The sequence below is a fragment of the Strongylocentrotus purpuratus genome, unplaced genomic scaffold (genome assembly GCF_000002235.5).
Source record: "Strongylocentrotus purpuratus isolate Spur 01 unplaced genomic scaffold, Spur_5.0 spur5_scaffold_9, whole genome shotgun sequence".
NCBI classification, from domain to species: Eukaryota; Metazoa; Echinodermata; class Echinoidea; order Camarodonta; family Strongylocentrotidae; genus Strongylocentrotus; species Strongylocentrotus purpuratus.
In genome coordinates, this window is record NW_022145615.1 from 35185652 (window position 1) to 35236593 (window position 50942).

The window sequence follows — 50942 nt, forward strand, 5'->3', positions numbered from 1 at the left end:
TTAGATATCTTATTTGTGACACTGGCAGGACGCAAATCGGTGTTAGGTCTAAGGGGCGGAGCCCCCAGAAGCTCAGGGGTTTTAGGCATTTATTAACGGTCAGATTGGCATCAAGCCGTCCTCCTTAGGGCCCTAGGTAAGGTCCAGGAGGAAGAGACACCGAAAGTCAAGGGGTTTTAGGCATTTAATTACGGTCAGATGAGCATATTTTGATACCTCATTCAAGTTGTGGCACTGGTAAGTCACTAATTGGTGTGGGGTCCAGGAGGCGGAGCCCCCAGAAGCTCAGGGGTTTTAAGGCATTTAATCACGGTCAGATGAGCAATTTTTTTTTTGCCCCGGAAATTAGAAAATTACGTCGTCAGATATTCGTTCAGTGGCTCAGGAGGGGGTGGGGGGGGGGGGGGGGGTAGAAAAACTTTTTTCTTTTTTGTTGCTTTCTTATGCACAATAGAAAAAATCTTTCCCCCCTTTTTTTTGCCAGGGGCGGGGGGGGGGGGGCCGAGGGCGGGCCCCTGACTGCTTATCTGACCGTTATAAAATGCCCATACCCCTGAGCTTCCTGGGCTCTGCCCCTAGACCCCACGCCAATTTACACTAGGCTCTACCTGATCGTAAATACTTTAGCCTACCCTACCTATTTTGAAAAACGTTAAGCGGGGCCTGCATGTAATATAGGGGTGATGCTGATTTTTGTCTGCCCCCCAAACGTTTTTGCTCATTACGCCACTGCTGTATTGTCACCATTACGTACCAATATTTGGCTCGCATAATTTTAAATTTGGGCCTCCCCCCTAAGAAATCCTTGATCCGCGCCTGATCCACTGTATATCATGCATTGTTATTATACGGAAATAAATACTACTACTACTATTCTCTGTGATCCCCCATCTTTCCAAGTGCCCCCCGTTTCTCCATGTACTTCCTTTTTTTCCAAGTACCCCCCCCCCACGTCTCACCCCCCAATTGTCTTCAAACATATTTCTGCCTTTCCCTCCATCTTTCCTCTCTGGCAGGTCCATTCACATTTCCATCATGTACATCAACCTCTCTTGAACAGTCATATGGAGAGACAGACAGAAAAAAAAAATGCAACACACGTACATGTATTTCATACAATGAGTATCGACAGGTATTTTATAACAAAAAGGATACTACATAATTATTCAAAGGCAATTGGATACTGAAAGAGTTAGGAAAAATACAAATATGAAATGACCTCCCCCCCCCCCCCCCACCCTCACATAAGATCATTCCCACCTTAATAGTTCATCTTACTGATATCATTAGTATCATACTAGTAATCTACTTGATACATTACATGAAAGATGTTAACAAATTCTATATGATAATGTTAGGATGGTAAACCAATAACTTTATAGTCTTATTATTAAAAGAAACAACAAATAAATGCTATCGTCACAATTATGGATGTAAGCCTGGGTGTCACCATCTAATAGTGAGCCAAGTTAAAAGAACGAATTAGACTTTAATAGACGAATCAAAATAATGGTGAGAAGAGTGAGGTAATCATGAAAAAGTAGGCTTGGGAGATTGGAATAGAAGAGGGGAGGGAGGAAGGGAGAGAGAGAGAGAAAGAGAAAGAAGTTTCTAGTAATACATTAGTTGACATATTTGTGATTTTCTTTGAATTTCACCTTTAACAAATTCTTATTAGAATACATTATTATTACTATTATTTGAATTAAAGACAATAGACCTAAAAGAATGGTGAATGTCCTCAAATCCAATATTTCAAGCACATTTCCCAAGCCAATCTCACTCTTCATATCCTTGATGTATTTCTCTTATTCTTTTATCTTCCTCCTTTGTTTCTTTATCATTGACTTTTTCTTTAATATCATCATCAACGTCATTATCGTACCACCATCAGCATTATCATCGTCATAATCATAATCATCATCACAATCATCATAGCCATCACGATGCAATTATTTTGTACTTTTTGTTGATTTATGTCTTCGTTTCTTTTGTTTCTTGTTTTCACTAGACACCACACTGTCTTGTCATCCCTACCACCACGTTTCTGTTAAGCCTATATACCATATCCTTATTACCCTTATTATCTTTATCAATTAAATTGTCATTTTTGTTATCATCCTCATATCTATTGCTATCACCATGACAGCCTTGCTATGTTTTTATGGTCATCCTCATTTTAATAACGTCCTCCATATCGCAAGTGACGTTGTTGTTTTTATTGTTGTGTTCCTATCGTTGATCTCTTCTCTTATTAATTGAATCCGTCTAAGTGATGACGGTCTTGGTAATTCATGAGAAAGGAACGCATCAGTTAATTGCATTGACAGGTTATAATGAGGATCCTACAAATTGAAATTGCAAATGTGTCATTTTTTTCAATGGGAGAGCAGCAAAACTTGATTGAATCAATTTCCTTTGTTTTTCACCGTAATCACACCAAAATCCATATTCGTTATTTGATAATCTTCAATATCTATACAACTTTGATGATATCAGTCAATCGACTACAAGAGACAAAATGGCATCTCAATAACACGGCCATACAAAAGGTCTCTCCGCTATGGTTAATATCAATCTCATCTATCTTTGAAGCGATCTGAAAACACCGGGGAGATATTCATCTCATGGGCGAGCCTTCTACATGATATACAAAATTGTAACTGTCTAACGAACTCTGATCATTCATTTCTGATCATGACTTAAATCATAAACCACTGGTAAACAAAAAAACAGCTGGACATTTGGAATTTACAAGTACTGGTAAGAATTAGAAATGTTAATATCATGTTAATAAAATCAAAAGATCTTTAATTAATTGTCAAGAGTAGGCCCCAAACATGAATTTGTAACAAATGCATTCACAAGACTTAAATGGGAAATGGGATTTTGAGGTTGAAATGTGCAGGATGTAGGCTCAAAGGTAAACTTGAGAAATTATCAGAACATGATCTGCTATGTATGTGCAGGCTGTGGGCACAAAGGGAAACTTGAGAAATTATCAGAACATCTGCTTTGTATGTGCAGGCTGTGGGCACAACGGTAAACTTGAGAAATTATCAGAACATCTGCTATGTATGTGTAGGCTGTGGGCACAAAGGTAAACTTGAGAAATTATCAGAACATCTGCTATATATGTGCATGCTGTGGGCACAAAGGTAAACTTGAGAAATTATCAGAACATCTTCTATGTATGTGCAGGCTGTGGGCACAAAGGTAAACTTGAGAAATTATCAGAACATCTGCTATGTATGTGCAGGCTGTGGGCACAAAGGGAAACTTGAGAAATTATCAGAACATCTGCTAAAAAGTGAAATGCAGTTTGTAATACTAGTTTGGTATAATCAATTCACATTTGAGTACGGGACCATGGTCCACTGTGATCCACATTGTTCGTTCATAATAAAGATGAAGATATACAGTGCATCCCAGAAAAAACGAAACTAATAATTATCAATGTTTTATCATAACTTAATCACAATTATAATTAACAAATGACAAATATTTGTAAAGCTTATATGATGCATATTTCACGCATGAGTGATTAAAAACAATTAGAAGGGAGGAAACCAAAAAGTCATTTGGCGAGTGGTATCTGAATTTCAAAGAGAAAATCACATTTCTAGAAAGTTTGTTTTCTGCACTTTCATATGATATCTCAATCAGGAATAACAAAGTTCTGTTTGTTTAAAGTAATGCATGCATTTCCATAACTTGATTAAACGAGTTCGTTTTCACTGGCATCATCAAGTCTTTCGAATTCTTTGTGCATAGCTGAAACAGAGTTAAGTCTTTTGTCAACTCTGTTTGTTGATACAATAGGCAGCCAGTAAAAACAAACTTGTTAAAATTTAGGGTATTTTAATTCTCATGCAATGCTCCTCTCATATGATTCCAGATTACATACTCAAACCATGTTCTATGTCAAATTTGCTCAGCTACAAAAGTAAGCTAGAAAACAGTGGGTATGTGCAACTATGGACATTGTACCTGAACAAATCCTGTTCACTGTTCCATGAAACAAAGGTTGTTAAAATTGCACACCCATACATGTAACAATTTCATGAGTGTCACATGATAGCTTTTCAGCCAATAGGATACCCTTTCACAAATATGACTAGATATTGATGGAAATAAGATGTCTTCACTCTTAGCAGATGTTGTAATAACTTTACTCTTCTGTTCCAAATCATTTCTGCTTTGCTAACCTACTTGTTCTAGGTCGACCCTTTCCTCTACTCTTGCTTTCATTCTGCTCTGTTTTGTGTTTGCAGGACTCAGTCCTGTCATCCTCTAAAACTCTTGTGTTTCTTTTCCCTTTCTTACTACTATTTACACTAGCAGCATTCTTAAACTCTTCTCTAGATTGTGCACCTTTTGAAACTTCCATTCTCTTCTTCCTATTTCCATTTTTACTTCCCTTCTTGTTAACTTTATCTCCTCTTGCCTTGGTACTTGTATCTCCTCTTGCCTTCGTACTTGTATCTTCTCTCTTTCGTGATGATGTAGGAACATTTGATGCAGCTTTGGTTTCAGAGCTCATTTTCGCTGTGCGTTTTGATGTTCTCTTTCTGTTCTTCTTGGAGATATCATGGTCTGAATCTTCTGTTTTCTTGGACTGAATAAGTAAGATTAAAGAAAAATCTGTATTAGAAACATCTATGATGATACAAGCGGTAAAATATTACAGAGCGATATGAAATAGAAAACAAAGATAAATGCGACTGCGTCTCCTATATCATATGCCTCTGCTGTTAATTCAGTATAGGAAACAGATGGAATTCTTCATGACATATTTATCACAATGAAAACTAAAAGCCTATAATCAAATGTTGACTGACGACTATGATCCTCACGTACTAGCCCCAAATGAAATTGGATCATCTTCCTATAGTAATACTGTCATCATGTTTTTATATATTGCTATATTGTTATAGCAAGGCTAAAGACCTTTAATTTTTGAAATTGACCTCTGTGACCTTTGACCTATTTAACCAAAATCTGAGCTAGTTGTTCTTGAGATATTATGATAACAAGGCTAATATCTAGAATTTCAGAAATTGACCTCTGGGACCTTTCGAAGTTGAAAGAGTAAAAAAAAGAAAGACTAAAATAAGAAAGATAGAAAGAGAATATGATAGGAGGGTAGTATACAATAACAACAAGAAAGATAGATGATAGAAGGAAAAAGCAAAGAATAACATAAGGATAGACAGAAAGGCAAAACAATAAAAATTGAACAAAACATTACATAAAGAAGGCTAGAAAGAGAAAATAGTAGAATAATAAAATTAAGAATTTCAAATTGAAAGAGAGAGAAAATGACAGAAGGATAAACAAATGTCAAAAAGAGAAGATAGAAAGATAAAATGATGGAAGTACAGTCAAACTTGCTTCAGTGACCACCTGTCTACAAAGACCACATTTTTTATTTCCCTTGAAAATAGTTTCTCGTTGAAACATGTACTAAAGGAACCTGTCTACAAAGACCACCTGTCTACAAAGACCACTTTTTGTATTTCCTTTGGGCGGTCGCTATGGACAGGTTTGATAGAAGGAAAACAAAGAATAACATGAGGAAAGATAGAAAGAGAAAGTTGTAGAATGATAAACCAAGATCAACATAAAGAAATAGAAAGAGAATATTATAGAAGGATAAGGATAAAGATAAAGAAAAAAAGGAAAGAAGAGAAGGTGATAGGAGAAAAACAAAGAATAACTATTAAAATAGAAAAATAGAAAGAAAAGACAATAAGAGAATAAAATTAAAGAATAGCCTAAGGATAGATAGAAAATTAAAGAGTAACATAATAAAAGGAGAGGAAAGTGAAAGGAGAAAAGCAATAGATAACACAATGAAATATGTTTAATAAGTAGCATTGAAAGGAAAACAAGGAACAACATAAGTAAGTTTGTTTGTTTCTTTTATTTTTGAAGAAAAGGAGGAGGAAAAAGAAAAGACAAGAATAAAGAAGAGATGGAAACAAAACATTAAAGATAAAGACCAGTTCTGGTCATGTGAAAGAAACGTTGTGGAATCGATCAGAAAAGGTTGATCATCTAGCATATAAATAGCCTATTGGTGTGTACTACAAGGTTTTGGAATCATCAAAATGATAAGAAATTTGGCCCAGTCTTGGTAAAGTTACAAGCACTGTACACAGAAAGATGTATATGGGACCAGTGACACGTGCGCAATATCTATCAGGTCCAAAATTTGTATCATCACGTATTAGTCAAAACATATTCTTTCACATGATTAGGAATGAGAGCTTCCATTTGATTTTTTGAGAGGGGGGCGTTTCCAAAACTGGTCTATACCTTTAAACAAGGAAAAAAGATAGTACATAAGTAATATTGTAAGGGAAACAAAACAAAACCATGACTCGCAAGCTTGCAGCGCAAAGAGTTGGATTCTGTTAAAAAATGACCTGTGCTGTCATAGCACCAGAAACAGTTTCTGTTGCTATGGCATCACGTGTCTCATCAGGGTAAAAACTGCGATGAGTGTGAAACCAAATGAACCGTACCTCTGGAGTGGTCCAGGGGATGGTCTATAGGGTAGATCGGTCCAGCAAAGTGACTGGGAAAGAGGTCTTAATCAATCTTTTATAATTACTTCCAGACAGTTTCTTTCAAAATAAAATCATATGACCAGAACTCTTGTGTTTTAGTTTTATCTCCATATATTTGTACCTTCTTAGGAGTTTTTACATCATCAGTGCCAGTAGCCTCTTTTCGCTTCTTTGGACTTCTTATGCTACGAGATTTTCCATCTACAATAAAGAAAACATAAACACATACATACATACATAATAAGTTAAAATAAGAAGATTCCTATCATGGCAGAAGGGCGTAAGCTCGAATTTCAGGTAAAAAATGAAGTGCTAAGCAGAAGGGCCTTAGCACTACATTGCCTCAAACTTTTATAAAACAAACTTATTTCTGAAAAAAAATTGTGCCCGTGTTCTACTATTTTCGGGACGGAAAGCAGTTTAAATATCAAACAATTTGAAAAGTAGTTTTCGAGTCACTCGCTAGGCAACAAGCTTCTTTTGGACGATGCATTGACCAACAGAGAGAGCATTCATGAACTCCTCTGTGAAGCTAAGAAACCTGTCAGAGTAGCATATGTCATTGAATTTTGCACTTTGGCATCTTTTAAAAGGCAGAGAAAAAGTGTTTTTGGGGTATAATTTGATCATTTAATGAAATTGGTTAATCCATCTGTTTCTTAGATTTCATACAAGCTGTCGATTGAATGGACACTTCAGTACATGTGACATCAATCATATTATTTAACCATCCCAAACTGACCATGATGAAATGAAAAACTCCCATATGAATGCATGTCCAATTCTGTGAAGTCGTAGACAGTGATTCACTGTGAAATCTACATATCTTTTAAGATAACAGAACTTGTTGCAAATAAGTTCTTTCCAAATTGTTATTGGTACATTCAATGTGAAGGTGATTTTTGTGACAAACCAGGATCATACCACAGAGAAAAGTTCCCTTAAGGTACCATTGCACCTGGTGGACTTGAGATCGTATAGTCCTATCATGGTGGTCTACTATGTTAGTCATACCATCTAGGTGTAAAAGATTAAAGAGAAAAGTTCCCTTTAGGTACCATTGCATCTGGTGGACTTGAGATTGTATAGTCCTATCATGGTGGTCTACTATGTGAGTCATACCATCTAGGTGTAAAAGATTAAAGAGAAAAGTTCCCTTTAGGTACTATTGCATCTGGTGGACTTGAGATCGTATAGTCCTATCATGGTGGTCTACTATGTGAGTCATACCATCTAGGTGTAAAAGATTAAAGAGAAAAGTTCCCTTTAGGTACTATTGCATCTGGTGGACTTGAGATCGTATAGTCCTATCATGGTGGTCTACTATGTTGGTCATACCATCTAGGTGTAAAAGATTAAAGAGAAAAGTTCCCTTTAGGTACCATTGCACCTGGGGGACTTGAGATCGTATAGTCCTATCATGGTGGTCTACTATGTTGGTCATACCATCTAGGTGTAAAAGATTAAAGAGAAAAGTTCCCTTTAGGTACCATTGCACATGGGGGACTTGAGATCATATAGTCCTATCGTGGTGGTCTACTATGTGAGTCATACCATCTAGGTGTAAAAGATTAAAGAGAAAAGTTCACTTAGGTACCATTGCATCTGGGGAGTGTTTATAAAGACTAAGATCAACTTTAAGTTGGACTTAACTATGGCAGGATGTTCATGCCACTGTTTGCTCTCACCATTATGATCTTTAGATAATATTTTTTCCTTTAATAATGAATTATCAAAAATGTAAATTCTGTAGATTTGTGACCATGATTTGTTCTCCCTTGAGAGGCCAATGCCAGTAAATGGTGAGAGCAAACAGTCAACAGCCTGCCATAGTTAAGTCCAACTTAAAGTCGATCTTAGTCTTTGTGAAACACTAGGAGCTGTGAAACAATAGGAGCTCCACTCTGCTGCTCGTGAGGCTCACCTACTCTGGGTTGAAGCTGGCAAAACAGACAGGGACGGTTATTTGAACTAAAGAAGAGGGCCAATGCACGATTCAAGTATGCTCTCCGTTTTATAAACAATAATGAGAATGTTATGCGGGCGGACTCTGTTGCTCGTAAATTGCAGGGTAAAAGTTATTATGAGTTTTGGAAAGAAATTAAATGTGTTAATAATAGTAAAGCGCCTCTTCCAACTAATATTGAAGGTATCTCTGGTGATGAAAAAATAAGTGAATTGTGGTGTAATCATTATAAGAATTTGTGTAATTGTGTACAGAGTACGGTGCAGGATGTTACTAATGTTGACTTTGATGTAAATATGGTTATCTCTCCAGAGGAGGTTAAAGAAGCTATCAGAAAATTAGACGACAATAAGTCATGTGGTCTTGATACTATTACAGCTGAACATCTAAAGTTTGCAAGCCCGAAACTCATGCCGTTGCTTGCAATGTGCATTTCTGGCTTTTTGATTCATGGTATCTTACCAGATAGTATGATTTCCATTGTTTTGGTGCCAGTCAATAAAAAATAAAGCTGGTCGCATTACTAGTAAGGACAACTATAGACCTATAGCATTGGCAAGTGTCCTGTCCAAAGTGCTGGAAAAGATATTGCTTGGTAGGTTAGAGATGTATATTCTTACTAAAGATAACCAGTTCGGTTTTAAAGCCAAACATGGCAGTGACATGTGTATATTTGCTCTGAAGGAAATCATTGCAAGTTATCGTAGCAAAAATTCTTCCTTGTTTCTTTGTTTTCTTGATGCTTCAAAAGCTTTTGATCGAATAAATCATGAAAAGCTGTTTACGAAAATGGCTGATAGAGGTATTCCTAAGTACCTGATTAGAATACTCGTGTTTTGGTATGCCCATCAAACAATGATGGCTAGATGGGGAAGTAGTGTCTCTGAACCATTCCATGTCAATAATGGAGTTAGACAAGGTGGTATTCTTTCTCCCTTTCTCTTTAACCTGTACATGGATGGTCTGTCTGACAATCTGAATGCTTGTAAAAAAGGCTGTGTAGTTGGTGGAATGGTAGTCAATCATTTAATGTATGCAGATGATCTCGTTATTATTAGCCTCTCAACTGCTGGGTTGCAGAGTTTGCTCAAGATTTGTTCTCATTATGGATATGATAATGATGTGAAATATAATGCAAAAAAGAGTCATGTTATGATAATTAGATGTAAGGAACACCGTAGATTGGTATTCCCGGATTTTTATTTGTGTGGAGCTAAACTCAATGTCTGTACAGAGGCCATGTATCTTGGTCATTTCTTTACTGAGGACCTCAGTGATGATAAAGATATTAGTCGACAGTGTCGTAAATTATATGCTCAAGGTAATATGCTTGTTACGAAATTTCATATGTGTTCTCCGGATGTGAAGGTGGCTTTATTTAGGGCATACTGTACACCTCTGTACACTGCGCATCTGTGGTGTTATTTTAAGAAGAGCAGTTTGTACAGGCTTACTGTTGCCTATAATGATGCCATGAGAATGCTTCTTAGGGTACCTAGATACTTTAGTGCTAGTCAAATGTTTGCTGAGTTGAATGTTCCAGCCTGTTCAGCTGTATAAGTTCATCCAGAGAGTGGATGTGTCTGAGAATGGTATTCTAAAGATGTTAGTGAACCCCTCGTATAGTTGTCCTAGGTACACATTGGGCCTCTGGAGATTTTGGCTGAATAGCCTGCTGACACATGGCAATTGATCATTATGTTCCTGTTACCAAGGATTCCAGTATCCTTGTTTGTCTGTTTTTTATAATAGTTATTTATTATTAGTTAATCGTTCTGGTTAGTTGAACAGAGACAGATTGTTACAAGATACAACTTCAATAGATTGTTATTGATTGTTATACATGTACTTATTTTAATCTTACAGTTACAGGTACAGCTTAGAGTTAGATTGTTATGCTGTCATCAACCTTACATACATGTACATGTATGCAGGTTACATGTTACTCTTAGAGTTTAGATTGTTTGTACATAGGCCTAGTATAGTTTAGTTATACTCTTTGTAAGATTTGTTGTTATTATACTCATCATATTTATATTCCCTATATATATATCTATGTAACATATGTTTTATGGACCTCTGCCTTGTGTAGATGAGTCTGAAATAAAGTTCTGAATTGACTCCCCAGGTGATCTTGAGAACCGAATAGTCCTATCATGGCGATCTATTATGTTAGTCAATAGTCTTACCATCTAGGTTTAAAAGATCAAAGAGAAAAGTTACCTTTAGGTACCATTGGACCTGGTGGTCCTGAGAACCAGATGGTCCTGTCATTGTGGTCTACCATGTTTTTCATTCCATCTTTGGAGTAACACTGCAGCCATTTCATGAAATCAGAGTAGTCAGAAGCTTTACCATCAGCTGTGTATCCACCAGCACCTTCAACATTGAAGAATATAAAGCACAGAATAAGTACATCAGAGGTGAAGAAGAATATACAGCACAGAATAAGCACATTATCAACACTTATCACTTTCAAAAGCATACAATATGTTGGTTTAAAACATGATACAAGAGCCTACCTATAGCAATGACCTCAAGAGGCACTGTATGACATAGATGAAGAATATCAGGTTCCTCTCCTTTCCTTTTTCCTCCCTTCATTGGTTTGACATCAGGTGGTTCTGCACTCAGTCCTTCCAACACAGTTCTTGCTTTCTCAAATGGTGGGATACCCAACCTAATTCATAATCGAAGTTCAAAGTCAAACAAACAAAGAAGTAATTGCTTCTTTCTTTTTTATGTAGTGATAATAATCACCCTAAATATCATATTTCAATCTTCATTATTTTGAAGTACACTGTATCAAAAGTTTATATTAATTTCTAGTAGTGAGGATCACATCATGCATCATATGGAGTGTTCTTTAAAATGCCGGGATGTGCGCCTTTTGGAAGTAATTTCGAGCCACTTCCGGGACTTGCATACTTCCAGTATACGTTGCATGCAGGAACACGTATTATGCATGTGCAATATATGTATCCGAAAAGCTATTTCTATATTTCTCTCTTGTGGGCTGCTACTGACTTCATTGTTTTTTTTTACAAGTCCATGATTGTTTGAGAAGAAATACTTAGGGAATCCCACTGCATGTACATCATTTTCTAATTATTCTTTTTCTAAATGCTTCTCCAAAGAAAAAAAATTGTTTATTTTTGTGTGGCCAGCACACATCAGATTCACAGTATGGCACCATATTACAACTGACAATTTAGTTTGTAAAAATAGAAAATTGCTTATGATATACTATCAAAAGAGCCGAATACTAAGGGAAGGTACATGTATACCACCATCCAACTATTTCAATGAGTATACGCTGTAGACAGCTATCTTACTTAGTGACTACTGACTACCGGCTGCCGCGCCGCTTTGCGATGGCCGAGACCGGACAGCACAGTACAGCCGCACAAAAAAGACCTGTAGCGACTAAGTCACCAAGCTATCCCAGAGTGCATTTGAAATGGGGGCATGAAACTAACATCCAAGCATTTGGGGGTTTTGGCGATAGTGAGAATTGTGCCTACAAAGTGCTGTACAGAACTTTAAAAAGTCTAATCAAGCATCATTTTGTAAAGCTTCTGATCTGAGCATGATTCATTCTGACAGAAGAGCTATAAAGTGTTGTGATGTCACACACATACCTGAAGAGAATCTCTGCTCTTAAGTAGTTCCCGATTCCATTGAAGAATTTTTGATTCAGCAAAATCTCACAGATTGGCTGACCAAAAGCAGATTTCTGCATGTTCTTCACCACATTAGACCTGGGAAAAATTAAAGTGAAGCAGTGAATGTTTGCCAAAGCACCAGGGGCGGCGATCCGGGGGGGGGGGGGGGGGCGAAGGACACGTCCCCCCCCTCGATTTTTTTTTAGGGGGGGATTTCCCCCCCCCCCCTCAAAATTTGAAAAAGTGCACACAAAAAAGTATAGCAAATACTGACTAAAGACTAAACACACTTTTAGGCTCTGGGGGGCCCAAGAGTGCAGCGTTTAAACAAATACAAATACAAAAATCTTCTCACTCTGTAGCTTAGCTCCCTCGCACAATATCTTTCAAAATGTACAAGTAAATACCAAGAAATTTGAAGGGTGAAAAAAGTATATTGCTAGGTTTATACTATAGTTTTGCTAAGGAATATAATTTTTTAATACAACAAAACTTCAAAAACCTGTGAGGGGGTAGTCAATTCCGTCACCTTCATCCCTCTCATTCACTATGCTCCCTTGCATTTGCGTACTGATGGGGGCGGGGGGCGGGGGGCTTTAGGGGCAGTTCCCCCCAAAAAGGAATTTAAATGTGGTTTATTTATAATTCGATACCAGTGATTAACAAATGTAGTAGAAATGGCATGATTTTTCCCCTGACCTTCCGGGTGCCCTGGACCCCACCAAGGGCCCTAAGGCGGCCCCTTGATGCTCATATGATCGTAATTTAATGCCTAAAACTTCTTCTGGGGGCTCTGCCCCCTGGACCCCACCCCAATAAGTGACATGCATGCCAGTGTCACAAATAAGGTATCAAAATATGCTCATCTGACCGTATTTAAATGCCTAAAACCCCTGAGCTTCAGGGGCTCAGCCCCTTGACACCCCCTGGTGCTTTGCCCCTGGCCCCCACGCCAATGTACGCTCCAATTTGCTTTGCTTTGCCCTACCTGATCATAAATTCTTTAACCCTACATACCTATTTAACTCCATTATACATGTATTTTAGTGTGGTTCTTCTATGAGCAAATCATTAAAGGGCTATGAAGAATACCACACAGATCATTATCAGTCATAAATTGCAGATATAATTACATGTACATAATACACAGAGATAACACCCTAATCTCTGTACGTGTGTGAAGTTAGCGACTGTTATCTCAGATCTCAGATAAATTTAAATTCATGTAAGTAATTCACATTATGATGATGATGAACACCACTATGGTCTCTAACTTTACTCACGCGTGCGTACCCGCACGGCCGCACTCCATCTTCGGAACGGTATGCAATTGTATTGTGCAACATGCAGCAGCAATTCAAAATCGGAGGTAAAAATAACGAAATATTAGCAAATATCTTACCAGAGCGATACAGCTCTGTGAGTGTAATATAGACCTAAAGCACGGAAGTGCCAGTCAGTGGCGCTCAAGGGGGGGGGGGGGGGGGGGGGTGTGCAAATTTTTGAGGGCCACAAAAAAAAAAAATGTGCTCACCACCCCCCCCCCCCCCCCCCCCACTGAGCGACTTTTCGGCCGGCGCGATTTCTCAAATTTTTAAATTTTCGGGAGCAAAAAGAATAAAAAATTGGGCCCCCTCCCCTGAGAAATCCTGGATCCGCGCCTGGTGCCAGTCAGAGGTCAACACCATTGTATTGAGATCATAAAGTCACACGCTACACGTGAAAAGGGTGCTAAGCTGTATTGCTCTTCTTCTGGTAAGATATTTGCTAATATTTCGTGATTTTTACCTCTGATTTTGAATAGCCGTAGGTGTTTAGGAATAGAAGCGGCATCAAATTTGCTAAGGCTACTGTCCAATATTCGTCGGGTGCGGGAAGGTGTGATTTCGAACTTATTTTAGGGTTTGTTTACATGCCTCTCCGCACATGTCTATGGCAGCCGGTTAAGGCTTGGTGATATCAATATCATACAAATATTATCACCAAGTCATTAAGGCTAGATTTTACTTTACCTTTACCCGAGATTCTGGAAGAATGCTGTGTTCTCAGCAGTCGGGCTTCCAGTTCAATTACATTTTCTTCCTTCTCGTAGTTGGGTGTCTTCTTGGTAAGTGTCTGGCTCAGTCGGGTATTCTACTCATATGGGGAGCAGAAACGCTTGTCCTTCCATACTCGATCCAGTCTGGCTTTAAAGGCATTCACCGTGGTAGCAGTGACTACCTCTTCAGGGAGTGTGTTCCAGTCATTGATGACACGTTGGCTGAATGCATCCTGTCTAATCTTCGTTGAGCATCTTTGTTTTACGATCTTTAGACTGTGGCCTCTTGTGATTCTAGTCGAGTGTTCAAAGAAGGTATCAACTGGGATGCGTTCAAGTCCATGGATGATTTTGAAAACCTGAATCATGTCGCCTCGCCGTCTGCGATATTCGAGGGAGGGAAGGTTGAGAGCCCGAAGTCTCTCTATGTAAGGACGGTTGCGGATGTCATAAATCATTTTGGTAGCTCTCTTCTGCACCCTCTCTAGGGTTTTGGAGTCTGTCTTGAAGCGAGGGTACCATATGGAATCTCCGTAATCTATGAGAGGTCTGACAAGGCCTTTGTACAGCTTTGGAATTGTGGACCTGTCTCTGCACTCAAAGCTGCGACGGATGCAGGAGAGTACTCCGTTGGCTTTCTTGACAGCATATGCCACATGGTTATGGAACTTTAGCTCGTCATCAATGAGGATGCCGAGATCTTTCTCCTCTGATGTAGCTTCAAGGACATCATCTCCAAGGGCATAGATGTGTTTGACGTTTCCTGGGCCTATGTGTAGTACTTTGCACTTTTGTGTGTTGAAGTGCATTTGCCATGTATTGCTCCATTCCATTAGTGCATCAAGGTCAGATTGGATTGAGCACAGATCATCTTTGGTGGATGCTTTGCCATACAGTTTAGTGTCGTCAGCATAGATCTTGACAGACCCTTGAAGTCCATCTGGTAGGTCATTGATGCACAAGACAAACATTGTTGGGCCGAGAACACTACCCTGCGGCACTCCGCTCCTTACTTTTGTCCAGTCAGATAATTCATCATTGACTCTAACTCTCTGGCATCTACCTTGGAGGAAGTCTGCTATCCATTCCTTAATTTGGCCACATATACCGTATGTCTCAAGTTTTGATAGAAGGCGAAGGTGAGGTACACTATCGAAAGCTTTCTTGAAGTCTAAGTATACCACATCAATAGGGGTTCCTTTATCCAGCATCTCAGTCCATGTCTCCATGACAGTCAGAAGCTGTGTCACACAAGAGCGTCCTGGAACAAAGCCATGCTGTTCATCACACAGTAGGTCATTTTCCATCAGGTGGGCAACTATCTCATCTCGAATTAGTGACTCCAGAATTTTGCATGGTACTGATGTCAAGCTGATTGGTCTGTAGTTCTTAACATCCATCTTACTGGCTTTTTTGTGGACAGGTACCACATGACCGACCTTCCATGCACTTGGTAGTTTGCCTTCCTTCAATGATGCATTGTAGATTATGGAGAGGGGCTCTGAAACTGAGGCGGCTGTTTCTTTTAGAACGCAAGGGTGAATGCCATCAGGTCCTGCACATTTGTACTTTGACAGGTGGACAAGCTTCTCATAAACATCATCTTCAGAGATTGAGATAGATGTCAATGTCTCTCCTTTGTGTCTTGGTGGGAGTTTTGGAATGTGCCCTTTATCCTCATCAGTGAATGTAGTGGCGAAAAAGGTGTTCAATGCATCCGCTTTTCCTTTATCAGTTGATATTCGTTCACCGTCCGGAGTTCTGAGTTCGCCTAGTCTGCAAGAGGTTTTGAGTTTGCTATTTGTATACCTCCAGAATGCCTTGGGATTTGATTTCACATTCATAGCCAGGTCTTTCTCAAAATTCCTACATAACTGCTTGGTCAGAGTTTGCAGCTGCTTGGCTAATCTCCTTGCTCTCATGATGTCCACAGGATGTTTGGTCCTCTGTGCCTCTTTCCAAGCTCGATGTTTCTGGCTTTGTTTCCTCAGTGCCTCTCTAGTCATCCATCTCTGTTTCTTTCTGCGGTGTTTGGGTTTTGACTTCGGTATGAACTTCTCCATTTTTTCAGTCAGGGTGACTAAAAAGAACTCCCAAGCATCCTCTACACTTTTATTCTCCAATTCAGATTCCCACTCGATTTGGTCTAGCTCTTTACACATATCATCATACTGCCCTCTGTAAAACTGGAGGTGAGGAGTTGGGGTGTGGGTGTCTGGTGTGTATACTGTAAGGCCAAAGAGGATTCCAATATGATCACTTCTTCCAATTCCAGGTACATAGTCTATGTGGTTGATCATGCCGTCCTCGTTCGTGAAAACCAGATCTAGCATACTGGAACGCTGGCCTTCTCTGTATCTGGTATGTTCCCCAATGTGTTGGTGTAGATAACAGTCAGCGACAGTTTCAATGAACTCCTGTTCAGTATGGGACCTTGCCCTTCCAAGCTTCCAATCAATGTTGGGATAGTTGAAGTCTCCTGCTATTAGGACATGGGAGGAGTTGATTGATGTGACTTGTTTAAATGCTCGTTTCAGTTCCTCATGGTTGTCTAGTGATGGGCTTCTGTACATGCATCCAATCAGTAGTTTGTCTGAGGTTCCATGACACATGCTCCGCCGACGATTGCTCCGCCGACATTTACTCTGCAAAACGCGACAATTGCTCCGCGACATTTGCTCCGCAACATTTGCTCAGACGTCAAATGCTCCGCCGACAGTTGCTCCGCCGACAATTGCTCCGCCGACAGATGCTCCGCCGACAATTGCTCCGCCGCCAATTGCTCCACCGACAATTGCTCCGCCGTCAATTGCTCCGCAAAACGCGACAATTGCTCCGCCGACATTTGCTCCGCCTGAAGCGACACTTGCTCCGCCGACATTTGCTCCGCCGACAATTGCTCCGCCGACAATTGCTCCGCCTGAAGCGACAATTGCTCCGCCGACATTTGCTCCGCCGACAATTGCTCCGCCGACAATTGCTCCGCCTGAAGTGACAATTGCTCCGCCGACATTTGCTCCGCCGACAATTGCTCCGCCTGAAGTGACAATTGCTCCGCCGACATTTGCTCCGACGACATTTGCTCCGCCCAAAAAGTGTCCCAAACTACAAATGCTACTAGTACTACGACAAATGCTTCGCCGACAATATTTTTTTTACACGGGTTATTTTCGTTTCTTTTTTTTTCTTCTTTATTTTCTGAATGCATTTCATGAAATAATGTAGATGAAATGAAATGAATGAATGTTGATGAAGTGGGAGGAAAAAGGAGTTACCTAAAAGTCATTTCGAATATACTGAAATAACTTTCCATCTATCACTGTACGTCCCATATAATGTACACTAAACACTCATTACATGTCGTGGGAAGTTTTTAAAAACAAGTAGAGCAGCAAGCCACATTCCCCAATACTCGCATACCTCCTAGTCAATTTCTGGTAATTAGTGCAATAAATGCTCAGCCGTTTTTTTGCTATTCCCCATGTTTGATTAAAAAGAGAAAATCAAATTATAGCTCCTTTATATGCAAGTTCTCCGGCGAAAGATAATTACTCCACTCAAAATCTGTTTCATGTATTACTCATTAGCTGATCCAAAGCTCAAGGCTATCTCTCTCTCTTTATCTCTTGCTCCTCCTTTTCCTTTTTACACCCTTTTCTTGTCTTCTTGGCTCTTTTCTTTCCTCTCATGCTATTAGTCTTTTTTCAATTTCATCACTTCTTCTCTTCTCCCCCTCTCGAGTTCTATTTCTCTCGTGAAATTGTAACGTAATGTAGTACATGTAGTACATTCTTGTTTAGAATAGTATTTTCAATAATATCCAGTCCGTTTTCTATAGGTTTCTTTCCTTCAGTTAAGTGTATGTAGCTTTACTATAATTATATATATATATATATATATATATATATATATATATATATTTGTGTGTAAAACACCCCGTCTCATTCGAGTACTTTGTTTTCACTGACTTTAAGGGACTCACGGAGCCACCTGAAGAAGAACAATTGGCTTATTATGAAGAACTAACATCAAACTGCAACATAATGATTTGTATAAATGGGAATAAGCAGAAAGGCTAAGAACTAAACCATAAAGATAATAAAATAACAGTGTTATTCATTTTCTTTATTCGTATCGTTTCAAATAATAATTACAAAAACTTACATCACATATTCAACCAAACAATTTCATGATGCGGATATGTTATATCATAAGTTACTATCATTTCCTGAAAGAACTTTTTTCAAAATTATCTTCATATTGTTTCAACCTAATTCTTCTACAAACTGTATAGGCCTAATTTTCATGACCGTCACATCATTTTCTACTCGGTTTATCTTCTTCTTATCTCAATCCCAATCAATTTTGTATTGGAGTTCTGGTCATCCAATTACATTTCGGAATAAACCGTTTCAAAGCATTATGAAATTAGATTAGGTGTACATAAACAAGATTTAGGGATTATCGAATCGATAATTTTGCACACGAAAGTCCGCCTCAGGCACTTGCGCTGCATGCATAAACGCGTAGTACTACAAGGGACCAAACTCAATTTGTTCTGGCATGAATGTTCAGCCAGAATCCAGCCATTTCTTGACATTACTAAATATACATGATAAAGGCCTTTGACGAGCAACTCCCTTTCAGGGAACCTTTAAAAAAAGTTATGACATTCTTCCTAACTCATAAGGGGGAAAAATGCGAAAACACACAAAAAAATCCTTTTCCCAAAACTTAAGGTTGTTTTTAACCAGTTTTTGGATATGCATTATTATGCAAGTACAAAGTAGGCCTATTTATGCGTCATTCCGAATTGTCTCAAAAACTAGGCAACACGCAAAAAGAACAGACATCCGAGATATTGATCAAAGAATCTTTTAAAAACCAAACTCGAAAACAAGAGGATTGAGCACCATACAATTAATACAATTAACATATCAAAGAATCTATGCTGATATTGCAAATATGTTCAAAAAGGATAAGAAACATTTCTCTTACTCCTGTTAACCGAACAATTGCCAAAACACTCTCAAATGGTATGCAACAGGCAGCATTATAACATAAAAACAATCCTACATATCAATTGTTGGATGGTAGATATCCTTAATAACAATCTAACAAATTACAGCTCAAACAGGAAACGTACGTTCGTCGAACTGCTCTAAAATAGAAAGATTGCAAAATAAGCTTTTAAAATTAATAGGCACCGTTAAACGGGGTGGATGAGAAAAACAAATGAAAACATGTTTTGGGTAATTTGTTTTCTTGATTATTACCCACATATTTCCAGCTTCCTGGCTATGACTATCATGCTGTGAATCATCAATCAAGTAATATATCCTCTCGGAGGGAATATGTACATTGCTTTAATGTTCTGTCTACAATTTCTTTCTCTTGACCTTCTAGATAATGATCTGATTTACATGAAGACCTCACAAGTATGGTGTTTCATAACATTCCTGAGGGAGAAAATGATTGCATTTTGAAAGGGTTATAATTTGTTTTCGCTTTAAATAATTTTTTTTTTTTTTTTTTTTTTTTTTGGGGGGGGGGGGGGGGTAAATAACCGCAAGATTATTCAAACTGTCATATGATTACATCTTATGGTAACTCTTCAAGATATAAGAAAAACATATGGTGAAAGAACAAAGAAAATGTCTAAAATAAAAACCTCGATTTACTCCCAAATAACTAAAGTGGATTTAGGTCCTTTTGCAAGAAAACTCTTCATATTCTTGGCGTATAACATACCTACATCAAGGGATTATACAGCTCCACACTACTAAGTACAATCATACTGATATTGCAAATGGCTATATATTATGGAGGTATTAAACAACTGGTAAGCCGGAGAACATTACTGAACAGCATCTCCAGAACAGACATTTTCAGGCACCTTAAGAAAGCTTAAATAATATCCGGCACACTTCGGCAAACAATATATCATATATTCTCTTACAAAATTAATCCAAAGAGAGTATAGGAATGTTCAGAGTAAAAATATCCAGTGGACATACACGGGATGTAAACTCAACATCAGAATCCTTGTTTACCGAGCTCTTCCCCCACTGTTTACTACCAAATTATGAACAACCTGGATGTTTACGATGCAAAATAAGCATTCATTTTTAAATCAAGTAGCTCTGGAGCCACATTAGAGCATATCAAAACAACAACAACAACAATAGAAAAGTAACATGACCATATACTCCACTTTCATCCACAAGAAATTCCAGTATAGATGAAGAGTGATTTTTTTTTGCAGGTCACATTCATTGGTTGGGTACAAACTATGGTGCCTGCCCATCATGATGCCAAGCTTTATTTATCCTAATGGATGGCCCAATAGCTCTGAGGAACACTTCCATATCTCCATCCGCATCGTATCGCTGGCACAGAACCTTCAGCCTGTGCTGGTGTGCCACATAGCTTCTCCTCTTCCTTCTTTTTACTGGAATTCCCAGCGCAGATTGTTGTAGTTGAGTATCTGTCAATGCCCAATCCTTTCGCAGGGCCGAGAGGAAGGACCAAAAGGGAGGATGAACACGCCCTTAAAAAGGAAAAAATACCAAGCATTATACAGTCTGAATAAACAAAGCAAAACGTAAAGTTCACGGACACCCGAACAAAAATAAAAGTTGATTAAAAGAACGTGAAGACTTGGTTTAAACCAGCATTTTTGAGCTACCTTTTGAAATGTGCAAACGTCAACTAAAATGGTATAACTTGATCTGGAGATCATTTCCATAGGCAATATCATGGGTACTGAAATCACTCTCGACCTTCTACACTCGTCCAGGCGGGTACGCAGGATTTTTTCAAGGGGGGGAGGGGGGTGGGGTTTAACATTAATAAATCGGGCCGAAAATTTCGCAACGACTCAGCCAGCCGCTGAATAAGCGGGGGGGGGGGGGGGGGGGGGGGGGGAGGTAAGAGGACACTTTTTTTTTTTTTTTTGTCCCAAAAAAAATCGCAACGACTCAGCCGACCGCTGAATAAGCGGGAGGGGGGGGGGGGGGTGGGGGGAGGAGGGTAAGAGGACACTTTTTTAGGTCATCCATGGGAGTAATTTTTTTTTTAAACCTCTGGGGGGGGGGGGGGGATTTTAGGGGGGTTTACACACATAAAAATACCAAAGGACACTTTTCTTTTTTTGTTGGTCTCGAAATTTGAAAATTTGAAAATTTTGCTCCGTTGGGGTGGGGGGGGGGGGGGTAAGGTCACCTTTTTTTAGGTCAGCCATGGGAGTAATTTTTTAAAAAAACCTCTGGGGGGAGGGTTTTTTTTAGGGGGGTTTACACACATAAAAATACCCCCCCCCCCTGCGTACGCGCCTGCACTCGTCATGCCCTTGGTGTCATCTAATCTCACTTTGTGAATAAATAATATTATGAATGCTTATTGAAGTGATCCCGACCAATACCTGCATGATGTAGTGATTATATTTTGCGCATATTTAAGTTTCTAACGAATGCAATGTTTAATCCATTATTTCTAAATGATATGTACCAACAAATTATTCTGATTAATAGATAACAAAAGGAAAACAATTTTTCTTTTTCTATGAATGGGCGCAAAAAGAAAGCATATTGACAATATTGCGATCGGAAAGTTTGATGTCGTAACGCACCGCGCTACAACTAAAACAAATGTATTCTAGAACGAGTTCGAACTTCGCGCACATCAGCTTATAATTACAAATAATTTATCTCAATATAGAGATCCAATAAAGGTAGGGCAACCAGGGGTGTCGCCAAAGGGGGTGAGGGGTGCGACACCCCCCCCCACCTGTTAGGATATTGTCGGTAAAATTGCGCTGCCGTCGGGGAAAAAAGAGAAAAGGGGGAGGGAAAAAAAGAGAGGGAAAGGGAAAGACAAGAAAAAAGAAAAGGAAAAGAAAAGAAAGAAAGGAAAGAAAGGAAAAGAAAGGAAAGAAAAGAGAAGAAAGAAAAAGAAAAAGAAAAAGAGGGAGGAGAGGAAAGAAAGGAAAAGAAAGAAAAGAAAGAAAACGAAAAAAAAGAAGAAAAAAGAGAGAAAAGGGAAACAAAAGAAACGGGGGGTGAAAGAGAGGAGAGAGAGGAGAGGTAAGAGCCTGAGAGAGGAGGAGTGGGTGTAAAAAAGAGAGGGGGGTCGTTGGGTTGAGTCGTCTCGTCGAGGGAGCAAGAAAGACACGGGTAAATATGTTGCTGTGTCGGGTCAGCTGTGTCGGTATTCTTGCTCAATCCTCGTGTAGGCCTACTATATCAATGCAGAAGTTTGAAGTCGGTGAGATGTATATTGTCGGTCGGCCGACAAGTTTTTTCCCCTTCGAACTGTGACTGTTTATCCGCTGTGTCGACTTCGAGAGGGACTGCAACTACAATACTTGTATTTTCTCGAAGTTTCACTTTCCTATAATATCAGCTAAAGAAATCAGAGGTTTAAAATTTTCGGGGAAACTAATTTCAAAAAAGGATTAAGAGTCAACAACGGTACGAAGAATCGTCTTCCTTTCTCTATATTTTGATGAAACGCCAAAAATTCCGCGCTTCGATCGGGGGGGGGGGGGGGGGACTTCATTTAGACGAATCGTAAACGGTACAACGAATCATCTGCTTTCTCTGATAATTTAAGGAAACGTCAAAGCTTCCGCGCTTCGCGCGAGAGGGAGAAACTGAATTCAGATAAATAGGGCTTATTAAGAGTCGAAAACGGTGCAACGAATCGTCTTCTTTCTCTAATAATTTAATGAAACGTCAAAACTTCCGCGCTTCGCGGGAGAACTGAATTCAGATAAGGATTAAGAGTCGAGAACAGTACACCGAATCGTCTTCTTTTCCTAATAATTTAAGGTAACGTCTAAGCTTCCGCGCTTTGCGCGGGAGGCCTATATCACCCACACCCCCAAATGAGCGCGCAAAGGTGATTCGCTTACTCACCAGCGCCCCTCCCTAAAATAAGATCCTAGCTCCGCGCCTGCATTAAAATATATAGCTATGATGCTGTCTAAGTTGACTAAATCATTCGTATATTAAAAAACAATTTAGCCTTCGGCCCCGGGTTTATAGCGCTAAATTTGTAGATATTGGGACATTTAATTTTGTCGGTAATTGGTGGCTAGTTTTGTCGGTAATCGTTGGCCTCTACACCTCCCCCTCCCCCCCCCCCCCACTGAAAAAGGTCTAGCGACGCCCCTGAGGGCAACTGCATGAACATCAAGGCAAAATACCATAGAATAAGGGAGTTTACAGATACAATATACGCATGGGTAGATAAAGGTCATTTGTACCAAAATGGTAAAACCCACAGAGATGAATACTGGAAATGCGCTCAAGAAAGTTATGTAATATTATTCATTTATGCAACAACGGTACATTCTATGATACGCAGGTGGAAGTATTCTTTTCAAGAGGTCAAACAAAAGGTATTCATGAAGCACATCTAGGATTTTGCAGTTATTATTCTAAGATGCTCAAAGTGGAACTTCTCCATGTGTAAAAGATCTGTGGATATTTGGGGTCATTTGTACCATGTGCTATCTGTAAACTCCCTTATTATTTGATACTTTGATTTTGATTACAAGTTTCTTGACATCTTCTTTCATGCTTATGTTCATGCTCATGGTCATGCTCATGTCTTTCCCATTTTCAAATAAAATTGCGTCCTGAGGTAATTCTGCGTGCGTCCTGAGGTAATTCTGCGTTCCTCTATCCATTGGTGCTATTTGGTTTTGAAATAATTTCTAGGTTTTGAGATATACCTTGTGCATGAATATTTATCTATTTGACACGTTATAATGTGCATTGCATAGAATTTTAATTTAGGGAAATAAAAGCTACATACCGATGAGATTACGGAAGGCGTTGTTCCACCCTTCGCACACATTGTTTGTCCTATCCGCATCATGGATAGTGATTTGGTGGACGCGTTCCACGCTTGGGGGGGGGGGGGGGGAATCGTGGCGGTGTTAAGTGTCCGTCCGCTCTTAACGTCCCGGTGACATATGTCCTGTCGAAGTAATCTACCACAGGCTGAAGGGCAGGGGTGGGCATGATGCGCCTCAGGAATTCCATGCCTCGCACCACGTCTTGAGGAGGTAGGAAGGCCAAACCGTCCATCATCCCAAGGTAGGTGCGGACTCCCTCATCTGTTGACAAGATATGAACAAACATTTCTCATTTATAAGCAAATTACAGTACTGCTTTGTGACTTGAACTTAGAAGACAATCCAATATTTTGTTACTCATCTAGTTGATTTGTCTTCAAGTTGAAAAAAGAGGAGGGAATGGTAAAGGTTGTAATACTTGAAAGGTTCAGACATTTAAAAAAACTATGATAATATACAATGATCTCTCAATTTAGTTTCTTAATTGTGATATGTAAAGTATGGCCAGATCCCAGTTGTTATACATGTACACTAAACATATATTCTTTATCTTAAGATTCTTTTCCCAAGAGTCAGAACTAAAACTACATCATTGATAACACATTGTAACTGACAGGCCTAGGACCTACTTTTCCCCATAATTTCGAAGAGGGAACTTTGTGTTAAGTTTTGATATGCATGCGCATAGCTGGTCGCAGTAAACCCCCCCCCCCCCCCTCCCCCCCCCCAAAAAAAAAAAAAAAAACGAAACATGACAAGAAACGTCAAGCTTCACCTCCCAAAAGCTGCCCTATTACAATATCGCAACTTTGTGAACGTATCTGATGTGAACGTGAATGTTTACCTTGCAAATATAACCCTCTGAGGCCATTGTCAGCTACCCTCTTCCAAGTTCGTTGGGTGAGATGGAAAAAAACATCCGTGTAGCTGAACTGCATTTCCCAAACAAAACTGGACCGCACTCCTAGCGGCCTCTTCAAAATCGGTCACGATTGTCCTAGGTGCGTGTGCATCATGCCCTCTATCAATGAGGGCTTCCATCAGAGCGTTGAAGAGCCTGATATAAAGAGCCCGAGTCTTTCCTGACATCAGTGCATAAACACAAGATACTGCGCCTTCGTCAACTTCTGCTCTGATGCAGTATACCTGCAATTTTAATGAAAATGGACTTCATTTTATAAACAATACATGAAAATGGAGTAGAGGAATAATTATGAGAAAACTAGTGAGCATGACACAGATTTTAAGAATTTATACTAGTCTGGTGTTCATAATGTACACGTGTACAGGCGTGTTAATATGGTCATAGCTGGAGGGTAGGGGGGGGGGGGCAAACATTCCTGGGGACCTCAACAAATGATTACTACCAGCATACAGCCCTAGCCCCCTCCGAACAAGCATATTTTTTCCCATCTTTATATGTTATAAGTGCAAGGTCTAGAATTTTCTTTAAATAAATACAAAAAAGGAAAGTAGCTTCACTAGGCAAAGTAGACCTATTAACACTCCACATAACAGATTACAATACTAAAACGGAGGAGGGGTATGAATATAGCAAGGAATAAAGAAAAACATTTGAAGAGTTTTTCTTTCTTTTTCATTTCCCCCATTCTCCCCTTCTGTCTTTGAGCCCCCCCCCCCGTCTGTCTCCCCACTTGTGTGTCCGTCATGGAATATCAACTTTTGAATGGCATGTGGTAATTAATCTGTATTAATCTTGTGTTAATATATTCTTCGTATAGTGCATCTTCCTCTTTCTCACAAATGCCCTCTTCACCTTCTGATAAGTGCCCCTTTTAAGCTGAGATAAAAGCCCTATTTCGTCTGATTACTTTCCGTTCTTACAGTGCCACTTTTCATCACCGAATAGTTCATCTTTTGAAGTGCCCCCTAATATGATCTGTGAACCCTTTTCCTTTCTGATATTATTTTCCCTTTTGATAATTTCCCCTTTTCCCTATATATCCCGATGTCAAATTGTGCTCTAGAGTAAACAAAGGAGGCGACCACCTCCAGATGACTAGAGAGGCTTGATAACAGATTCCCCTACTAGAATCAGCACAAAGTGCAGCAGTGGAGCAGGGCGCAGTCCTGAGTAGAAAGGACACAATACCCTAGACTATACCACAGGGGCGGCAATTTCTTTTCATGACCAGGAGAACGAAATGCGAGGGACGAAGGAACAGTGGCGTAATGAACAAAAACGTTTGGGGGGAGAAGAACAAAAACCGCATCACCACCACTCTTACATTTTACGCAGGCCCTGGGAACGTTTTTCCAAGTGGGAGGGGTGGGGGGGGGGGGGTGCTAAAGTATTTACGATCAGGTAGAGCAAAACAAAGCAAAGTGGAGCGTAAATTGGGTGTCAAGGGGCAGAACCTCAAGAAGCTCAGCGGATTTAGGCATTTTTTAAGGTCAGATGAGCATATTTTAATAGCTTATTTGTGATACTGGCATGGAGGTCACTTATTGGAGTGTGGTCCATGGGGCGGAGCCCCCGGAAGCTTAGGGGTTTTAGGCATTAAATTGTGATCAGGGGCCGCCTTAGGGCCCTTAGTGGGGTCCAGGGGGCAGAGCTCCCGAAAGCTCAGGGAAAAATCATGCCATTTCAACAACATTTGTAAATCACTGGTATCGAATTAAAAATAAACTACGTTATAATTTAATTTCGGGGACAACTGCCCCCAATGCTCCCGCACGTGTAAGCAAGTGCGAGGGAGCATAGTGAATGAGAGGTGTGAAGGTGACGGAAGTGACTACCCCCTCACAGGTTTTTGAAGTTTTGTTGTATTAAAAAATTACATTCCTTAGCAAAACTATAGTATAAAAACAAGCAATATACTTTTTTCACAGTTCAATTTTCTCTGTATTTACTTGTACATTTTGAAGGATATTATGCAAGGGAGCGTAGCTACCGAGTAAGAAGATTTGTGCATTTTTATTTGTCTAAACGCTGCACTCTTGGGCCCTCCAGAGCCTAAAAGTGTGTTGCAGTCTAGTCAGTATTTGCTATACATTTGTTTGTGTGCACTTTTTCAAATTTTGAAAAAATTGAAGGGGTCGTAACTCCCCTCCCCCCGTCCCCCGGATCGCCGCCCCTGCTATACCATATTTAACAGTGCCCCTTAATCACTAAAGGAGTGTGGAGAAAAAAATAGGTAGGTTTTTACAAAGCTCGCTCGCATTTACTAGATACTATATTATCTTATCATATAAGGCAAATCTTTGTACAACACCATAGCCTTCAGTGTTAGAAAACCTTTACAAAATAAGCTTGCTCGGTTGGCTCGCAAATTAATATCAGATCATTACCATGCAGATATTTATCTGGAACCATGTGGAGATGACGAAAATGATCCCCGATTAATCAGATGCGGCGATATGATGTCTCAAAGTGGTATTGTCCGCCTTGTTTTCACCCTTTGGAAGTGCCCATGTTAAAAAGTGCCCCTATTTTGGTGCCCCTACACAGACGCTCTGCCGCCCCTGGTCTTGTTTGTTGCTCGGACAGGATGCCAGTATAGACAGATTCGTTTAATAAATCATGGAAATGCAAGCATCACATTACACCAACAGAACTTTTATTATCCCTAGTTCATTTTTTTCCGAATAGGGTGTCATGCGAATACTGATGACAGGGCAGAAAATGAATTCTCTAGAAACATGAGAAACGTGATGATCTCTATGAAATTGAGATATCGTTGGCCGAATGACTTTTAGGTAGCCTGCTTCACTTGGTCTTTATTCACTCTCGTGTGAAGTATGTATCAAATGAGAGGCATCAACATGAAATAAGATGATCCAAGAGTCAGCTGGATACAAGTAATGTGAATAGTCGTAATTCTAATCAGAAATGACTGGGATCTAGTCAAAATACGACTAGAATCAGTAAGAAGAAACTGTAGAATAATAGTTGCACCCAGCCGAGGTAGACCCTTTCGGTCTAGTCACAATAGTTTCTCTATTTTTCGCGCCGAAACTTTGACATTTCATTAAAATTATTAGAGAAAGAAGACGATTCATTGTACCGCTCTCGACTTTTAATCCTTGTCTGAATTCAGTCCCTCCACCCTCCTACGCGTAGCGCGGAAGCTTTGACGTTTCATTAAATTGTTAAAAGAAAGAAGACGATTCGTTGTACCGACTCTTAATCATTGTCTGAATTTTCAAAAATGTTTCGTTGTCCGACAAAAAGTCACAGTTCATAGGGAAAGAAAAGCCGGCCGACCGGTATATTACATATCACCGACTTCAATCTTCTGCATTTGTATAGTACACGAGGATCGAGCAACAATACAGACACAGCAACATAATTTTCTATGCGTATCTTTCTTGCTCCCTAGGCCGACGCGGCGACTTCACCCAACATCCCCTCTCTTTCTTACTCCCACCCCTCTTCTCTCAGGATCTTACCCCTCTCTCTGCTCTCTTTCACCCCCGTTTCTTTTGTTTCCTTTGTTTCCCTTTTCTCTTTTTTTTTCTCTTTCTTTTCTTTCTTTTCCTTTCTTTCCTTTCGTTCCTCTTTTTTTTCTCTTTCTTTCTTCTCTTCTCTTTCCTTTCTTTCTTCTCTTCTCTTTCCTTTCTTTTCTTTCCCTTTCCCTCTCATTTTCCCCGACAGCAGCGCAATTTCACCGACAATGTCCTGACAGGGGGGGGGGGGGGGGTGTGTCACACCCCCTCATACCCCTCCCCTTTTAGTGACGCCCCTGGTTAGAGAGGATAGGGCACCGAAATTTTTTTTGAGGGGGGGGGGGTATAGAAAGAGTCATGTCTTTGCTTCTTTACTACATGCATGCATACCTGTGTGAAAATAGCGGGTGCTCTGGAAAAGGTGCCATCCATGTACCACGTGCTAGCAACGGCGAGACGTCGTAGTTGGGAATCAGTGGCAAACAATATCAGCCTGTCTTGCCCCGGCCCGGAATCATAGAGGAGAAAACGCTGTCCTTCTACATCACCGGTCAGTGTCCATTCGTCAGGAATCTCCAAGGTTTCTTTTGATTCGGGTTCTGCCGGGTATGCAGCTCGTCTGGAAAAAAAGTAAAAGATCAACAGATAAACAATCAAAATTTCTGTCATTTCGCTTGGTGTTTTTAAGTCTAGCTGTATATCAAAATGAGAGAAGGGGAGATTAACATTGTTTTGAGAGAAAAGACATCCATCATAGCGCGGCTTTAAAAAGCTGATTACCTTAAATAAAAAATAAAAAAGTTCAATTCAAATATCATAACCTAGTACAGTATATTAAGTATCTAAACACCTCTGTAGCCCCGCCCCTGACTGACACTCATGATGTTTGCCAAAACAGAACAGGCACGAAACTACATTATACGTAGGATCCCTGATAAATAGGCCTGCTGGTGGGACCTGAACGGGGTGAGTGGGGTATCCCTCCCAAGATGACTCCGTCAAATTAAATTGATATATAAAACTAACATATTAATTCGGCTTATAATGTGATTTTGTATTGTAAATAATGATAATTCTCCATAAAGTGTCAACATTTGTGATTGCTTTAATAATATTTTAGAAAACTACATGGGGTATGGACTATGTTGCGTGTTAACTAGTAATCCCACATAATTCCCTTTTTTAATTAAACTACTAAAAAGCAGTATCCCTCCAGACAAGAAAACACTTAATAAATGATCACATCCAGACAAATTGATTATGGTTAAAAACTGGTTCTATATTCTATAATTTCACATAAGATACAATGATTACAGAATTATCAGAAACCTCTTCTGTCTATCTCAACAGTGACAGACAATTAAACTATCACTAGGCCCTTGGTAGTTACTATTAATAATCAAACATAGATAACTTCCAACAGCACATTAATGTAAAGGAGACTCAACTTAGTCACTATGGTATTAATGATTACCGCTGAATACAAGTCTCGAAATATCAGGAGTCTAGCTGTTCAGTACAACTTAAAACAGTACTAAAACAAGTCAGTTAAATATCATTCACACTGCATGAATAATAACAGTCAAGAAAATACTACTCAAATCTAAGCTAGACAGCGTTTAGATTTACTTACATAGGCACGAAATATTGTGGTTCAAGAAACCGCTAAACAAATCTCTACTTGTGTATGTGTACGGAATGCACAACACGAGGATACAACAATATATCGGTGGATCTAGACTATAGCAGATCTAGATCAGTAGACCAGGCATAGGCCTAGAACTAGTGCAATTATAAACATGTAAAATATGTGTTAGTAAGCGTACGCACTCAACAACAGGCACTCAGTCAGTCAAAATAAGGCCTCACAATGATAAACAATGCAAAGCATAAATCACAATATAATTAACGTTACGTGAGTCATTGGAGTTGAATTCAAAGTAGATCTTCTTCAAGTTCTAGGTAGATGTAGAAACTAGCTAGGCCTAGTCGAAAACAGTGGTCGACGAGCTGGTTGTCGATCGCGTAGGATATGCAGACGATGATCGACGCTAGGTGAATACCACGATGATGAAGACGATGTTGAAGACAACGATGATGACAACAATGATGAAGACGACGCTGGTGAAGACAGCGATGATGAAGTCGACGATGAAGACGACGCTGGTGAAGACAGCGATGATGAAGACAACGGTGATGAAGACAACGATGATGAATCAGTTAACAGATGAATACAATGATGATGCAGTCAATGTCAATAGATCAACTTCAGTGACTTGCGATGCAGGTCGAAGAATCAAATGTCGAGACAATATATATGAAGTCGATGATAAAAGGTTGTCAAACAATAATGCAGGTGAGAAAAACGTTAGATCATATTAAATGTTCTATTCTCACTGCTGGTGAATTAAAGTGTCGTCAATGTTGAACATCGAGAGAGTCAAAATATATCTTGCAAAACGTACAAGATGTAAATAGGTGAGCACGTCCACCGGGAATGGTCCGGGGACGTAGCAGTTCAATCCTCGTTGGATACAATCTTCTAGGTACAAATATCAACACAATAACAGCATGTGTGTATACCAATATTAAAACAGCTCACTGATTCCCGCACAGGAAAATCAGAAGAGCGCCAATCAACTACAGCGCGATTGGTTCAAAACAAGCGCACATGTATGTTAATAAGGCACGTGATCTAAATACTTATGAATAAATACGCGTACATCTATGTTAATTGGTCATGTGATCAAAATACTAATGAATAAACATCGTTATATAATAAATCGAGTTAAAACCAGTTCTGAGGACATGGCGTAATACCAAATCCTCGAACTCTCAATGACTTCTAAAGCGGCCATTTTGGATTAAAAACACAATATGTATACCAGTGAATTATAAATGAATGCACTGTAACATTTGTCGCTACAATATTAAAAACAACTTTTCATTGAAGGAGATTTTAAAGAGTTTTTTAAGGACGGTGTGTGGTTATCCATCGCCCCAAATGGTAGGGGTGGGGAGTTTAGATGCAGCAGATACAATTATTTTATTCATACCTCTGTCTTTGGACGTCCCTCCTAAGGGCTGACAGCTGTCCCAACTGCCCTCGAATCTCCGGGTGCGCTACCATGAGGGCGTTAGCAACTATTTCGGTTGTCGGGCCACTGTTGACATCCCTCGCGGTTCTCTTTAGGCCTGCCCGCGCTGCTATGACCCTTGTTCTATCCTGATCAGGTTCGTGGTTATGGGGCGTCGCCGCCATAACTCCCCCATATTGAGGGGGGCCATTCGTTGTTATTGCCCCACTGCATGCTTTGGATCGTTGTCTCTCGCACTGCCATCTAACTTTCCCGTCTAAATGGGTCCTCTTCTTAACGTATGCGTGTCCTTCAAAGCTGATTTTTATCCCTCCCCTGTTATTTTCTAGAACTTCCATGACTTTACTTGCAGACGAGTAAGATGCATGTGCTTGCTTGCATTGAGTTTTATTTCAGGTCTTACATATTGATGAGCTGTTTGAAATTAACTAGGAGGTATGCGCGTATTGGGGAATGTGGCTTGCTGCTCTACTTTTTTTAAAAAACTTCCCACGACATGTAATGAGGGTTTAGTGTACATTATATGGGACGTACAGTGATAGATGGAAAGTTATTTCAGTATATTCGAAATGACTTTTAGGTAACTCCTTTTTCTTCCCACTTCATCAACATTCATTCATTTCATTTCATCTACATTATTTCATGAAATGCATTCAGAAAATGAAGAAGAAAAAAAAAGAAACGAAAATAACCCGTGTAAAAAAAATATTGTCGGGGAAGCATTTGTCGTAGTACTAGTAGCATTTGTAGTTTGGGACACTTTTTGGGCGGAGCAAATGTCGGCGGAGCAATTGTCGGCGGAGCAAATGTCGGCGGAGCAAATGTCGGCGGAGCAATTGTCGCTTCAGGCGGAGCAAGTGTCGCTTCAGGCGGAGCAAATGTCGGCGGAGCAATTGTCGCGTTTTGCGGAGCAATTGACGGCGGAGCAATTGTCGGCGGAGCAATTGTTGGCGGAGCATCTGTCGGCGGAGCAATTGTCGGCGGAGCAACTGTCGGCGGAGCAACTGTCGGCGGAGCAACTGTCGGCGGAGCATTTGACGTCGGAGCAAATGTCGCGGAGCAAATGTCGCGGAGCAATTGTCGCGTTTTGCGGAGTAAATGTCGGCGGAGCAATCGTCGGCGGAGCATGTGTCGGGTTACCTTGTCTGAGCCTCTTAGAGTAATTAAGATCCACACTGACTCATGGAAACTGTGCTGCAAATCACATTCACCGACAAGGTGGTAAAGATCTCTTGCGATATAAATTGCAACTCCTCTATTTCCATCCTCCAGATTGCAGTGCAAATCATATCCCTCTAAAATTAAAATTAAAAATAAACTAATACAAAATCTAACGTTTCAATCCATAAAACAACATTTTGCTTAGACCGAAAGCTTCAGTCTCTGATATTGACGGTTGTTCTGCTGAGATTGCATCTGGCTCTTCTGACCACCTCTATGCCTATGGGAATGTCAACAAATGTCAGTTTTATTAAAGAATGACCCATAGTCCATACCTAGATCTATACCAGACGGTAAAACTTGAAAAAACACAAAATATTTACCTGAATGCCTGATATTCAAACATTGGATCCGGACCACGATTTTTAGACCAGTCTGCATCAACCTCCCACCGTCCAAACCTGCGAACATCAACATAACTTAAAACCATCAGAGGTTTATCCTTCGTGTAGAATTTCAAATGAGAATGTTTGTGAATATCACTTGGTGTGGTGAATTGAAAGTTCCCCGACATCCCGAAACGGAAAAGGATTTTCAGTGTCTCTGGAGGTTCCATGACACATGCTCCGCCGACGATTGCTCCGCCGACATTTACTCCGCAAAACGCGACAATTGCTCCGCGACATTTGCTCCGCGACATTTGCTCCGACGTCAAATGCTCCGCCGACAGGTGCTCCGCCGACAGTTGCTCCGCCGACAGTTGCTCCGCCGACAATTGCTCCGCCGACAGATGCTCCGCCGACAATTGCTCCTCCGACAATTGCTCCGCCGACAATTGCTCCGCCGTCAATTGCTCCGCAAAACGCGACAATTGTTCCGCCGACATTTGCTCCGCCGACATTTGCTCCGCCTGAAGCGACACTTGCTCCGCCGACATTTGCTCCGCCGACATTTGCTCCGCCGACATTTGCTCCGCCGTCAATTGCTCCGCCGACATTTGCTCCGCCGTCAATTGCTCCGCCGACAATTGCTCCGCCTGAAGCGACAATTGCTCCGGTGACATATGCTCCGCCGACAATTGCTCCGACGACATTTGCTCCGCCGACAATTGCTCCGCCGACAATTGCTCCGCCGACAATTGCTCCGTCGACAATTGCTCCGCCGACAATTGCTCCGCCTGAAGCGACAATTGCTCCGGTGACATTTGCTCCGCCGACAATTGCTCCGACGACATTTGCTCCGCATGAAGCGACACTTGCTCCGGTGACATTTGCTCCGACGACATTTGCTCCGCCCAAAAAGTGTCCCATTAAATTCAAATGCTACTAGTACTACGACAAATGCTTCGCCGACAATATTTTTTTTTCACGGGTTGTTTTTGTTTCTTTCTTTTTTTCTTCATTTTTTGAATGCATTTCATGACATTATGTAAATGAAATGAAATGAATGAATGTTGATAATGTGGGAGGAAAAAGCAGTTGCCTAAAAGTCATTTCGAATATACTGAAATAACTTTCCATCTATCACTGTACGTCCCACATAATGTACACTAAACACTCATTACATGTCATGGGAAGTTTTTTTTTTTAAAGTAGAGCAGCAAGCCACATTCCCCAATACGCGCATACCTCCTAGTTAATTTCAAACAGCTCATCAATATGTAAGACCTGAAATTACCTCAATGAAAGAAGACTAATAACATGAGAGGAAAGAAAAGAGCAAAAAAGACAACCGTTTTTTGCTATTCCCCATAATGTTTGATTTAAAAAAATAAAAAATAAAATTATAGCTCCTTACGCAAGTTCTCCGGCGAAAGATAATTACTCCGCTCAAAATCTGTTTCATGTATTACTCATTAGCTGATCCAAAGCTCAAGGCTATCTCTCTCTCTCTCTCTCTCTCTCTTTCTCTCTCTCCCATGCTCCTCCTTTTCCTGTTTACACCGTTTTCTTGTCTTCTTTGCTCTTTTCTTTCCTCTCATGCTATTAGTCTTCTTTCATTTCCATCACTTCTTCTCTGCTCCCCCTCTCGAGTTCTATTTCTCTCGTGAAATTGAAACGTAAAGTAATACAATCATGTAGTACATTCTTGTTTAGAATAATATTTTCAATAATATCCAGTCCATTTTCTAAAGGTTTCTTTCCTTTAGTTAAGTGTATGTAGCTTTAATATATATATGTTAGTGTGCAAAACACTCCGTTTCATTCGAGTACTTTGTTTTCACTAAATAATTTAAGGGACTCACGAAGCCACCGGAAGAAGAGCAATTGGCTTATCATGAAGAACTAACATCAAACTGCAACAAAATGATTTGTATAAATGTGAATAAGCAGAAAGGCTGCCATCTCATTTTCCCGTCTGAATGGGTTCTCTTCCTTACGTATATAAGTGCCCTTATTTTCTAAACTTTTTTTTTATATTTGTGTGTTTATTAAATTTTCAATCATATAAAAATTACATATTTACAAGTCATTGGTAATAATTAGACAAACAAAAAAACCAATATGTATAAGAACAACTAACAATAATGAAAGGACAAGAAAGTTATAAAAAAAAAACATTATAGTAAAAAAAAATACACTGTACACATATAAATCATAGTTTGAACTCAAGTGCATAAAGGGGAGTGAGGGGGCACAGGAATAAAAGTTAAATCAACATGAGTACCATAAGTCAAATCGCCATTTCTTAAAATGCGAAACAAGCTTGTTCCTTTTTTTCGCTGAGAAATATTCAATATCTTTTTGTTTCTTTATAAAACTCTTAAAAAGATCAACACTTGGTAAATCCCCCTTACTTATTTTCTAAACTTCCATGATGACCTATTACATTGTATAATGCTTTACCTAGTAAGATGCATTGATCGAGGTAATTTCAGGTATTACATATTGATGAGCTACTTGAAATTAACTAGGAGGTATGCGCGTATTGGGGAATGTGGCTTGCTGCTCTACTTTTTTTTAAAAACTTCCCACGACATGTAATGAGTGTTTAGTATACATTATAAGGGACGTACAGTGATAGATGGAAAGTTATTTCAGTATATTCGAAATGACTTTTAGGTAACTCCTTTTTCCTCCCACTTCATCAACATTCATTCATTTCATTTCATCTACATTATTTCAAGAAATGCATTCAGAAAATGAAGAAGAAAAAAAGAAACGAAAAAAATAGGTGTAAAGAAAATATTGTCGGCGAAGCATTTGTCGTAGTACTAGTAGCATTTGTAGTTTATGGGACACTTTTTGGGCGGAGCAAATGTCGTCGGAGCAAATGTCGGCGGAGCAATTGTCGCTTCAGGCGGAGCAATTGTCGGCGGAGCAATTGTCGGCGGAGCAAATGTCGGTGGAGCAAATGTCGGCGGAGCAAATGTCGGCGGAGCAATTGTCGGCGGAGCAATTGTCGGCGGAGCAAATGTCGGCGGAGCAATTGTCGCTTCAGGCGGAGCAAATGTCGGCGGAGCAATTGTCGCTTCAGGCGGAGCAATTGTCGGCGGAGCAATTGTCGGCGGAGCAATTGTCGGCGGAGCATCTGTCGGCGGAGCAATTGTCGGCGGAGCAACTGTCGGCGGAGCAACTGTCGGCGGAGCATTTGACGTCGGAGCAAATGTCGCGGAGCAAATGTCGCGGAGCAATTGTCGCGTTTTGCGGAGTAAATGTCGGCGGAGCAATCGTCGGCGGAGCATGTGTCGGGTTACCTCTCTGGAATGTTCACTTTTTTGCTATCTTTCTCGTCCTGGGCGGTGCCATTGTTTTTCTTTTGATAAGGTTTCCTTCTCGTGTCGCCTTCGCCATGGCCATTTTCATGTATACTGTCATGACTGTCGAGCTTTGTTAGTATCAGTTGCATCTCCTTGCCACGCGAAGCCGCGGAGATAGTGTATGCTGGCGCATCGAACTCAATGTCGCTGCTCTTGTGTACAGGGTTTTTCACAATCTCCCCGCTGAAAATACGACCTCGACAGGATTCATTTACAAATTTACTGGCCAAATGGAGTTCAGGACCTTCTGGCATGGTGAAATCCTCTCTTGTGGCTTGGTATATATAATTATGAAATGGCAGGCAGCCGGAGCTGAGGGCAACTGTACAGTGCGGCGCCGTTTACTAAACTCTCATATCCCTGAGCTGAGCTAACTTTACCTCGTGTGATTGTTTATGTTGCATAATGTGCTTGACGAAAGTATGGAAAGCCATAAGAGTTCCATCATTTTTAAGATGAAGGATAAAACCAAAAGTAATGAAGTGGGGGAACAGCATATGTTGCCCTTGATACCCATCGAGTGACCCGACGTTATCAAAGATGTATTGAATTCTTAATAACCCTCTATTACTATCCTTTAAGCCCTCCCTCAGTTTCTTTGAAGACAGCTCCCATCAGGTTGCCTTGACAAGTTGTTGCACTAGCTTTCCATAAGCCAGATGTTACAAAGCTATGCACGATGGCTGCTTCTGAAAGGACGACAAATGGCGAGCTAGATCTGCCGGATTTTACAACGGAAAGCTATTGGGATGAAAGATTTAAAGAGGAGGAAACATACGACTGGTTACTAAAGTATCATCAATTCAGTCATTTTGTGGAGAAACATGTGAATAGAAATGAGAGGATACTTATGTTAGGTAAGACTTGGACCGAAAATGTCTCTTTCGTTCGTTAGCCTCTCACTACCGGTACCGGTATGGTATAGGGTCGGCTCCTCTCTATAGTACCGCCCGGCCACTCAGTGTACGCATATGCTCGTACCCTCTTTTTGAAAGCACCCCCTATCTGAGGACTGCCAACATTTCCGAACCCCCCTTTCGCGGGCTTTTCGCGGGCTTTTCCTGCCTTGGAGACCCCCCTAAATCAGGAAAAATGCTCAATGTACCCCCCTAAATTCGGAATAATTTCTCAGGAGTCCAAAGAGATGAGAGAAAAAAAGAAAAACACCCCCTTTTTAAAGAAATCTCCGGGTGAAAAGTCAAATACACCCCTTTTTTTACAATTCTCGGGCCGGACTTTGTCGCACGAAAAGTACCCCTTTACCGGACATTTTGGCAACACGCATGCGGTCATTCCGACCTCTGAGTGGGGGGGCCGGGTAGTACCGTAAGTTGGGAATCCCAGACAACTCGCCACAAAGACAACGTACCGCCACAAAGACAACCCGCCACAATACCCCGGACATCCCGCCACAATACCCTGGACATCCCGCCACAGCCTTTTCGGACAACTCGCCACACTTTTTTCCCCTCATGATTTCTAGATCTAAAATCCCTTAGAATCTTAGATGAAATTGTCATTTTTCATGATTTTCGTGCTTTTATAAACACAGTTATGACAGGAAACATGGAAATTGTGAGTATTTTGAGAGCTGTTCTAAAGAATAAAGATGATTTTCCTTGCGCTTGCAACAAGAATCTATTTTGGACGAACCCAAGCCAGGCGGACGACTACGAGTTACGACTACGATCGCCGTATACTATAATTTCTCGATTTTTAAGTTCATGTCTCAGGAAACTTTTTAATGGTAGGAATATGCTGCTATGTATAATTCTTTGGCGTATCTTTACATTCTAATATTACCTTTTTTAAAGTTAAAGTTAATGCACTTCTCCTTCCTTTTTTTTCTTCTTCTTGGTGTTCAGGTTCCCTCTGCTTTAATTCCCTTTCCCTTTTTTTCTTTTCTCAACAATACAGTATATACTTGCTAAGGGATTGACGCTAATAAGGCTAATTGCCCTTTTTGTTAATCCCACATTTTTCTTGTAATCAATCTTTTATCTGATAAGATAAAATTTCATTTGACTCTATGGACCCATTTCAGGGGTATGATAGCACCACATATTTACAACACAATACAGAAAAATATATAAAACAAAGTAAGATATGATAATAAAATACATAGACATGATATAGGGTATACATTTTTATATTTCTATAGACAATAAACATGAGCTAAAGACTAAGTATACCCTACATACAGTTTAAAGCTATAAGTCTAAAATATCATGTGGTTTGGTTTGTCTACCACTACGAGTAGGCCTATTACACTTTTGGTAACAAAAATAGGACCACGCCTAATTCAGCATTATGATCCAACAAAAAGAATTGTATTATAAGTGTTATGAATTTTACGAGTTTTCTTAATTGCTTAACGCTAGATATACCATGTTTGTATGTTTTAATGTTTTTTTTAATGGAGAATGATATCAAATGAATTGAATTGAATGGAACGTTCCATATCCTCTCGATCTCTATCCTGAGGTCTTCATACTTGAGACGTCTTTCTTTAACGGCGATGTTGATGTCATGGGGAACGATGACCTCGATGATATTTACTTTGTTGTTGTCCCTGAAGACAATGTCTGGATTCTTGCAGTTATTATTAGTACTTTTTATTATTGTTGTTGTCGTCATCATCATCACCGTCATCGTTAAATTGTAATCATCATCATCATTATTATTATTATTATTAGTAGTAGTAGTAGTAGTAGTCAAATGAAGTAGTAGTAGTATTAGTATAGTAGCAGTATAGTAGAGTAGTACTATATTTCAGTGGGGAATATATTGTTGTCACTGCCAGGATTACCAAAGAGGCCGGGACGAGCATTCCTGACATCGCAACCAGTTTTGCGCGCCGGAAGCACTTTGGGATTGGGTTGGGTGGGGGTGGGGAATATTCCAGGGGGCTCACCCTCCAGGGGCAGTGGCGTAATGCGCAAAAACGTTTTTGGGGCAGAAGAAAAATCTGCATCGCCACCACTCTTACACGTAACATGCAGGCCCCTGGCGGAACGTTTTTTGAAGTAGAGTATCAACAATCTGGTAGAGCGTATAGCGAGCAAAGTGAGTTGATAGCTCGAGCGCAAATTGACGTGGAGTGGGGTCCAGGGGTCAAGGGGTGGAGCCCCCAGAAGCTCATGGGTTTTAGGTATGTATACTTACGGTCCGATGAGCATCCATGGGCCCACGTTAGGGCCCTTAGTGGGGTCCAGAGGACGGAGCCCCTGTAAGCTCAGGGGATTTAGGCATTTAATTACGCCAAGATGAGCATATTTTGATACATCACTGTAGCAGGCCACTCGTTCTTTCTTCCTCTTTCTCTTTAACACACTATTTCAAAAAGTGCAGGCCCTGACATAAAGGCTTCAAAATAAGCATATTTGTTGGTTGCCTGATTGTAATTTTTCCAACAAATGCATAAAAAGATATAATTATTTAAAAAAATGAGAATAAATCCCTGAAAACCATGTCTTTTCAGCAACAATTGTAAATCACTGGTATCGAATTAGAAATAAACCACTTTGTATTTTTATTTGGGGAGCAACTGCCCCCCCCCCATCAGTGTTCAGGAGGGGCTCATGTCTTCTCACCCTTATAATAAAAAATACACACATGCTTTCCCATCCTCTCACAATAAATTTCAAGGATACATATGCGCGTATCGCTATTATAAAATCCTCCATTGATGAATATAGGGGCATGCGGAATGTTTAGGAAATTTTAATTCCAGTTCACTTTCCTTTTCTTTGAATGGAATATCATTTTAATTTGATTCAATTTAGGTTTTATTATTTTTGTATGTTACTAAATAGTAATCAATTATACTGCTTTATTGCTGATTTTTTTTTTTTTTTTTTTTTTTTTTTTTTTTGGGGGGGGGGGGGGGTGGAAATTCGTTTTGACCCCCACCCCCCCCCCACACACACACTTTTTCGTTTGGAGGAGGGCGAGTCCCCTGCCCCCACTTCTGGCGCCTATGATCGCAAGAATGGCTGGATTTCTGAAAAAGGGGCACCTACAAAGGGACACATCAACAATAATAAAAACCATTTTTAGATATTTGTATAAAGGCCTACGCCTTCGTCAAGATTGTGAATACATTACCACGAATGACATCAATATTTGTTTATTTCTTTACGTGGAACAACATATTGTTTAAGCAACGTACTTCGCAATTTGGTGTGATGGACTGAATATCGATTTTCGAGCAAACGAGCTAAAAGTATAAGGTCCCATTTGAAAAATTACATGATGAATATTAAAGACAATCTAATGAAGAAAGACTGAAAAGTTCTTTTATGTAATTATGAGTAACATTATAATTAAAACATCTGAGAAAGAAAAGTAGGCACTCATCAGAAGGGAAAAAGACATGTACAAAATGATAAGGGGGCACTTTAGGGGAACCTGAAAAAGTGGAGGCACAGTGCCCCCCCCCAACCAAGAATGCCGCCTCTGACTGTGGGCAAACGTGCGAAACTAACCCAGAAAATCTAGAAATAAACCACATTTCAATTTTATTTCGCGGGTCAACTGCCCCCTCCCCCATCAGTACGCCAGTGCTTCCAGTAGGCCTATCCTTCCATGAATTCCTATATATACCATTAAAAATTATCAGAAGGGAAAAGGACATGTACAAAGGATAAGGGGGCACTTTAGGGGAACCTGGAAAAGTGGGGGCACAGTGCCCCCCCAACCAAGAATGCCGCCTCTGACGAAACTAACCCAGAAAATCTAGAAATAAACCACATTCCAATTTTATTTCGTGGGTCAACTGCCCACCCCCCCCCCCCCCTATCAGTAAGCCAGTGCTTCCAGTATCCTACCATTAAAAAAATTCTGGGACAGAAAAATGCAGCTGTTATAGACCTCTAGATCTAAAGTATATTATTGTTACAAGGGAAATCAACTTTATTCTTTGTAATGACTGTGTTTATAAAAGCACGAAAATCATGAAAAAAGACAATTTCATTTCAATATATATTATTGTTACAATTACGGAAATCAACTTTATTCTTTATTCTTTGTAATGACTGTGTTTATAAAAGCACGAAAATCATGAAAAATTACAATTTCATTTCATTTTAGATCTAGAAATCATGATGGGAAAAAGTGTGGCGAGTTGTCCGATAAGGCTGTGGCGAGTTCTCCAGGGTATTGTGGCGGGATGTCCAGGGTATTGTGGCGGGTTGTCTTGGGGCAGGTTGTCTTTGTGGCGAGTTGTCTGGACCCCTAAGAGACAATAGAGAGAAGCCGACAGTACGGTATGGTCTCTAGTGCATATTTGGCCACAGAACTTTGCCAAAAATACTCAATTTTAGCAGATTCATATCCGATGCATTTATTTTTGAAAATTAGGCCTTGGTTATTATACACAGGTTCCACTTACCAGATTGACTGTATGATGCATATCATGATCTTCCTTCCAGATTTTCTTCGTCAAAACTGAGCCCCGTGTTGAAATCCATATTCCAGCCATATTTTAAAGCTTATCGACACTAGTGTAGCTAGGAGGATTCGACCACACAGCGAGGTCACTGACAGGTGGCTGTCTCATCAACTCAGCTCTCAAATAACTTAAGAAATAGAGGATCATGGGGGACCAACAGGCACCGATTAGGGAAGTTTTCTATATAGAGAGAGCAAGTAGCTACAAGTACTACAGTGGGGCTTTAAACTGTTAATTAAATGTGCATGAAGGAAGATGGCGTGTTGGCGTCATCCAGGACATTGACAGTAACAGTTTTAAATACGGCTTCTGGTCTGCTTCTGTCTCTATAGAGAGAAGCCGACCCTACCCAAATTAGACCGAAATTTTCGTTTGTTAGCCTCAGATTCGAGTAGGGTTGGCTCCTCTCTTTAGAGACAGAAGCCTACTATAGGCGCTTGTGTGTAAACTCGGTGGAGCGGATCTGACCACCAAACTTATGCTCAAATACTTGATTCTAGCGGATGCATATATATCCGATGCATTTATACTCCAATATTAGGCCTAGGCTAATCTACTTATCAACTTGACTGTATAATCCTGTATAATTTGATGGTCACTTTTCAGGAAATTATGGGTCAAAATCGACATCATTGTTGAAAATCTTGCAGCCATATTTAAACTCTCGCTGTGCATGGCGTCATCTAAATCTCAGCCCTTCTAGTCTACGAGCAAGGCAAAATGTTTATGAAGGAAAAACTGTGATAACGTCATTTACAAACTTGTAGCTCGTGCACAGTTTTTCACAAGGGGGGGGGGGGGGGGGGATACTACTACTAGCATTTTCACTGGAATCTGCTGGAAATTTGCCCCATGGTCTTTCTTTATCTAACAGTTAGATATTAAAAAAATATGATTGGAAAGAAAGTACATCTACGGTACTTTTCATATACTTTCAAATTAACGTTGAAAATCATTGTAAAACCAAAATTATATTAAGAATATAGCGACTTACTTTCAGCTTATCTGCCTAAAAAAATGGTCTAATTAGATATAAGGTAAGTAGGTCAAAGGTCACAGAGGTCAATTAAGAAAATTAAAGGTTTTTAGCCTTGCTATATCGCAATATCTAAACATTGTGTCAGCATGAGGATTATTCAATTGCAGGTTTGGGCTAATAGCTGTAGGCCAAGATCGTAGTCATCAGTTGACATGATTATATGCTTTTTTTTTCGTTGTGATATGTCACAAATAAATCCATCCAATTCCTATACTGAACTTAGGGCAGAGGTCACGCAGTCGCATTTGTCTTGTGATTCTTGTCACATTATTTGTTATTGTAGATGGTCATTTTTTTATTTTCTTTGTTCCTTGATTTTGTAGGCTGTGGAAATAGCAAGCTAAGCCTTGAGATGTATGAGGATGGATATCACAACATTGTTAATGTGGATTTCTCATCGGTGTGCATTGAGAAGATGAAAGAGAAACATCAACATTGTCCTATCATGCAGTGGATGGTGATGGATATCAAGGATCTAAAGTAAGTAAGAACCAATATGTACAAGACAGTAGGTGTACTTTTAAGTTATGTTTGTAAAATGATTTTGTTTTTAAAACAATAGATCAGGGAGTGTGTCTCCCATCTCCTCTGTTATACCCTGTTTGTGTGTGTATGGGGGGGGGGGGGGGAGGGTATGGGGTATTTTTTAAAATACCAGTTAAACAAAAATAATTGGGTCATCAGAGCTGCCAACCAGTACGTTTTAATCATATTTAGTACGACTTTTAGAAGTAAAAACGACAGTACAATTTTCCTCATTTTTTTTAAATAGGCATATTCAACTAATGATCCATAAAAATATCTTCCTGTATGTAGGAGCTGTAAGAGGCATCGATCAGGGGTAATTTTTTTACACCAGTTAAACAAAAATAATTGGGTCAATAGGTCACAGAGTTTTGTGAGGTAAACATGACATGAAATGTTCATGTTTGTCATTCTTTTTTTCTTTATTTTTGTCCATAGATTTCCAGATTGCAGTTTTGATGTTGTCTTGGAAAAAGGGACATTGGATGCACTTGTTGCTAATGAGAGGGATCCTTGGAATATGACAGATGAGGGGTATGATGTCATGGAGCAATCCTTAACACAGGTATATTAGACATTAGTTGTCAAGATTGTCAAGATATAGCGGCACAAGAAGATGCACTATGAACGCAAAAGACGTAATAATAAGTGATGTTTGTGAATTATAGGTTTTGGATGTTGACATATCTAAAAAAAAGTTTAGGTAATGAAGCCTAATCAAGATAGTTCTTGCCAGCTCCATATCTTAACAATGTGGTTATAGCTCTGTGTGAGAAAATTAGGCTTTTCATTTCCGGACACATCTTTTTGTGCCTCTACATTTCACTAAACAACCTAATAGACAAACCTTTGCCATTCTGGAAAATGTTCAGTTTAGTCTATTGCCAAAATATGGGGTATTCTAGTCTTACTTCCTCAATCCCTTTCCTAGAAAGTACAGTACATGTAAATGTCCCCTCCCTCCTTCTCAAAAGAGAGAGAGAGAGAGAGAGAGAAAGATGCTGAGTTACACTCAAGAAGGAACATTTAACATTTTCAATTTTTCATTCTACTTGTGAAAGTTTTTTTTATGGAGGGTTAGTTTTATGAAGACAGAATACAATTTAATTCAATTTTTTATTATCTGCAATCATTAATGTAAATTTGTTTTACCTGTGAATTACAAAATAGGTAGAGAAGATAGATAAAATAATGCAATGTAATGTGAACATGTAGAACAAACAAAAATGAGGCATGCGATATGTAATATAATTTCTATGCCAGTTCAATTTGTGGCTTAGCTCCAATAAACTAATCTCAATCAGCAGTCAACATAGATAAATAGTAGAGCATTAAATATTATAATCATGTATGCTGCTTTTATTTTTTGGTATTGAACATGTTGAATAATTATAAGTTAGATAGTACCACCTGTGCGCTTAGAAACATCTGTATAAAGCACCCTATAAATGTAATTATTATTATAGTGATTGGAATCATGAGAATTATGCTATCATAAAATTATGAACCAAGTAAATTATTTTGATGGGCAATTGGGAAGCAAAAAGACAAGGAGTGTTAACCAATTTTGTATATTAATGCTATTTTATGAATCACCCTCAATTAACAACTCATATCACGAGCCAAATGTCTTTGAACTATTCTTTGTACTGTTCTAATGCAAGTTTGTATTAAAATAATTTACTTTTCATTTTATGAACATTCTTTAGGTCAGCAGAGTCTTGAAGCCAGGTGGATACTTCCTATCAATAACCTTCTCACAACCACACTTTAGACGCCCTCTCCTCGCAAGAACTTTGTTGAAATGGAATGTTGAGTTGATGACACTTGGAGATCATTTTCACTTTTTCTCCTTTGCCATGGAGAAAGGTAAAGAAATGAGCGCCAAAGACAAGGAACTTGAAAAGGAGTCAATGCTGAAAAGGCAGTCTAATGCTCAAGGAAATGTTAAGAGACAATATGTGTACGTGAAAGATGAAGAGAGTGAGCAAACCTTCCTGAATGCTTTTCATTTATGACAGCTGAGAATCTTAAGCTTGCATTTTTTGAGATTTTATAGAGGATAGCTTGCGATATCTCTAATGGATTATGTAATGTGATCTTCTGGAACCAGTTCGGCAGTAATTCAACAATAGCGCTTCTCTTGAAAAATCAAATTCAGAGAAAAAACCAAAAAAATCTTCTTGTTTTCTATATTTTTTGTTTGTTCATGGAAGATAATGGTTCTTTAATGATTAGTGTATTATGTATCGGCAATTTTTTTAAGCAGGAAAAGAATTGTGAATAAACAGTAAGATTCATTGATAAAAGGTTCATCTTTCTAACAAACCAATACGCTATCCTGCCAAAGGGGTGCTACTTTGCCAAAAGGGCGTATCTTTACTTTGAGTCCTTGATCAAGACCAACCTTTTGCTGTCTAGTTTACTTACTGCTGTGATTTTGGAACTATAATGTGAAGGGCAGGTATAGAAACAGTGTTTTTTTAATGTCTTCTTATGGTGATGTAGATTATGAACAAGTTTGAGCCTCATATTTTAAGTGGTTCTTGAGGTATCGCGTTCATGAGGCAAATACCTGAAATTACATAGGCTGACCTCCGTGACCTTTGACCTAGTTACTAAAAAATCTAATAGTACATACATTTGATACTTAATATGTAGTTTAGCTGGTTACCAAGTAGAGGCTTTCCAGGACAAGATGATAGTAAAACGAGAATATATAACGTTTTTACCTTTTTAATGTCCTACTGCTGAAGAAGAGAAAAGAAAAGGAAAAAGAAAAGAAAAAAATAATATATATATATATATTTAATCATGGGTTGAAGAGCTCTACTTTACGTCCTTGTCATCCATCCTTGGTAGCTCTTATGAGTTAGCAAAATCTTAAGCAAACATTCAGCCAATCAACATCTTGTACGAGGTCAGCGTTTTGTAATAATATAATAACTAGTGGAATCCGTGGAAATCCACGGGCACTGAAAGTTTATTGAGATTAGGATTAGTTTGACTGCAACGATTAGATTGGAAAGGCAAGAATAACACATATCTGGACCAAAAAAAGCAATAAATCCATTTCGGAGAATTCTGGATATTTGTGACTAAAAAGGTTTCTGCTGAATTATAATAGAAATAATAAGGGAATAAATCCATCATATGTAAGAAGTGCTGTATCATTGAAGAAGATTTTTTAATAAATTATATACTTTTGTGGCCCTGGTTCAAAAGTATTGAAAATGGTAATTCATTATTTTGCAACAAAATTGCCGAGCAACCTACCTTTGTGTAGTGGGTCCCGAACAGGACTTCTCGTGTTAGCCGGGGTGTTACGCCTGGTCGGCTTTTTGTTAGCTTGACTTGTTTACAGATTTTTGTGCATACCTCCTTTAGTTTCGTCTAGTCCTTTGCTCATAATGACCTTTGAAAAAACGAAAAATGAAATTGCTTAAGCAGCATTTCGGTATGGTATTTATTGAATCATGCACTGTAGTTACATATACTGAATTGCACATGCATATACATTGCATTTTAAAAACAAGTGTATAATTTAATTCAAAACAGTATCATTTACATAATTATAAGTATGCGTATATGTCACATGTTTTTCCGTAATTTAGTACCAAATGTAAAATAAAAGCAAAAAAAGGAACAAGAAGGAAATGGGAGTGAGGAAGAGAGGAGGAGGATTTAGAGAAAAGAGGTTAAAGTGGGAAAGACAGAGAGATAGGAGGAGCAGAGAGGGAAGGAAAGTAGAGTTAAATGAGATATGTTCTACTCCCTAGGGTTAGGGGCCCCTCGCGATAGGCTTAAACGTATGAGTTCGGGCAGAAAATTGCCTTAGGCTGTAGAGGATATACCACTGCACTCGTGAAATTACGAAAAACAAAGTTCGCTTGATCTCCATTTAAAACACCGCTATTAGAGTTAAATGAGATTCGTTTTACAACCTGAGAGCCCCTCCTGGCAGGCTTGAACGTTTGACATCGGGCAGAAAATTGCTTTGGGTTGAAAAGGAAATACTCCAGCACTCATGAAATTATTTCCAGGGCCAGAAGAATCTCCGATTGAAAGTAAAGGGATGCCAAAGGGGCGATGAAAAACGAAATTCGCTCGATCTCCATTTAAAAAACCCCCATTAGAGTTAAATGAGACACGTTCTACTCCCTAAGGTTGCGGGCCCCTCCCAGAAGGCTTAAACGTATGAGATTGGGCAGAAAATTCCCTTAGGCTGTAGAGGAAATACCCCTGCACTTATGAAATTATTTCCTGGGCCATAGGAATCCCCGATGGAAAGGAAAGGGATGCCGAAGGGGGTGACGAAAAACGAAATTCGCTCGATTTCAATTTCAAAACCCCAATAATTTGTTAAGAGTTAAATGAGATTTGTTCTATTCCCTAAGGTGAATGGCCCCTCCCAGCAGATTTAAACGTATGAGATCGAGAAAAAAATCCCCTAAGGCTGGAAAGGATATACCCCTGCAGTCATAAAATTATTTCCAGGGTCAGAGGTATTCCCGATGAAAAGTAAAGGGATGCCAAATAGCCTGACGAAAAACGAAATTCGCTCGATTTCCATATAAAATACCCCCATTAGAGTTAAAATGAGATTCGTTCTAATCCTAAGGGGAACTCCTGGCAGGCTTAAACATTTGAGATCAGGATAAACTTTCCAGGGCCAAAGTAAACCCCACTAACAAGTAAAGGGGCGACGAGAAACGAAATTCGCTCGATTTCAATTTTAACATCCCAATTAGAATTAAATAAGATTTCTTCTACTCACTAAGCTAAATGGCCCCTACCAGCAGGCTTAAACTTATGAGATCAAGCAGAAAATTGCTTAAGGCTGGAGAGGATATAGCCCCGCAGTCATACAAATATTTCCAGGGCCAGAGGAATCCCCGATAGAAAGTAAAGGGATGCCAAAGGGGCTGACGAAAAACGAAATTCGCTCGATTTCCATTTCAACTCCCCAATTACAGTTAAATGAGATTTGTTCTATTCCCTAAGGTAAATGGCTCCTCCCAGCAGGCTTAAACGTATGAGATCGGGCAGGAAATTGCTTTAGGCTGGAAAGGATACACCCTTGCACTTATGAAATTATTTCCAGGGCTATAGGAATCCCCGATGGAAAGTAAAGGGATGCCAAAGAGGGTAACGAAAAACGAAATTCGCTCGATTTCCATTTCAACTCTCCAATTAGAGTTTAATGAGATTTGTTCTATTCCCTAAGGTAAATGGCCCTTATCCCAGCAGGCTTAACCGTATAAGATCGGGCAGTAAATTGCTTTAGGCTGTGGAGAAAATACCCCCGCAATCATGCAATTTCCAGAGCCAGAGGAACCCCCGATGGAAAGTAAAGGGATGCCAAAGAGGCTGACAAAAAAAACGAAATTCGCTTGATCTCCATTTAAAACACCATTATTAGAGTTAAATGAGATTCGTTTTACATCCTGAGGGCCCCTCCTGGCAGGCTTGAACGTTTGACATCGTGCAGAAAATTGCTTTAGGTTGTAAAGGAATTACCCCAGCACTCATGAAATTATTTCCAGGGCCAGAAGAATCCCCGATTAAAAGTAAAGGGATGCCAAAGGGGCGACAAAAAACGAAATTCGCTCGATCTCCATTTCAAAAACCCCCATTAGAGTTAAATGAGACACGTTTTACTCCCTAAGGTTGCGGGCGCCTCCCAGCAGGCTTAAACGTATAAGATTGGGCAGAAAATTCCCTTAGGCTGTAGAGGCAATGTCCCCTGCACTTATGAAATTATTTCCAGGGCCACAGGAATCCCCGATGGAAAGTAAAGGGATGCCGAAGGGGGTGACGAAAAACGAAATTCGCTCGATTTCAATTTCAACACCCCAGTAATAATTGTTTAAGGGTTAAATGAGATTTGTACTATTCCCTAAGGTGAATGGCCCCTCCAAGCAGATTTAAACGAATGAGATCGAGAAAAAAAATTGCCTTAGGCCGTAGAGGATGTACCCCAGCACTCATGAATTTTTTTCCAGGGCCAGAGGAATACCCGATGACAAATAAAGGGATGCCAAATAGGCTGACGAAAAACGAAATTCGCTCGATTTCCATATAAAATACCCCCATTAGAGTTAAAATGAGATTCGTTCTACATCCTAAGGGGAACTCCTGGCAGGCTTAAACATTTTAGATCGGGCAAACAAATTACTTTAGGCTGTAAAGGATAAACCCGTGCACTTATACAATTATTTCCAGGGCCAGAGTGAAACCCACTAACAATAAGGGAAGCCAAAGGGGCGACGAGAAACGAAATTCGCTCGATTTCAAACTTAATATCCCAATTAGAATTAAATAAGATTTGTTCTACTCACTAAGGTAAATGGCCCCTCCCAGCATGCTTAAACTTATAAGATCGGGCAGAAAATTACCTAAGGCTGTATACGATGTACCACTGCACACATGGAATTAATTTCATGCCCTGAAGAATCCCCGATGGAAAGTAAAGGGATGCCAAAGGGGCTGACAAAAACGAAATTCGCTCGATTTCCATTTCAACACCCCAATTACAGTTAAATGAGATTTGTTCTATTCCCTAAGGTAAATGGCCCCTCCCAGCAGGCTTAAACGTATGAGATCGGGCAGGAAATTGCTTTAGGCTGGAGAGGATATACCCCTGCACTTATGAAATTATTTCCAGATCTATAGGAATCCCCGATTGAAAGTAAAGGGATGCCAAAGGGGCGACGAAAAACGAAATTCGCTCGATCTCCATTTCAAAAACCCCCATTAGAGTTAAATGAGACAATTTCTACTCCCTAAGGTTGCGGGCCCTCCAAGCAGATTCAAACGAATGAGATCGAGACAAAAAATTTCCTTAGGCTGGAAAGGATATACCCCCGCAGTCATGAATTTATTTCCAGGGCCAGAGGAATCCCCGATGAATAGTAAAAGGATGCCAAATAGGCTGACGAAAAACGAAATTCGCTCGATTTCCATATAAAATACACCCCATTAGAGTTAAAATGAGATTCGTTCTACATCCTAAGGGGAACTCCTGGCAGCCTTAAACATTTGAGATCGGGCAGAAAAATTGCTTTAGGCTGTAACGGATAAACGCCTGCACTCATACAATTATTCCCAGGGCGAGAGTAAACCCCACTAACAAGTGAAGGGAAGCCAAAGGGGCGACGAGAAACGAAATTCGCTCGATTTCAATTTTAACATCCCAATTAGAATTAAATAAGATTTGTTCTACTCACTAAGGTAAATGGACCCTCCCAGCAGGCTTAAACTTATGAGATCAAGCAGAAAATTGTTTAAGGCTGGAGAGGATATAGCCCCGCAGTCATACAAATATTTCCAGGGCTAGAGGAATCCCCGATTGAAATTGAAGGGATGCCAAAGGGGCTGACGAAAAA

At 39.7% G+C, this 50942-nt stretch overlaps 3 protein-coding genes and 1 long non-coding RNA gene across 4 annotated transcripts; 2 read left to right on the forward strand and 2 right to left on the reverse strand.

Annotated features, from left to right (window-relative positions):
- Positions 1–3557: 3557 nt before the first annotated feature.
- LOC115920599 (endonuclease 8-like 1) lies at positions 3558–36936 on the reverse strand. The gene is made up of 7 exons (XM_030976690.1): positions 36485–36936; positions 33162–33386; positions 12183–12302; positions 11064–11221; positions 10765–10920; positions 6697–6776; positions 3558–4618 (listed from the first exon to the last, which is right to left on the reverse strand). The coding sequence occupies exons 1-7, from the start codon at positions 36790–36792 to the stop codon at positions 4190–4192; spliced, it is 1476 nt and encodes a 491-aa protein (XP_030832550.1). The 5' UTR covers positions 36793–36936; the 3' UTR covers positions 3558–4189.
- LOC115920600 lies at positions 16766–32977 on the forward strand. Its single transcript, XR_004062420.1, has 2 exons — positions 16766–16842; positions 32768–32977. It is a non-coding gene; the product is annotated as an uncharacterized LOC115920600 (long non-coding RNA).
- Positions 24175–32065, reverse strand: LOC105446019. The gene is made up of 4 exons (XM_030976692.1): positions 31576–32065; positions 28910–29138; positions 24954–25255; positions 24175–24370 (listed from the first exon to the last, which is right to left on the reverse strand). Exons 1-3 carry the CDS (start codon positions 31953–31955, stop codon positions 24983–24985), a joined length of 882 nt encoding a protein of 293 aa, XP_030832552.1. The 5' UTR covers positions 31956–32065; the 3' UTR covers positions 24175–24370; positions 24954–24982.
- A 182-nt stretch (positions 36937–37118) lies between the features above and the next one.
- On the forward strand, positions 37119–46826 carry LOC586979 (EEF1A lysine methyltransferase 4-like). Its single transcript, XM_030976693.1, has 4 exons — positions 37119–37395; positions 43353–43509; positions 43993–44119; positions 45264–46826. The coding sequence occupies exons 1-4, from the start codon at positions 37218–37220 to the stop codon at positions 45570–45572; spliced, it is 771 nt and encodes a 256-aa protein (XP_030832553.1). The 5' UTR covers positions 37119–37217; the 3' UTR covers positions 45573–46826.
- The last annotated feature ends 4116 nt before the right edge of the window (positions 46827–50942 follow it).

Coding starts and splice junctions, on each gene's coding strand:
- LOC586979 (XM_030976693.1), top strand. CDS start 37,218: ATGGCTGCTTCTGAAAGGACGACAAATGGCGAGCTAGATCTGCCGGAT. Junction 43,510..43,992: donor ATGGATATCAAGGATCTAAA/GTAAGTAAGAAC, acceptor TTTTGTCCATAG/ATTTCCAGATTGCAGTTTTG. Junction 44,120..45,263: donor TGGAGCAATCCTTAACACAG/GTATATTAGACA, acceptor AACATTCTTTAG/GTCAGCAGAGTCTTGAAGCC.
- LOC115920599 (XM_030976690.1), bottom strand. CDS start 36,792: ATGCCAGAAGGTCCTGAACTCCATTTGGCCAGTAAATTTGTAAATGAA. Junction 11,222..12,182: donor AGAGCAGAGATTCTCTTCAG/GTATGTGTGTGA, acceptor ATTATGAATTAG/GTTGGGTATCCCACCATTTG. Junction 10,921..11,063: donor TCTTGAGGTCATTGCTATAG/GTAGGCTCTTGT, acceptor TCAATGTTGAAG/GTGCTGGTGGATACACAGCT.
- LOC105446019 (XM_030976692.1), bottom strand. CDS start 31,955: ATGGAAGTTCTAGAAAATAACAGGGGAGGGATAAAAATCAGCTTTGAA. Junction 29,139..31,575: donor AGGGACGTCCAAAGACAGAG/GTATGAATAAAA, acceptor CTTTTTTTCCAG/ACGAGCTGCATACCCGGCAG. Junction 25,256..28,909: donor CACCCGCTATTTTCACACAG/GTATGCATGCAT, acceptor TTAAAATTGCAG/GTATACTGCATCAGAGCAGA.